We start from the raw sequence: 72,089 nt of genomic DNA, 5'->3' as shown, positions 1-72,089 counted from the left end.
TGACTACTGATAGTCATAGCAGAGGTTCAGAGAGAAGCCACAACAGAAGATATGAGAAGAATGATGCCAAAGCAAATGGAAAGAAGATGAGTCAAGAGGAAATTGACAAAGAGGTTGCTGAATTAAAAGAACAACTCAATGCATTAAGGATAATGCTTGAGAAAAGCCAGAGACTAGGTTGGGTTTTGAGGAAGAAGCCAGTAGAATGGCATGAGATGCAGAGAAGGCTGCAACAAAAGAAAGTGAAGTGGTTGAAGGGAAAACTCAAGGAAGTTGAGTTAGAATTGGAACAATCCATTTGTGAACCAAAATAAGGAGAATTTCTGGGAGATAGTGAAGATGAAGACTTGAAGACTGAAACTTCAAGTAAGGCTGAAGGGTCACATGGTTTTAAATCTGACAATTTGTGTATGTTTGCAGGTGAAGGACAATTGGCCGATATTATCATAAAGAAGGAAAAAGACCAGCAGAATCAAAATTCTGCTCTAGAAGAATATGAGGTAGATAGATCTCATATACAACTGGTGGAAGATGTCAAGCAACTAAGTGAAGGGCTTGAGGAGATTGAAGAAGATGTTAGATGATCCAAAAATACTTTTTTATCATAGGTTATGAAATTAGAATAAAATTAAAATAAAATAATTATTAATTTAAGATATTAAATTAATAATTATTATTCTAGAATGTTTAATTATTTAATGGAGACTTTTAGAATTAGCATATTGTTGTAACTAGATATGACTCTCCAAATGTGTCGTATTTTAGGCTCTATCATAGGAGATTAGTTAGCTAGTTGGTTTGAATAGCATTTATTGTAAATAGACACTTGTTATTTAATAAGTGATCCATAATTAGAGGTAGTTAGGACATGGAGCTTATAAATAGCTCATTGCAAGAGTGTTTGTGTTGTTCGGGTGTAAGCTCTTGCAAATCAATTATGTAATTGTTTTTTCTGATTAATAAAATTACGTGTCTGAGAACACTTCTGCCATTATTGTGGTTCTGCCATTATTGTGGTATCAGAGCTCCAGTAATGCGGCAGTGGATTTGAGGAGATTTCAACTCAACAAAGTCCTGGAAAACTCCATTCAGTTGGCCAGCAAATCATTGGTATGAAATTGTAATTTTAATCTGCGAAATGATTCTATTAATTCTTTAATGCTGGATCATACGCCCTTGCTGGAATTTAATGTAAAGTTGGATGGTATCGTTTTTAATTAAGTGTAATATTGCAAGCGATGAAGAAATTCTGAATTACTTCATACATTTTTATAAACACCTGGCTGCGTTTCGGTTTCTGTTTTTCTTTCTTTATCTCTTGAACTGCCATCAAAGTCGAATTTCAAACCTGAAACATCCCTCAAATTTGACGCTTGTTCTGCCGGCCTGTGGTGCCTGTGTATCGGCGGTAGGCTCTTCCGGGGAGTTCTAGACGCCAGCAAAGTTCAGAACCTTCGATAATCTACTATAACAAGAGGCCCGGGGACAACAATTGTACGAATCAAAGCACATGAGTTTGTCTGCCTGAAGAGTCAGTGTGCAGGCCGTAGCTACCTCATATGTTCAATCTGCAGTGCGAATTGTTAACTAATAAAAGCCTCTCTAGTCCCATCGATATTTGGTTGCGTTTTCGAGTGCTGTTGCGTTTTCAAGTGCTGACATTTTTTGTTGCAGAGAGGACGCTATTTTACAGTCTCAACTGATTGCAGAACACCGGGGCGTTTACATTTACACTCTGCCGGTTTGGTTTAAAGCTTTTTCCCCGATCACTTCGATTTAATTTGTTGCAGATCAACAATTGCCCAGATAAGAAGGGGATCCAATTTAGAACTCAAGTCCGGTTTCTTTGACGATTCTCCATTTCCTTTTTTCAAAATCTCAGCGAGTAACAAGTCCATTTCATGAAAAAGTCTTGGTACTTCACTTAAATTTACTTGCTTTTGATCCTCTGCCATGTTCCCGGGGTACTTCAGCAAACCAGCGTGTTTTTTTTTTAAAAGCCAACAAAGCAAACCAGCGTGGTTTTTTTAAAAGCCAGCGTAAGTGAGTTTAGAATGGTTAAAGGATGTGCTTTTTGAAAAAAAGCATGATATATGCTTTCAAAGTATATTTATTCATAGTTTTGAAATTCACTTGAAATTCATTTGTTTGAGAGTTTTAAAAAGAAAAGAGAGTAACCTTGTTGGAGGGATAAGGTGAATAATAAAGTTTTTTTTTAATGGGAAATAAGGTGAATCATAAAGTTTTTTTTAATAGTTTGTAATTTGGAGAGATAAGGTTTTGTAATATATAGTTTGTAATTTGTAATTGGGTGAGATGAGGTATGATGTAATTGGAGTAATAAAGAGTTTTATTTGTAACTTGGAGAGATAAGGTGTGTTTTCAAGACGCTATTTTTTAATTGGGATCATCATATTTGTAACTCAAAGTAATTTTACTTTGAGGGGGGGTAAATTTTTTTTACCAGATTGTGCAAAAGCACCTTTGTAAAAAGTCAAATTTTGAAAGTTGCCTTGTAAATATTTGAGAAATTGACTAGAGCCAAGTGCAAAGCTTAGTCAATATTCTCATGTTTTAACGACTATTCGAGGGTCAAGGCCAAGCCCTGATAGATCGTGTTTTTTGCGTGGTGTGTTGTGTTGACTATCTTGTCCTTTCTGTTCTGCTTCTTGGTGCGTCTCTTCATTGCTAAAAATGTCAAAGTTGATTAACTTATTTTCCGATTCCGACAAACTAGAAGGCACCAAATCTTATAAAACGTGGCATCGTCTTATTGAAAGCACACTTATTTACAATGAATTATGGCAAGGAATATGTGATGGCAATGTTAAGCCGAATAAACCCACAGATGCAGATCCACTGGCAAAATGGGAAATCAAGAATGCTAAAGCCTTAGCTCTTATTAAATCGTCTGTGAATGATGAAATGTATGTACATATAGAGAATGCCACAGATGCATGGACTGCCTTGAAAACTTTTAAAGACCTCTTTGATACTCAGCCTGAATCAAAGAAGGTTGATTTACAGTTAAAATTGTTGCAACAGAAATTAACTGAAGATGGTGATATTCTTGAATATCTCTCCAAACTTAAGAATATTAAGCAAGAAATTATTAATGCTGGTTTTCCCGCAATTGATGATAGTTTTATGGTCACAATTGTAATAGCTGGGCTTCCTTCTTCCTATACGCATTTTTTAGAAACTTTACAAGTAACTGGGAAATTAGAAAAACTAAAGTTTGATGAACTTTGTGAAATGTTAAGTCAGCATGATAAAACTTTTGGGAAGAAGAAGAAAGTTGGTGGAGATGTTTTTCTCACAGAAGCCAGCACAAGTAAGTCTTCAGCAGATAGTTCTCGAGGAAAAGGTCGATGGAATCAGAATCAAGCAAATCGAGGTCGAAGCCAAAGTAGAGGCAACAATTTTAACAGAGGAGGAAGAAATAATTTTCAAGGTAGAGGAAACAACCAAGGAAGAGGCAATTTTCAAGCACAAGGATATAATAGTCAAGGTAGAGGACAATCTCCAAATAGAGGTCAAAGCAGAGGCAGAGGACAATCTTCAGGACGAGGAAGAGACTTAAGTCAAATTGTATGTCGAAGATGTAACAAAGTTGGCCATTATGCTGAAGATTGTCGAACTTCACTTAATAAAATTCCCAAGTTTCAGCAGCATTCAGCACAATTTGCAAATGATCAAGATGAAGACAGCTCAGAATATGTGTTTACTTCCTCACCAGCATCACAAATTTCATCTCATCTTAGAAGTGACTATGAAGATGCCTGGATCTTGGATTCCGGGGCAACTCGGCACATGACTTGTCGACGTGATTTTTTCTGGAATTTTCAAGAATGCCAACATGATACAAAACATACTCCTTATGGAAAAGGAGTAGTGAAAGTTTTTCTCCCTGACATTGGAGAAAAATTGATTTCCAATGTATGGTATGTACCTAGTTTCAAGAAAAATTTGCTCTCTTTAGTCACGATTCGACAAGCAGGACATCAAGTGATTATGGAAGATGGATTAGTGAAGATTAATTCAGTGAAACAAAACTTGAAAACAGTTATGACAGGTTATGAAGATGGAAAACTGTTACGGATGAAAGGGACAGTTATTCCAAGGCATTCTGATTTTGCAGGGGCAGTGACTACAAGTATTTCACCTATCAGACTATGGCATGTAAGATATGGACATTTGAATTTTGAGAGTCTTTCTCAATTGCAGAAACAAGGAATGGTTAAAGGACTTCCCACATTCAAAAGGGAAAATGCAAAATGTGAAGCTTGCATTTTTGGCAAACAAAACCGAGAAAGTTTTCCAACAAGTTCATGGCGAGCAAACAGGCGGCTACAACTAATTCACAGTGATGTGTGTGGTCCACTACAAACTTCATTTGGTGGTTGCAAATATTTCTTACTATTCATTGATGATTTCAGCAGAATGACTTGGGTTTACTTCTTGAAGAACAAGTCAGAAGCATTTGATAAGTTTAAAATTTTTCGCCAACTTGTTGAAAATGAAGTCAAAGAAAAGATAGGTACTCTCAGGACAGATAATGGGGGAGAATTCACTTCAAATGAATTCAAAACTTATTGCAGTGAAAATGGCATAAGACGACATCTCATTAATGTTTACACTCCACAGCAAAATGGAGTAGTCGAAAGAATGAATCGCACTTTGTTAGGAATGGCAAGATCCATGTTAACCTTCAAGAGGTTAAGTCCAACATATTGGGCAGAAGCAATACATACAGCTGTCTACTTAAGAAACAGATCTCCAACTGCTTCTTTAGACGGAATCACACCTTATGAAGCTTGGTTTGGTTTCAAACCTCGAGTTAAACATCTTAGAGTTTTTGGGTCAGTGTGTTATGCCTTAGTTCCGAAAGAAAAACGAACTAAGCTTGACTCAAGAAGTTTAAAATGCACAATGATTGGCTATTCTGATGAGAAGAAAGGGTATCGTCTTTTAACCAATGGAAAATTCATTGTGAGCAGGGATGTCATTTTTGATGAAACAGAGAGTAAGAGTGCTGAAGAAATTGAAAATCTTCTTCACAAATTAGAAACTAAGGGAAGTAAAAGAAATGGCAACATGCAAAGTCAACCAAATTGGTATGAACTTGATTTTCCTTCCTCTGAAGATGAGTCATCCAGTCCATCTACATCAACAACATCCTCCGGGTCTTCTAGTAGTTCATCCGCATCTCCAAGCAGCAGTAGTTCTTCAGACAATGAGTCTCCACATTCTTAACCTGAACGACGTACATCAGTTTATATTAATCCTCTTTACAATGATGGGGACTTTACAGAAGCACAAACAAGTGAGCACCAACTTCCGAAATGGGCAGTTCAACTTTTGAAAGATGTAAAGCCTGATGAACAGAATAAAACTGGCACCAGAAGGGCACATAGAAGTGAAGGCAATTTTGCCTTGATAGCAAATGATTTTACTGAACCGTCCACTTACAAAGAGGCAGTAAAACATAAAGAATGGCAACAGGCTATGGTTGACGAATATAAAGCAGTAATTGATAACAACACTTGGAAACTTGTTGATTGTCCAACAAATGTTAAACCCATAGGATGCAAATGGGTTTACCGTATTAAGTATAATCAGAAGGGTGAACTTGACAAGTATAAAGCACGACTTGTCGCAAAGGGTTTTGTGCAGCAGGAAGGAATTGATTATGAATAAACCTTTGCTCCAACAGCTAAATGGAACACCATCCGATTAACACTTGCATTGGCCGCTCAAAAAGGATGGAAAGTTCATCAAATGGATGTGAAAAGTGCTTTTCTCAATGGGGATTTACAGGAGGACGTATATATGACCCAACCACTAGGTTTTGAAGTGGAAGGACAAGAACATAAAGTCTGCAAATTGATCAAGGCTTTATATGGGTTAAAACAAGCTCCCCGAGCCTGGTATGCAAAGATGGATGATTACCTTAAGAAAGTTGGTTTTCATCGCAGTGAATCTGATGATACTTTGTATGTGCGACAACAGGGAAAATATTTGGTAATTCTTGTCATGTATGTAGATGATTTGATCATCACTGGCAATCATGATGATCATATTGCGTAGGTAAAAAAGGAGTTACATGCAGGTTTTAAGATGACAGATTTGGGATTACTTCACTACTATCTTGGAGTTGAAGTCTTCCAACGTCCACATCATATTTTCATTTCTCAGAGTAAGTATGCAGCAGAGGTTCTTCAGCGATTTGGCATGCAAGATTGCAAGCCCGTTCTCACCCCCATGGAGCAAAACTTGAAACTTTCAAAATTTGAAGGGGGGGAAAAGGTGGACAGTACAACTTACAGGCAGTTGATTGGCAGCTTGATTTATTTGACAAATACTCGTCCTGATCTATCTTATGCAGTCAGTATTCTTTCACGTTTTATGCAGGAACCACGAGACAGCCACTGGAATGCAGCCAAAAGAGTTCTTCGATATATCCAAGGAACAAAAGATTTTGGTCTTCTTTACACAAAGACTAAAAATTTTGTACTTGGTGGATATTCTGATGCCGACTTTGCTGGGAGTATTGATGATCGAGCATCAACATCAGGTTATTTAATGAATATGGGGTCAGCAGCAGTATCTTGGAGTTGTAAAAAACAAGCTACAGTGGCTACTTCTTCAGCAGAAGCAGAGTACATTTCAGCATGGGAAGCAGCACGTGAAATTGTTTGGTTGCGCCGAATTTTGCAGGACTTAGGCATTTCTCAGGCAGAAGCTACATCATTGTTCATTGACAGCCAGTCAGCCATCAAACTTGCGAAGAACCCAGTTTTTCATTCAAAGACAAAGCATGTGGACACCAAGTATCATCATATCAGGTCTCTCATTGCCAAAGATGTTCTCAAACCAGTTTATTGTCCTTCCGAAGATCAGATCTCCGACATTTTCACCAAACCGCTTGGCAGAATAAAATTTACTAAGTTCAGGGATGAACTTGGCATCTGTTGTAATGTATCTTTGGATCACAGGGGGGAATGTTAGATGATCCAAAAATACTTTTTTATCATAGGTTATAAAATTAGAATAAAATAATTATTAATTTAAGATATTAAATTAATAATTATTATTCTAAAATGTTTAATTATTTAATGGAGACTTTTAAAATTAGCATATTGTTGTAACTAGATATGACTCTCCAAATGTGTCGTATCTTAGGCTCTATTATAGGAGATTAGTTAGCTAGTTGGTTTGAATATCATTTATTGTAAATGGACACTTGTTATTTAATAAGTGATCCATAATTAGAGGTAGTTAGGACATGGAGCTTATAAATAGCTCATTGCAAGAGTGTTTGTGTTGTTCGGGTGTAAGCTCTTGCAAATCAATTATGTAATTGTTTTTTCTGATTAATAAAATTACGTGTCTAAGGACACTTCTGCCATTAGAAGAGACCATCAAAGAATTTCTGAATCATATGAATGATTTAGAAAACAAGGAGATATGATTATTGAACCATCAAGTGAGACCATAGGGTCTTATATTTTTAAAACTAATAGTTTGTGTATGATGGTAGATATTGCAGGAGAAAAACATCCATTTGAAGATATCTTCAGAGGAGATAAAGAACAAGGGACTGAAGGCAAACTTGAGGAAGAGACTATTCTAGCTGAAAACATAGTGAAGGATCATCAATTCACTATGATGATAGTGGAGATAGCCATGGAAACTGTTGAGATAGACAGTAGGAAAGAAGGACATCTACTGAAAGATGTTAAGAAGGAGGAACCCTATGCAAAGGATTTAACCTTGGGAAAAGGAATTTGAAATCCCTGTATGAGACAATACTCCTTTGTTAGTGAGTGTTTTGAAGAGGATGGACAGTCTTTTGAAGATATCGAAAGTCTGGAGGAGTACTCTAGGAGAACAGAGTATGATGGAGAAGACCTCTTGAATGAGGGAAGTAGTGATTTGCTACAACAGAAAGACCTTGAGATTTCAAGGATCAAAGGAAGACAGTGTTTTAATAATGTAACACAACATGTAAAGGATGAATATGGAAGAAGAAAGCATTGTGATGAAGTGCTTGCTAAGTGTGAAGAATCGATTAAACTGCTGGAGAAACTGATGAGAGAACCTGACGGTAGAACATAAGCTGCAGTTACAACTTCTAAAGAAGAAGATGTGTCTCAAATAGGCATGGAGACAAGAAGATGCAATAATTTGTTTGCAGGTTCATTAAACAACACGAATGAGTATGAGTATGTCATCAAAAAGATTGAGCAGAGATTGTTTGAAGATGGTAAAGAGGCGGTAGGAATCAAACAATTTCAAAGTAAAGATAACCAACAACAAGTTAAAGGAGGAGGAGTTCACTACAATGGATAAGAGTAGGAAGGCATCATTAGAACAAATGGTGTGGAAGAGAGACTAATGGACAGTTTCATGAATTCTACTAAGAATTCGAATCAGCATACTGATATGCTGACAGAGGAAGAGGAAATAGAGCAACAAACTGAAATGTTGCCAAAGAAATAAGAGGCACCAAGGCCTCATGTTTTTAATTTTAACCAGTGTTTTGTGAATGCAGGTTTTGTTGCAATTGCCGGAGGAGATTTGGCACAGGTGAGTAGCCAAGTAAAGATGAAAGAAGAAGACTTCATGGAAGAATTCAATCCATGGAACAAAGATGTTAAATTGTTGGAGAAAATGCTGAACAATCATGAAAGAGGGTAAGGATGATAGGGAGGCAACAAAAATGGCAGCAAGTAAAGCAAGAGCAAGTAAACCAAAGAATGAAGCAAGTAAAAGAAAAGTCAGCATAGAAGACAGCAACAGTAACCTGAAACAAAGAGAAGAAGACAAAAGTAAGAAGCAGAAGATGGACCAACCCAAAGATATGCTGGACATAGAAATTGAAGAAATATGGCAGCAGATGATGAAGAAATTCAAATGGAGGAAAATGGTAACAACAACAAGCAAGATCGATCAGAAGTTGAACCTGATTGTTAGGAAGAAGAAAATGGAGCAAAAGATAGCAAAAATGCAGCAGCAACAAGGGAACAAAGCATCTGGAAAGTTACACAACGAAGTGTGGGATCCAGGAAAATCAGGATCAGAAGACACATGATCAGGAGATCATGAATACTTTCTACCTTGCGAGTCTGATGCGGGAGCATCCAGCCCAAGGAAAATCATTGTAAATAGTAGACATAGGGGGTCATGCATTTTAGGAAATAGTTTTCCCAAGTATCAACTTAGTGCAACATTTAGGCCTTAAGTGTGATTTAATTAGATGCTCTCAAAACAAATAAATGAGAACATGAGTAGTTCCATGATCCTAGGAGCAAGGGAGAGCTTTTAGGCATAAAAGGGAGAATAAATGTGGACCATTGAGCAAAACAGGGGGCTTTTCTGTTTTAAAACAGAGAAAAAGCTAGAGTGGATAAGTCTGCCACATATATGTATGCATGTAGCGAGCTTTAGGATTTTGTTAAAGGATGGGATCACGTCCTTCATAGTAATCCGATCCCAGTTTCTACAAAAACATATGTAAGCCTAACGACAAAGAAGAGGCCACTAATGAGGAGAATCAGGTCTGTGTGTGCATGAGACCGAAGTGTCTAAGATGTAATCTTTGCTTTTATATTAATATATGCAGATATTGGTTCCTGACCGTGTCAGAGTATTGAAGAGTATTTCATGAGTGTTTGAATTACTGTGTTGAACTCGTAGGTTTTGTGACAGAGTGCAGGCAGAGTTCTGAAGTACGTTGAGGCATAATACTGACAGAGGAACCACAAAGGATCATTGAATCCACTCGAAGACCAGAGTGGAGATTTGGGGTGAAATTGCGAAGCAAGAATTCGCTAAAGGAGTTAAGCCCAGGAGGAAGAGCGAGCAACGAAAGGGAGTAAGGTATAACCTTAAAGAAACTTGGAATACACAGAGAAACTAAAGAAAACGCAACCGTTGGATCAGTTAGATCAACGACTGAGAATCAATCGCATCAGCGAGAGTCCCTTTAAAGTTATTAGAATAAGAGCGAGTAGCGATTAATCGTGGACCTTTGGATCGTGAACAGATCAACGGTCACGATTTAATCGCATATTGGCGACCAGAGGTGCCAAGGGTAAGCGACATATGACTGTTGCGATATCGCCGATAGCGATATATCAGCGATCGACATCAGGGCATATCGGCGATCGGGCATCGAAGCTGGTGGAGATCGGAGAAATAGTGCAGGAACAGTGGTGACCCGACGATATTATAGTCATGGTTGTAATGAATTTGAAATCTGGCATATGCAATTGGAGCGAGAATTCCTTTGTATTCCCAATTGATTAATATTCCGATAGTTATATGGTGCAGGCCTTTTAACACAAAAGCATGTGTCATCGCTCTGATAAGAGGAGACCGAAGTCGGAGAAGGGATGGTGTATATGTGTAAAGATTGTGGAATTATGCGAAGGTCGATTGCGATGAGGTTAAACCTTGGGAAATGTGCAGAGGCTGTACGAAAGGTTTAAAGGTATGTTTTTGCGGGGTTTTCCCTTGTAATTGAATTATAAGGGAATTACCGTGATAGAAGGTTTTATACGTAAAACCATATATATCAAAAGTTAGAAGAGGGAAGGTTATATATATATGGATTGTGGGTTATAAAGGTTTGAGGACTGTTTAAAGACCGATAGGAGGTCTGGCGGGGTGATTGAAGTTCCGATAAAAAGGAACTTATAAGAGGGCCACTTGAGCATGTATGGTCTGAAGGTTTGACTCCATCGTAGAGTCAGACACCTGGGACAGTCGCGGATGCATTTTTGTAAAATGCATACTGTGGGTAGGTGCGGTGTTACCCTGGCATCAGTTTGCTAAGATTATTATATGTTGGGTAGTTACCCTACACCACATAACCATCATGGTCACCCATGGAAAACCATAGTCCTCATGGTCAACCCATTCTCAACCATGCTAAAAATGGTAGAACATGGTCACTATGGTCAGCCATAGACAACCATGGTCAATCATAGTCAACCATGGGCAGCGTTAGCCAACCATGGTTTACCATTGTGTGCCATAATCAACAAAAATAAACCTTAATCGACCATGGTCGTTATTAGTAACCCTAGTCACCCTAGTGAACCATAAATTGCAATGATCAACCCAATGCTCGATCATGTTCAACATGGGAAATAATGGTCAAAGATGTTAAACATGATCAACCATTGTCTCCATGGTCAACCACATCCATCAATTGTTAACATGGTCAACCATGGTAAAAATGGGTTGACCGTAGTCCCACATTCTCAACATGGACAACCACAGGATATCATAGTCAATCACAATCGATTGTAGTCAATTATAATTGAATATGGACAATAATGGTCACTCATAGTCGATTATATGTTGACCATAAGCCTCAACCATAACTTGACCACATTAGTCAACCTTACTCAACCATGTTCTACAAATCCTCCCCACACACGTCAATTGCCAACTATCACAACCACATTACTAAATGTGGGGTATATACATTGATCTACTCTATTAGTTTTTAAAAGTTTCTAAAATGACATCGATCGAAGTTTATGGCATTTACTAATGTGGTTGTGGCAGTGTATTTTTAATAGGTTTCGCTTTCAACCGACAGGTTGAAAAACCCAGGACACAAGCACAAATGTCATAATTTCATCTCGAATATTTCAATACATATCCATTCTTAAAACTTGTCATCTTCTTGTCTTTTTGTGGCATTCTTGTTTTTACATAATAATTTTCACATTTTGCCAATTTCCTAGGTAAATGATCCAAAATGGATTTTGGATAGACTCCCAAGTCTAAGTGAGGAAAATGAAAGTCCAAGGAAGTTCCTAGAAATAGCCCCATTGTAGAGATCTTTTCATTCTGAATCTACAACAACTTGAATGGGCAAAAACAGACTTAGGATGTAGAAGTTATCACAAAAAGAAGTTGCCCTTTTTCCTTTGGAAAAATAGGGAAAATCTTCAAAAAAATGGCAAAAATACCTTATAGCGGGAAATCACATTAGAAGGGTGAGCGGAGGACTTAAACGGAGGTGGAAGAGACCCCCCCCCCCGATCACTGATCTTCGATTTATCAAGTTGGAGATAGATCTGTGTTTGATGGCGGGACCTCAAGCCGAGCGATATTGCGATCGCCGATATTTGCGGATCGGCGTTGGCGATGCCGCGTGGGAAAGGACGAATCCGTGGGCCAACGTGACTTGCGATTGCGATATATCGCATCGCAAAGTCGCCTCGCAGCGATGTAAAAGGGGTGATAATGCTGGACCCGATGGATTTTATATGTGCGGCACTATAAATTTTGAGATCCGAAATATCTCGGGTTTATGTGTATTGGCGCATTTTGGCATGAAAACCGAAATACAAAGGAAAATGCCTCGAAGCGACGCGATGCGATCTGGACCGTCGGATCGTAGGATCAGATCGACGACCAGGATTAAATTGGCGATTGATGATCGATGGTCCTTGATAATAGGGCCAATGCGATTTGCGATAGCGATAGGCAAACCCGATGTGATTATAGGGCGGATGCTATAAATTTTGAAGTCTGATAGAAAGGATTTTTTCGGGTTTTTAACGTATTTCTCGGTGTAATTGGGATTTTGCCTAATCCGCAATGCGATGAGATATACCGCCAAATGGCAGACCCGATGGGGATTTGAGGGGCGATGGAAGAGAATTTCACGTCCGAGAATCACGCCCGATAGTGTATTTTGCGGACATTCCCTGTGTAAGGGAATTTTCTCAATTTTCGGGTTTTTCCCTGTAAAATGGCCCCGATCCCTTCGTAATAGCCCCTGATCATTGATGCACGCTACAGGTGGGCGTTTTTGACAAACAATGATGCGTTTGAAGCCATAGAGCCGCAGATCCATGTGGCTAGTCGAACAGACAACGCGTAGAGAAGCCACAGGGCCACAGAGGGATAATGAACCGCAGAGAAACGACTGGGGAAGCTAGAAAGCCGGAAAGGTACCTCAAAGGAGGCAGAGAGAGCGAAAGCTAATGCGCAGAGCAAATTTTGGAGTCACTTGGAGGTCTAGTAAAAAGCCAGAGAGCTGAAAGTTGCAGAAAGCCAAAGCCAGAGCCAAAGAAGCTAGAGCCGAAGAGCCAGAGCCAGAGCCAGAGCCCAGAGCCAGAGCTAGAGCCCAGAGCCAGAGGGCCGAGAGCTTTAGAGCCAAAGGATAAGATGGTGTTATGAGCCCAATGTTTCTGTGTAAAACATTGGAGTTGAGTGTGGAACTTGTAAAAGAACCGCTGCCATAATCCCAAAGAGCCTAGTTGAGTTGACTAGAGCTCATGGAGACGTAGCCCAAGAGTTTTGGGTGAACTCCTAATTAAATTGTTGTTCTGTGTGTTGGTTTTATTGTTGTATTGTTTACTGTTATATGTATGTTATATCAGCATAAACAATAGAATTTTAAAAGCAAATAAACAATTTTAAAATAAGCACCAACATACGCCTTATTTTCAAGCACTTATTAATTCCGCATTTGGTTAATCATAACATCTTGGGAATATTTAAGCTTTGGAAGTGGGAGAGGTTCTTGTAAGTTAGACAAGAAGCCTGAGTGCCCCATTTTCAGATCAGTAAAAAATGACTTTAGATTCAATGGATGCATAACTTTTTCTTTTTAATTTCCTTATAATCAACGAGACATATTTGATATCTCTTGGCACTCAAAGGATCTTTCTCATCAAAAGAAATATTACCAATGTGTTCAACTCAAAAGTGGTTGACGCTACTCCTCTTACTTTTCAAATCATGTAATACCTACTGTTAGGTATATAGTTGGTTTTGTAGGCCACTGAAGATTGCTGAATTCAATGTTTTCCTTGAATATGTAAGTACACATGCATGTCGCACCCTTGACACCTTGTAGATGAAACTATAGAAAGAGAAACCAAACACACTTCATTTGGAATTAAGATGGATAAATGTTGGTATTATATATTATCTACAAGCTTCAACCAATGAACAAGAAAACCAAATAGAGAAGCATAACAATCAAATTTCTTTTGTAATTATTTCATAACATCTTCGTATGCTCTCTAAACTTGTCATATTCTAGTTTGAATGTGATTAGTGTACATCTTGCCATTTTCCCAGATAAAACAAGCAAACATGCATTTGGCATAAGACGATTAGTATTGCCTTGGGTATCATGTGTTGGATATGAGAGGAGAAGGCTAAAACTAATATTAAAGAATCACTTTGTAGTAGGGTCGCATATCTAGGATGTTATTCATAGTGCCTTGGTTTTGACTATCGACTTCTCACGGGTCTAGAGCTTAATAAATAGAACTTGCAATATGCATTTCACACTTTCAATTCCTTCATCATTTGCTCACATGTTCCCCTGGTTCAATTTATATTTACTACAACATTAAGGAACTTGCTCATTACTTCTCTTGGACATATCGGGCAAAGATAGTGTTGATAGGCAGAGGCTTTTATGTTTATGTTGTTTTTGAACATTTCCCTGTACTTGTCGTGTCCATGTGGACATTCTTTTTGTGCTCCATCCAACCTTTCATTGCAAGAAAATAAATGTCATGATCGGGGAATACCTTTTGTAGTGTAAAGCAGCCAATAGTTTCTCTTGGTATAAGAGTAAATTTGGGAGTCTTGGGATGCAATTCCCATGTATTAAGGGTGTCATCAACTTTAGCATGGAGTGTTCCCACTTGCATCCCTTATTGTGTAAGAAGGATGTTACGAAATGTCCCAACAGATGCTCCCACATTTGAGGAGAATGGGGAAAGGATTGAAAAAAGAGAAGAAGAGGAAATTAAAAGGTCAATGCTTGTTTGAATGGGCAGGGAATGTTAACCCCTTAGATCTTGGGATGTTAGATTGCTATTAGTTTTGTAAGTGTGCCAATGCAGTATCCTATAAATATACATCAAGGAAACTCATTTGAATAATCATCTTATCTTGTGGATTTAGTGTATTGTGAAAAGAGGTTGCCTCTCTCAAAGAGGCTTCTAATCGACCCATTATTTCACTTGTTTAAGCATGGATTACTAATTTGGGCATTTTTTCAAGCTTATTTGGATATTTGGTCCATAACATTTCTTATAAAAAAAGCTTGTTTTGTTTCATAGATAAAGCTACTCTAAATTCCGCTACACAGGTTTGCAAAGCTTTTATATTGAGAAAACCATTAGTTCTATCCATCAATCACGATTAGATATCCAAAAGGTATTCTTGTTCGACTTACTTAAGAAGTGTATTGATTATTTTCCTTGCACACAAAAATCTGCAAGATAAATGTTCTTTGTACTTATACCTTTAAAGTATAATTATCATGTTTGTTTATAATTCTTATCATACCATATGGACCATGGGCCTACTTGTAGAAAGAGTATGTTAATGTCCCTCTACGTATCCCTTCAAAATAGACAACTCACCAATAATTCATAGTGTGTGTCAACGTAACATAGCTCCAAATTACATCTTCTAGTGCTTATGAAAGTATCCCTTAATCCCCGTGTCCATATCTAGATGATTTCCATATGAACCTCTTTTCCTATCATTTTCTCCTTGTCTTTTGTGGATTTATCATCTTGCTTTGGGTGTTTTTAGTCAATGGCTCAACATGGCTATGGTATTCAATGTATTTGGGTACATTGTGGTTACATGACTACTCACAACACTACCTTTTGTGATGTTACTCTATAATTTGAAATAGTTGCATAGTTGCACATTTTCCACATTCCCATGACTTGCATTATGTTGTTTGTGATGGTTGGAATATATTTTGGAATAGCTCGTGCGCCATTTCACTACGCAAACTTGGAAACTTGCAAGGATTAATCAATTATGAATTTGCATGAGTGCAAGTCGATTTCATATGTTGGAACATTCCGAAAATCTCATGGACATGAGAAAAGTCGATCAGTGGACTTCGGTCATGTCCATCGAATTTCTATAATAATTTAGACTTTGCAATCGACATAAGGATGAGTTATGAATTTGCTATAATATATGGTGATTAGGCATGGTATGTTTATCATACCTTCAAACAATTTGAAGTATGCGTACTAAAAGAAGTGAACCAATGTTTAATTTTCCAAACGCTATTTTGAATTTAACGGGATTTCTAATTTTCTCAAAATGCCCATTTCAATTAGTTGGATTAGAGGGGGTTGTTAGGTCCTATGGCACATTAATGAGAATTTTAGGGGAAATATTAGGGGGTTACAAATTTTGGCTGGGTGATTTTTTTTGGAAAGAATAAAGAAGGAAAAGAAGAAAACCATATTACATGGCTTCATCGCATGTAAAACCTGCTTTTTGAAGGACGGTACCATGGTATGACCCCAGGGGAGAAGAGAATATATGGGGTTATATGAATATGATATGATAGAGGCAACTCCTATTTCTTACCCGATAGAAAAGTTAATGCAGTCTAACATGCAAGGGGAATAGCAGTTTCCTTGCTGCTAAAGTGCCAAAGTCAATTTTGAGGGAAATATAAATGCAAGGAAACTTCTATTCCCCTAGCATGTCAGACTGCATTAACTTTTCTATGGGATAAGAAATAGGAGTTGCCTATAATAGAGGGGAGATATATGGGAATAAACATCTGGTCCAAGATACCAAAAATATAGGAAGAAATGCACGTGACCAAACGTAAACCTAAACGTAACAAATCCCAATGCCAATAAGATAATACTACTAGGGAAGAGTTACAGAGTGAAAGAGAAAGAGAAGGCGAGAAAGCGAGCGAGATTTTGAATGATATTTGGCGAACGACAAGCGCGAAGAAGCCCCAAGTTTTATCTCTCTCTACCTGCTGGCAGCCATGGGAGCGGGCACGCAATTCATCTCAGAGAAACCCGCACCACACCTGAAAAAGTGTAGCCGAAACCACACCTGCAAAAACGTTGGAGCTCCAAAGAAAAATGAAGAAGACAGGGATAGACGGGGGAGAGGTCAGACTCGGAAAAAGATTCAGAAAGCCTGCCGTTACTGGCTCGCAGGCAATTGCATGCACACGGGAGATGACTGCAAATATCTGCACTCCCATGTTGTTGGAGGCTCCGATGTCACTTTCTTGACAAAGCTCGTTGGCCACAGTAACAAGGTATGTAGCTTTTCGGCTTCCTTATTTGCTCTGCATATTCTTAGCTTGTTTTGGTTGGCTTCTGGTTTTCTCGCTCCCTCTGCATACTCTTGGTTTGCCCGTTCTTTGTTGGTTTCCTTATTTTATGTGCTCTGTTTCTTGGTTTCCTTGTCATTTTTCCATATCCATTTGATTTGCTTGGTTTCCTTGTCTTTTCTCCATATCCATTTGATTTGCTTGGTTTCCTTGTCTTTTTTTCCATATCCATTTGATTTGCTTGGTTTTCTTGTTTTATGTGGTTTGTTTCTGGGTTTTCTTATCTTCTTTGCATATCCATTTGATTTACTTCCTTCCCACAGGCTATTCGAGGGATTGCTTTTCCTTCTCATTTAGGCGCTGCGGACAAACTCTATTCCGCTGCACAAGACAACAAGCTTATGGTCTGGGACTGCCATACAGGCCAGGTACTCTGACCTTTTATTTACACTCAACTCTTATACTGTCTATAAATATCTTCATCGAAGCTTAACGTCTTCTTTCTTAAACAGGGTACACATATTCCTTTACATGGCGTGAGCGAAGCTGGATGCCTCCTCAGTGAAGGTCCTTGGATTTTTGTTGGCGTTCCTAACGCTGTCAAGGTAATTTAACGGGATTAACCTTAGTATTAGAATTGTTTTTGCCAGTGTGATTTTCTTCAGGTTGCTAACACGGTGGATTTATATTTCAGGCTTGGAATACTCTCACGTCCACGGAACAATCTTTAGATGGCCCCAGGGGACAAGTTCATGCCCTTGCTGTCGTTAATCAAATGCAAATGCTTTTTGCTGGAACAGAAGTGAGTCTCCTAAACTGCTTTGGCTTGTGTAGTCATATTTGTTGTGACAAACCCCCTGATCCAAGGAGAGATGGTCAGCGGGTTACTTGACTCCCCTGCCGTTGACCGGATTTCTCTTTTTTGAAATACATAATGCCAAAACTAATTTCCTTCATATGTACAGACTACACCAGTTGACCCGACAATTGACTCATGGGACTTGTCATGAGACTTCTTGACACCACCGCATATCCTGACATGGCCAAAGATATCTGAATCCTCTACAGAAATACACAGTGGCCAAAGGAATCAGAATTTTGACATTGTTTACTGAGAAATGCGTACTGATAATGACAGACAACCACGTGCGGATGTCACCATTTATTTATAAAACTAGCATATGCAGCATCTTCTGCTGTATACTGAAAGTGCACTATTCGTATATATTATCGTAACCAAAATGATTAGGGGGAGGACAGTCCTTCAGCTCAAACCCAATCCTTGACCTCTCCATCTGTATTCATTATTATGCCTAGTTTTTACAATTGAGGAGTGGATGAGGCCCATGTACTGGCCAACCTGTTCTCGTTGTTCTAGCCTGGCAAGAATAGAGACCTGAAAGCTTAATTTGTCATTAAGTACCCACCAATACGATGGTGCAATCTACAGGCCTACTCCAAGGAAGGCTAAAGTGACGTTCAGGCTAGTCCCCTGTAGATTAGGTTGCATGCTTAAGTCTTGCTGAACCATGATGTATATCTGCTCATATAAGAGCTTTGTAAAGTCTCCACGAAGAAGTTCTTGTTTATCATGAAACTTAACACCTATAGGAAAATTTCCCCTTTCACTAGTCTACCATGTCAAATCATCTTAGGCAAATAAAAAATTGCACAAGGATAAAAACAACTAAGATCTACCATAGAATCCAACCCTGTGAGTTGCATGCGACAAGGTCATCTTTCATTCGTAAACCTTACCTTATATTTTTAACTTTGACAGTGACGAGGATAAATTGGTGGAGTTGCTTGGTTTCTAGTATCTACTACAGAGGTCACAATGTAGTGCAAACATTAATGTTTGGACCAGCAGATGCAATGTTTGAACCGGAATTGGACCCAGAGTTTAATGTACAATTTCAGCAAGACAACCATTCTGTCATACTATTATGACACCTAGATTTTTAACTCAGAAATTTAAGACATTTTGTTAGCTAGAATTGGAAATATGTTAAATTTTTGCATGTTCTATGCTTAAAGCGATTTCAATTTTCTTAATAACTTAATATCAATATCCAGATGAGCAATCACATCAGCATGAGAGTAAAATGCAGATAGAACATAAACATAAACAGTATTAGACAAGCCGAGACAAGAGGACACAAGATGTGGCACCAGGCAGGGAAAACCCCAATGCGGGGAAAAACTTGATCAGTTCTTCTTATATTCTTCAATAGTTCAGCAGAAAGAGAGATAGTAGAAATATACAAATCTGAGATTTTACGACAGCAGCAGAAAGTACATGACAGTCTTGAACAGATCATTAAGAGTGTTGTAGCATATCCTGATACAACATTCCTCCGATTGCAAGCCGCTCCAGCAATTCTGGTTAGGGCACAATATGCAGCCCTAAACTCCCTTGACTGTGAGAAATTTCTGATCCGATATGGGCACCTGAAGTAGTCTATACTTCCTTCATAATCTCAAACAGCCCTAAGAGAGCAGCCCTAAGAAATCCTTGCTGTGGTGCTGTGGCTTGTGGACTAGCACATAGCAACACTGTAGTAAGTGTCCTCAAAACATCATCAACGCAGCAGCACTTTCAAGCATCTAGCTGTGTACATATGCTGATCTATGGAGCAGATCTCTTCAACGCATTCCTTCAATGACTGTGGCTTATCAACCTAGCAAGCAGTCCTTAAGGCATGCCTAGAACATCTTCCTTCATCACATTGTCATCTACAACTATGTCACAAGGTTCGTCGAACTTTAACCTTGAGGTTCGAATTTTGGCGAACCTTAAAAAAAATTCGAGGTTCGGCGAACCTCATAGCCATTGACCAAGTCCATAGATGAAAACTCATAACTTCATGTCACAACTCAAGCTTGTAATTTATCCTTGCAGTTTCCATGTCCGTGATAGCATTTTTGATGTTCACTGATGTTGATTTCTTATTATTTTATCCTATAATTCATTGTATATATATATATATATATATATATATATATATATATATAGATGAACCTAATGGCAAATCTCATCAAAACATTCGAACTCAAACTGAACCTAATCATTGCCAAACCCGAACTCGAACCCGAACCATGTGACATTGATCTACAACAAACACGTTGTCTTTCTAGGCTTCTAAATGTTGTGTGAAGAATCCTTTTTGCTGCGGCCTAGGGCTCATCTTAGACAGAGGCTAGGACTCCTACAAACTGCGGATGAGATCCTTTCTTTACTGCGGATGAGGGCTTCCCATTTGACAGCGGTAGGTCCACTTGACTATGAGTTAAGGGGCCCTTTTGACAGCGGATTAGGGCTCCCTGTTTGCTGCGTATTGGAGCTTCTTCTTGGCAGCGAATAGGATCTCCCTTGACTGCGGATTTAGGGTTCTCTTGGCAGCAGATTAGGGCCTCTCTTAAGTGTGGATTAAGGCTTCCTTTGACCTGTGATTAGGGCACCTTTAGGACTGCGGCTAGGGCTTCTCCTTAGGCCTACTTCATTGCGGCTAGATCTTCCTTTTGGACAGCGGCTAGGGCTTTTCCTTAGGACTCCTTCACTGCGACTAGATCTTCATTTTGGACAGCGGCTACGCTTCTCCGTAGGCCTCCTTCACTGCGGCTAGATCTCCCTTTTGGATAGCGGCTAGGCTTCTCCTTTGGCCTCATTCACTACGACTAGTTCTCCCTTTTGGACAACGGCTAGGCTTCCTCCGTCAACTGCGCATAAGTCTCCTCTTAACTGCGGCCAAACTGCTGCTAGGGCTTGTTAGGCCCCTATACTACTAGTGTAACCCCTTATTGTTATTAGTATAACCCACTTATTATATTGATGTACCCATGTAGTGCCCATATTGTTACTATTATGCCACATAGAAGCCCACCATTGTTACTGTTGTGCCCTACAATATTATTGTTATGTAGGCTTTGATTGTATTGGGACCACTTAGACTCCTATATATAGAAAGGAGGTATTTTCATTTGTATCATCCAAGAATTGTTCATTTATGTAATGTAAAGGAGGTTGCCCCCTCGAAGAGGCTGAATTCTAAGGCGTGGATCTCTCTTTTCTATCTTTTTGTGAGCTGGTTTCATAACATTTGGTATCAGAGCTTTGGATTCTAGGGTTTCGCTGCTCCAAACAGGTCATCATGGCATTTTCGCTATAACTTTTGTTCTGTGACGTTTCAAAAGTCGCAAAAAAAAACCCATTTGAGAAGAATTGGCGTTGAACCTTGGGTCCGAATTTCAGAGATTTTCGCGCGACATTTTCGGAGATATGATCTAAGGAAGTTGGCCTTTTTGCAGACTCCTGAATTACATTCAAAACAGGTGACCTGGGGAAAATCGTCATAACTTTCTTTCTGAGCATCAGATTGAAATTTCGTAAGAAGGTACAGAAAGAGGACGGACTGTAGTTTCTGTTTATATATTTTTTAGAGTCAAAGGTTGAAACAGTGACACGTGGCACTTCATACAAGTTCACTCTACTGAACTAGTCTATAATCAGGTCATTGCGGGAGATTGTGCACAACATTTTCTTGGAGAATCCAATTTGGATCAGACTTGTGGAATTGGAAAGAGGACACAGAGGGCTCTTATAGGTCACAAGTTCAGAACTTAAAGATCCGAAAGCACAGAGTTACAGTCGTTTCAAGGTAGAGCTCCTAAAATCAAGAAAAAGCAAGATGAGGAAGTTTGATGGCAAGGATCCGGTAAATTGGATACTTCAGATGGAGCAATATTTTGATATACATGGTGTACAATTGTTACAAAAGGTATGTATTGCATCTTCATATTTAGAACCAGATCAATTTTTATGGTACAAAGGGCTTTGTTCTCGTAAAAAACTTGTTACGTGGTCAATTTTCACGGAGGAAATGATAGCACATTATGAGGATATAAAGAGCAACACCTTCTTTAGAGCAACACCACAACAATTGGAAAGAGTAAAAGGGCTTTGTGACATAATGGAAAGCAAAATTATGGAAACCAGGAAGCATACCCCTCACAACTATAAAGATGGAAGTGTTGTTTCTCCCAGCCTTCCACAACCTACAAGGGTTACACCACAACAATTGGAAGAAAAAAGAGAAAAAGGGCTTTGTTACAATTGTGATAGCAAATGCACTAAAGGTCATAGGTGTGCTGAGAAGAAATTATTTTACATAGAATATGAAGAGGAGGAAGAAAAGGATCAAGAAACATCAAAAGAAGAGGATATACGTCAGGACACCACCCCAGAGAAAGAAGAAATGAATCAGACCATATCTTGTAAAGCATTGGCAAGAATTACCACTCCTCAAACTCTCAAGATAGAAGGACATATCAAGAAGAAAAAGGTGCAAGAAGTGAAAGATCACATCGAGAAAGAAGAAATGAATCCAACCATATCTTGTAATTCAATGGATGAAATTACCACTCCTCAAACTATCAAGATAAAAGGACACATCAAGAAGAAAAATGTTCAAGAAGTGAAAGATCACATCGAGCATCAAGAAATGAATCCGACCATATCTTGTAAAGGACTGGAAGAAATTACCACTCCTCAAAAGATAGAAGGACATATCAAGAAGAAAAAGGTTCAAGTAGAGAAAGATCATATCGAGCATCAACAACAAGTTCTCCAACTTTTAAAGGATAACGCCACTTCGGTGCAAAATCAAATGAAACAACAGGTAGATCAACATTGTAGTGAAAAATGTTTTGATGTGAGTGATTGGGTATTTTTACTGCTACATCTCAAGCAAGCTATTTATGAGAAGGAAATGTTGGCAATACTACATGCACTTAAAAAATGGCGACCTTACCGAATGGGAAGACGCTTCAAGGATGAGGATGTGGAAGCATTGTTTTGTGCTATTTATATTATCCAACCAAATTGGATAAACGAAACAACTTATGAATGGAAGAAGAACGAAGAAGTATGGCCACTTATTCAAAAGTTGCAAAAGATCCCAATTCAAGCAATATTGCCAGAAATTGAAGAGGAAGGAAAAATCACATTGGAACCTGGAGCAGTCACAGAAACAAGAACCCGACAGCTACGAAATCGATCAATTTCAGAGTATCTCATCAAGTGGAAGAACTTACCCGCTGAATATTCCACATGGGAGGACAAGAATTTTATATAGAAGCATCAAGAACTACTCAAGCGTTGAGGACAACGCTTTTTGAAGGAGAGGGGCATGTTAGGCCCCTATACTACTAGTGTAACCCCTTATTGTTATTAGTATAACCCACTTATTATATTGATGTACCCATGTAGTGCCCATATTGTTACTATTATGCCACATAGAAGCCCACCATTGTTACTGTTGTGCCCTACAATATTATTGTTATGTAGGCTTTGATTGTATTGGGACCACTTAGACTCCTATATATAGAAAGGAGGTATTTTCATTTGTATCATCCAAGAATTGTTCATTTATGTAATGTAAAGGAGGTTGCCCCCTCGAAGAGGCTGAATTCTAAGGCGTGGATCTCTCTTTTCTATCTTTTTGTGAGCTGGTTTCATAACAGGGCTTCTTTAGGTGACTGGGTCCAGATCTCTTAAATAACCCTTTCCACTACGTCCTCCTTGTGAGAGGACAAACCCAAACCAGTGGAGAGGAGAGATCAAGAGAGGTGTGTGTGTATCTCAAATGACCTGAAGACTCTTCTATTTATAATGCTACGTTGAGGTTGAGCTAGGGTAATTTGCTCGTTGGCCAACCTTGACAAACTGTCAAATAATACAAATAAATTCATATCTCCATAAATACATGTTGGAATCGGATGATCTTTGGATCAACCCTACACCTCTCGAAGAGAGGAATCCAAGAAAAATATCAGCTGCCATAAATAAGATGATCCACATGGAGTGCCCTAGTTGCCAATTTTAACAATATATCAATGTACAATTTTTAGCAAGGCAACCTTTTCTATCACGCTGTCTTTTCCCTTACTGGGCAACGCCTATACAGTATTTTGACACCTAGATTTTAAACTCAGAAATTTAAGACATTCTGTTAGCTAGAATTGGGTATATCAACGCGCATTTTTCAGCAAGGCAACCATTCTGTCATGCTGTCTTTTCCCTTATTGGTCAACACCTATACAATATTTTGACATCTAGATTTTGAACTCAGAAACTTAAGGCCTCAGCGTAAACTTTTAGTAGTGAGATTATTATTATCATGCTATTAATTCCATGGAAAGGGCGTCCTTTTTGTTTTTACTCCAAATCGATTGGAATTTCACAGCCAAATTAAAAATCTAGCCAAGCGAACAAAATAGCGTGCAACCATTTAATGTTACAGGAAGAGGATTATCGTGAGGGCATACAATCATGCATCTATTATGCGTTCATGTAGAAGGAACATGGAACTATGTAAGGAAAACTATGATCGGTTGCGAGAAACTTTGCCTTCAACAAGAAACTGAAAAAAGAAATAAAAATCACTCAGTATAGCTGTCGGCTCCATCATCTCTATTTCCTTCTAGCTTATGCCTCCTTCAGTATTATTTCTCTATTAATTTCAGTTCATGATTCCAATTATTGCCTGTGGCAGAATCTATTGGTTGATGTTTATTTAGGTTTGCCATGTCTTCTTGAAGAGAAAATATTAAAACACTTGGGCTTCGTAACCAATAGAAAACTAAAATCTACTGTGCACTTTAACATACCCTGGTATTGATTTTGAACACAGATAAAGATCGAACAAAAGGAAGAGCTCTGAAGTTTGGACACCAAACAAAAGTGAGGCAACAAGATGGACTGAAGAGCATTTGAACCTAATCAGAAGCACCTGTCATGTTATGAAAGGGCTACCACCCACTCCCCTACTATACCCAGTAGGAAAGCATTTACAGTACTGTCTAGATTGGTATAAGCATAAGGTCCCTAATTCTCCTCCCGTCCTTTGACAGTCTGCCCATAGAGCAGTTGCCACCTTCTAGCTTGGGAGCAAACTAGGGATTCCAGAAGTGCTTTTCTACCTCCACCTTGCCTATATATGTCGCTTATACCGGGATTTGAGAGGAAATCCTCCACCCATCAACCACTAAATTTTTGCAATTTTAGTACTTCCACCCTATATTAGGAATCCAAAGGACACCAATTTTAATTATCGAACAAGGGAAAACTAGATCTCCAGAAAATAACTATGCTTAATGGAAGAGAAGAGGATTCCAAGTCAGTTGTAGTGTTATGGAGTAAGAGAATAATCCGTGACATTCTCACATTTTACCTATTAGCAGTAACTAGCCAATGGAATGGCTGCTACCTCTTTGCCTTAAGAAAAATAATCACCAACGAAACAATAGCATACTAAAATATGTGATAACTCATTCATTGAAGAATCAATTAACACACAAGGAGAAGAGGAAATGCATCATCCATGTATATAAGGAGCAAAGAAAACGATCCCCACATAGGGTTTCAGGCATCAGTCAAAACGCCCTCTAATTTTTGTAGATTGGTAAATATCAAGGGTGAATTCGAATAGCTCGAACTCACCTCTGCTGCTGCAATTTCCAAGTCAAGGAAATCTATCCTCCAGCCTTTCTGTTTTGCGCGCTTTCCTTATCTCCTGCCATCAATATTTTGTTCATCCCTTGCTTCTCGCTTATATTTCAGAAGTCTCATATCCTGGTATTTTTGGACTTCATTCATCGGGTTCTGTTTTGAGTTATAACTCAGCTCGTGGGTGCAACCGTTCTCTGCTTGGTAGTATCACGAGTCCCATTTCCTTTCTCCTCCCTTAAGTCCTTGTCTCTCCCTATGTTATCAAATCCATCTCCCCCTAAAAAAAAATCCCCGGGACATCCCCCTTACCAAAATCTAACCGCTCCCTCCCTCGTTGAATCCCTCACTTCACGTAGGCAAATTTCATTCTGCTAGATCATGAGGGGAGGTTCATTGGTTTGTTTTGCCTTGCTGCCCCAAGATATTTTTTTTCAACCAATTATATACTACCGAGTTAATGTTTAGTTTCAGATTCTTTAATGTTGTTGGCCTTGTCACTCCCTAGAGTTTTGTTGGCCAATGATCTTGTGCCACTTGGTTCTTTTCTTTTTGCATGCCACCTGTCAGCCTCCTTTGGTCCATGACAACCACAAGTCCTCCAAGCAACGATCCCCATTCGACCTTGGAATATCTGTCCCATGACCTAGTTCTGTTTTTTTTTTTGGTCAAATACTTACATTATTTAAAATTCATGAAGGAAATAAGTAGGGGGGGCGTTGTCACATTTGTAGTGTGTTTTCTTTTATTAGCTAAACTCTAGGTCATGACCAGTGTGTTCGAAATCGGTGGAACTAGCCAGTCCGACCGGGTTGGGTGTCGAACTAGTTCGTTTCACGGCCTTGAACTGAAAGTGGCCGGTTCGGTACCGAACTGACTGATTCTATACAATTTGACCAAAGACATTCCAAATGTAATTAAAAACATAAAATAAAATAAAATAAACATGAATTTTTGAGTGGGGCGGCATAACTTTCAAGCCTATGGCTCTTGAATCCTTATCCAATTTATGGTAATGTCCTCCTTTATTTTTTATTTTTATCCTTTTACTTAAATTTTTAACATTAACATGAAATCACTGAGGATTTTTTGGAGTGGTTCCAACTTCATTGGATTTAATATGGAGAAAGCAAATTTTTAGAGCTCGCTCAAAATCTAGTAGACTTAACCGCTTCTCAGGATTTCAAGACTGGGGGAATTGCAATGTTTCCATTGGATTTTGTCATGTACGAGGGTATGGAACTAGTAATTAATCAAGATCACCAAACCCTCTATGTACCCTGATGTTAGTGGCATTGGTTGTCAAACTCCTTTATCATGACCCTATAAAAAATGTACCCATCACTCAAACAAAATCTTGACTCGACATGCTACGCTTTTTCTATCTTATTTTAATGCTTAGAGTGTGATATTGATGACGAAGGTCCCAACAGAGGCAATGGTTATGATGATATGTATGTATTTGTTGTAGCATGATTTTCTTTTTTTTAAAATGCTAGAGGCCATCTAGAGCCTATTTCTCATTGTATTTTCGTTTCAGAGATGAACTGCACTCGATGCTATTTTGGTTATGTGCACCCTTACATGCTATATCAATGAGAAGTTTTGCTTGTCTGTGTATAAAATGCTTTGGATTCATACGAATACACATGACTATATATCTTTTTCTTTAAAATTTGAATGTATGTATTTTCGGCCGACCAATTCTCTGGTCCGGTTTTTTAGTGGTTCTGGTCCGGTTTCAACTGGTTCTCAGTTTGCCAGTTTGGTTCTGATAACATTGGTCGTGACTTTATTGCATTATATAGCCCCACTGATTGCGTTGACTTACCATTTTACAGGATGGCACTATTTTTGCATGGAAATTTAATTCTCCAGCCAATGCCTTTGAACCTGCAGTTTCCCTCGCAGGGCACACCCTGCCTGTTGTCTCATTGGTCTCAGGAGCAGGAAGACTCTACTCTGCTTCCATGGACCACACAATAAGGGTATGTTTCTTTGCTTCTCGTCCACTACTTTTATTTGTATTTGTTTACACAGTAAGATAAAAGAAAAATTGGGCTAACCTGGTTAATAAAAGCACAAATAAACATTGTTTTTCTTGCAAGCTTTGATGTTTTTCATTCACTTACAATTTTAGAAAATGAATTATTTACCCAATTCCAGATGAGTTTGTATTTGACAGTCGTAAAGAAATTCACAGGTTTGGGATATGGAAAGTTTTCAATGTATGCGTTCCTTGAGGGATCACAAGTCAGTTGTAATGTCTCTTCTCTGTTGGGATGACTATCTGTTGTCGTGCTCATTAGACAACACGGTGAAGGTAAGGAAGACTTCATCATATGTCCATGTTTCATTCAGGAAATAGAATGGTGCGCAACCTTCATTGGAATTTCTAACTCATGAAATGCAATGCAGGTATGGGCCGCTACATCAAGTGGAGCCTTGGAAGTGACTTACACTCGTAGCGAAAAGAATGTATGTTATCTAATCCTCTCTACCTATAACAATTGTGTGCATTTTATAATTAGTTTTTTTATCCATGCAACAACCTATTTACTTAGTTGCAGTGCAATGCTATTTTTCTATTCATGATTTATCTACTAAGTTGCATTGCAACGTGCTTCTATTTGGCATGGTGGTCCTAGGATCTGAAATCAAAGAGGGGTAACCAGTCCATGGGGATGGTGTGACCTCTTTATTTTTTTAAAGCCAAAGTAACTTCTAGATTATTTATTAATTATTTTAATCATACATGTTTTGTTCTGCTGCAATTCTTTAGTTAGTTTTATGATTTATAAGTCTCAGTAGTTGAAGGACGCCAAGGCCCAAGGGCAAGACATTTGTGCATCAGAAATTATTTAGTGGGTTTTATGATTTATAAGTCTTGGCAGTTGAAGGACCCCAAGGCCCAAAGGCAAGACATTTGTGCATCATAAACTAGATACCACAGTAAAATCAAATTCCACGAGAAAGTTTATGATTCATTCCTTTAATGGTTTCTTTACTTCTTTCAAATCTAAACATCCAGGTTGGGAGCTTTTAATGTATTTTATTGGAAAATCAACTACACTTACTACGCAAAATCTCTGATATTTTGCAAACATGAACTTGTCTGTTTTATTATTATCATTATTATTTTAATGCAGCAAGGCCTTGCATGCAAGTGATATTTTGTTTTTTGTGTATGGTGTAAGAATCGAGTCAAACAATCCTATTAAGTCACTAGATGTTGCAAGGTTTATGTTTCTTTTCTCAGAATTAAGTGGAGTTAATTTATTTTGGTTTTGCTTCTCACAGGGTGTTCTTGCACTATGTGGAATGAATGACGAACAATCCAAGCCTGTCTTGCTTTGTTCCTGCAACGATAACAGTGTGCGCCTCTACGACTTGCCATCGTAAGTATAGATGCTCTTGAGTTCATTATACTAAAATATTGGAAAATGGAAAAGCATTTTTGATCATTCTGAGAATGAAAACAAGATGGGCTTCGGAATGCGTTTGGGCTATTTCGGGGTCATTTTGTCCTTGTTTTAAAAATATTTAATGGAGTAGGAAATTGTTGATGTGCTCATTTATGGAGTTACATGAATGTGCTCATATTGTCTGCTTTTTGGTAAAATAACATTTACGGGTTTTGTCTCAGGTTTAAAGAACGATGTAGACTGTTCTCGAGACATGAGGTGCGAGTATTCCAGCTTGGATCTGGTGGATTATTTTTCACTGGTGATGGAGAGGGGGAACTTAAAGTATGGAAATGGGATACCCAGACTCTGTGAGAGGCTGAGACAACCTATAAGAGTTTTGTTGTAATTAAGAGTCTCCAGTTGAAATGCTACTGTGGTCACTCCTTATAAAAGTGACCCTTGTTCATATCTCCCACATGTGAAGCTCCTTCTGTACTCTTTTCACTTAGCATACTCTAACTACATCCACGCCGCTATGATCGTATTGGTCCGTGGAATAAACTCACATTGACAGAGGTATCTTTAGATGGCCCTGGGCACAAATTCATTACCTGGTTTTGTCGCTAATCATATGCCTTTCACTGAAACACAGTAAGTCTCCTGCTTTCTTTCTGTAATCATCTGTGTCATGTGTTTTGCTTTATTAAGTAAAATCTAGTTATATGTATGGCATCTTCTGTTTACTGTAGTTATAGTTTTCTCCATTTTAATTTTTTCTATAACATTATTTGTTGACAGAGAAGTGGAGGACATTTTCCATCCCATCAGCTGTGCATCACATACAAACTAATTTTGTCTCCACCACCCACAATCATTTACTGGCTTTTGGTAAGATTTGGGACCATATTTATCAATTTACGGTCTTATCAAAGTTTTCTATACTTTCTGTTTCATTTCAGATCCATTTATACTTTTTATGAAATGTGGTAATGCACTTTCAGAAGTTGATGGCATATTTCTCTGAGAGTAGGCTTTCATAATTGTATTGTCATTTATCTGCGTATTTTGAGAAACACATTTCTTTTGCAGGTGGGCTATGATATTTTCCATCTCATCATATGTGCATCGTGCAAACTGATTTTCTTTCCTCCCACAATCATTTACTAGCCCTCAGTAAGGTTTGGAAATTGGGAGTCGGGACCATATTTATCAATTTATGGTGTTATCAAATCTTCTTCCAATACCTTCAATTTCATTTCAGATCCATTTATATTTTTTTATGAACAGTTGTAATGGATGTTTGGAATTAGATGATATATTCTCCTGAGACAAGACTTTCATTGTTGTATTGTCATTTATCTGCATGTTTTGAGGGACATATTTATTTTGCAGGTGGGCTATGACACTTTCCGCCTTCTTAAAATGTGCATCAGACACAAACTCGATTTTTTTTTCCATCCACAATCATTTACTGGCCCTTGGTAAGGTTTGGGACGATATTTATCAATTTATGGTCTTATCAAAGCTTTCTATACCTTCTGTTTCATTTCAGAATCGATCCGTCTATACTTTTATGTGGTAATGAATTTTTTGAGATTTGATGATATATTCTCATTAGAGTAGACTTTCATGATTGTATTGTCATTTATCTGCATATTTTGAAGGGCATTTATTTTGCAGGTGAGTTATTGCTGGGGCTGCTCCGTTGTTGACCAAGTTCCACAAGTTGTGGGCTTTGTCAGTTTAGGATATCCTTTTGGTGTGCGGCTGCATCAATAATCTTTGGTGGGCACCACAAATCTACTCTGCAGTCTCCAAAATCAAAGGCAGTATTGCAGCCATTCCCTTCTTGCAAAGCAAAGCCCAGTAGATGCAAAAATAATGGCACGTCCTGTGTACTTTGGACGATGTTCGAAAGGTTTAGATGTGACATACCTGGGTTGTAAGATACTTGTTGGTGAGGCTGATTAGGCTGTGCGACAGCTATCACATTGCTCAATCAAGAAATATTTGATACCTTTAAATTGGGTAGCCTCATTCCCAATGGCAATTTCTTCAACAATGGGCAAAACATTATCTTCACCGTTTCCAGCTTTGACGTAGCTTCTTCATTCCACACACCGCTTGATCCTGTGATGCTCTCTAACTCCTCTAACTCTGCTAGTTCCAATCGCTCTAACATTGGGAAATCATCATTTCCAATGTCCAGCTCTTTTATGCTATCACAGCTCCGTATGTCTAATACCTTTAAATTGGGTAGCCTCATTCCCAATGGCAATTTCTTCAACAAGTCGCAATACCTTATTATCAACTCTTGGAGTTTGGACATGGATCCTTCATTCCACACGTTTGATGGTCTTGAGAGACTCTCTAACTTTAATAAGTTGAAAAGACTCAACACCGTCAACATTGGGAAACTCCAAAGAGGAAGCTCCCTTAGTTCTGTACAACCCAGCAACCTTAATACCTTCAAATTTTGGAACTCGCAATTGGGTAAAGTTACCCCACCATACTTATATAACTGAAGTATTTCCAACTTTTCTATTTTTTCTATGTTAACACCATCTGACTCGAAGCGTAATGTCAAGCAGATGGTGGAGATGTTGTTACAATTGATACTTGGACGGAGATGAAAGACTTGACATTACGCTTCGAGTCGGATGGTGTTAACATAGAAAAAATAGAAAGGGTGGAAATACTTCAGTTATATATCTATGGTGGGGTAACTTTACCCAATTGCGAGTTCCAAAATTTGAAGGTATTAAGGTTGCTGGGTTGTAGAGAACTAAGGGATCTTCCTCTTCAGAGATTCCCAATGTTGACGGTGTTGAGTCTTTTCAACTTATTAAAGTTAGAGAGTCTCTCAGGACCATCAAACGTGTGGAATGAAGGATCCATGTCCAAACTCCAAGAGTTGATAATAAGGTATTGCGACTTGTTGAAGAAATTGCCATTGGGAATGAGGCTACCCAATTTAAAGGTATTAGACATACGGAGCTGTGATAGCATAAAAGAGCTGGACATTGGAAATGGTGATTTCCCAATGTTAGAGCGATTGGAACTAGCAGAGTTAGAGGAGTTAGAGAGCATCACAGGATCAAGTGGTGTGTGGAATGAAAAAGCTACGTCAAAGCTGGAAACGGTGAAGATAATGTTTTGCCCATTGTTGAAGAAATTGCCATTGGGAATGAGGCTACCCAATTTAAAGGTATTAAAAGTATTAGGCTGTGCGACAGCTATCACATTGCTCAATCAAGAAATATTTGATTCTCTCACTGTTGGACTCGATTTGATTATTTTTTCCCCTTTGGTGTAGTGTTGATCAAGATACGGGACTGGTTGAATATACTGTTACTGATTAGCATTGAGTGTGGATATCTCATCTTCTTCTCAGTTTCAAGAGTAAACTTATATTTCCTAGATGTTCCTAGTGGAAAATGTTGAATAATTTTGGTATGCAAATATCTTGTCTTCTTCTCAGTTTGAAGTGGAAACTTGAAAGAGCCACACGACCAAATATCGGACTGTTAAAGATCTCTAACTGAGGGAGTTTACTTGCTCTCTAAAATTCTATGAAATGATCTCCAAACACATCTGTTCTTTGGCTGTACGTAAGTCATCATGTAACGGTGGTAGAACGAGTTTAAAGCTCTCTATCTGAGGGAGTTTACTTGTTCTATAAAATTCTCTGAAATGATCTCCAAACACGACCGTTATTTTGCTTTACTTCAGTCATCACGTAACGGTGGTAGAACGAGTTTAGTAATCCAAGTGAACTTGGTAGCAACACCACCAATAGTAGGTTCTATGACAATTAACTTCAACAATAAACAATAGGTTCTGTAGCATCTTGGAAATCATAATTTCTTCAACATTGGGAGAAATATCCTTAAATTCAATATTCTCGTCATCAACACCACCTTCATGTGAAAGGTGAAGGTTCCACCTTACATCTTCCTCCATTCCACTTCTAAGTTGCTCTTCCATAGCCTCAATGAAGGTGTCTAAGTGCACTTTGGGCATAAGGTGTTCTTTCTTTTCCCAAGTAGCAGCCAATTTTTGGTGCAATCCCTTGGTCACCCTGTCCTAGACCAAACTCTTGTTAAATACAGAAAGCCCTAACCACAAGACATCCTAGATGCACAGCACACAAGCTATATCCATTGTAGAGAAATACCTTGGAATTCAGTGTCAAGGAGTGGCAATCATGTGAAAAGAATGAACTGTAAGGTTGTGACTTCGGATTTCATAAATTGTGTCCTGTGATACATTAAAGAAACCATCCATGCATTATCGAGTCATATATTTTAACCTTAGCATTAGGAACACCAAGCAGAGTGCTGTTACTTTCCCAGGCATCAATGAGAATCTTAAAGTAATTAAGAAAATGCTGGGAAAATATATTCTTATGCTGAGGCAGTATTGAGCATGATATATATATATATATATAGATATGTAGTGTGTGTATGATATATATATATATAGTGTGTGTGTGTGTTCGCACGCGCGCAATGAGATTAGGGAGAATTAAGGTATCTCAATGTGAATCTCAGACTTGAGTGCTGGGAGAATTAAGGTATCTCAAATGGTTGCAAGAAAACAAATGTTCATCTAATCTCTGGAAACCGTTCAGAAATTTGCCTTCATGCTAATGAACCTTTTATTTGCCACCCGTCACAAGATGGTCCAGCACGTCGTTAATGATGTGAACTTATCGATTTGACATACATATGTCATTATATTTTGAAACTGGCCCAAAGAATTTGATATGAATGTGCAAGAGTATATATATATATATATATATATATAGATTGTGTGTGCTCGAGCGCGCACAATGTGAATCTCAGACTTGAGTGCTCGGAGAATTAAGGTATCTCAAATGACAAGATGGTCCAGCACGTCGTTAATGATGTGAACTTATCGATTTGACATACATATGTCATTATATTTTGAAACTGGCCCAAAGAATTTGATATGAATGTGCAAGAGTATATATATATATATATATATATATATATATATATATATATGTGTGTGTTCGAGCGCGCACAATGTGAATCTCAGACTTGAGTGCTCGGAGAATTAAGGTATCTCAAATGGTTGCAAGAAAACAAATGTTCATCTAATCTCTGAAAACTGTTCAGAAATTTGCCTTCATGCTAATGAACCTTTATACATTGAACTGCAAATTAGCGATAGAATTATTGCCATCCGTCACAAGATGGTCCAGCTCGTCGTTAATGATGTGAACACGTCATTATATTTTGAAACTGGCCAAAAGAATTTGATATGAATGTGCAAGAGTGATTGTGCTTGAGTTTGAAACTAGCCCAAACAATTTGTCATGAAAGTGCAGGAGTGATTATGCTTGAGATCCAAGTGAACCCTTAAGTGACTGTTGATTTTGTTTCCCTTTAAGTGAATACAAGAAAATATTTATGTGATATGACTGCATGGTTATTCAGAAAAATTTTAGTTTATATATTTGCTTTAGTTGATTAGATCTTGAAATTTGGAATCCTTGAAATCAGGTTTGCAAATTCAAGCTTCAGATTAAACCCCTGAAATGTGTATAGCATCATGAGAAACAATGCTTCGATTTGATCCCTGAAATGTCTATAGCATCATGAGAAACAATGCTTCGATTTGACCCCTGAAACATCTAAAGCATCATGAGAAACAATGCTTTGATTTGACGGAGTGCTGTATTATTAAGTAAGATCTGTGAACAAATTTGTAATGGGCTTTTCAGATAGAACAAAATTTATTTGCAGGTCAGATTGATATCAGAGTGTTCATTAAGATATCAACCTCCAATAAACCCCAAGTTTACTGAGAAATAATGAGATTTGGCTCTATAAAACTTGGTAAGGAAGCCTAGATTTGAAAATATAGGTTATTAAATATTAGGATGCACGTATGACAAAAGGTAAATGAGACATCTAAACTTGGAAATAATGAGATTTGGCTCTATAAAACTTGGTAAGGAAGCCTAGATTTGAAAATATAGGTTATTAAATATTAGGATGCACGTATGACAAAAGGTAAATGAGACATCTAGGAAAGAAAGGAAAACCTAAAACCAGTTCTTTTTTTGTTATTTTCTCCTCATTTTCAGATTTAACATCTACCTTCTGAAGATAGAGCTAAACTTCTTCAATAACTTTCTGGCACGTTTCTTTGTTTCTTTTTTTCTTTTCTTCCTTCTATTTTGAGGTTGACCTATGTTGCTATCCATTTCAGTGGAAAGGGATATGGAAATCTTAAATGAGAGGATATAAAGCAATGATTATCAAAGACAAGCCCATGTAATGTGACATTGAATAAATAAGTAGTTTGTTTGTGTGGGTATGCAGTGAAGAGAAATTGTTAGTCCTCGAGCTTTTAAAAGGCTAAGAAAGGCAACTTCCCTCTGCCATTTCAAGGGGCATTCCAAGAATATCTCTGTATAAGCCCAAATGGTAATAATATTCACCAATCATTTTCCTATGTACACAAGTGATGATCTCATTACTCATCCTATCTAGGTTCCAGGCCAACTTACTATTTATTTTTAATTAACACAGTGAAATGGCACCTAAAATTAGAAACAGGATGTGAAGGTTTTATTGCACCGAGAGAAACAACCTAAGTGATGGTGGCCTGGGTGGTGGGAAAGCTCCGTTGCAGAGCACCAGGTGAATTGAACCGTGAATTGGGTGAGTTGAGTGGCAGGGCAATGGCTTACACCCAACTAATCCCAAGTTTGATATGCACCTCAAAGGTAGTATAGGCCGAGAATGTATATGTCGGCCTGTGTAAAATGTTCCATTAATCAAGAAAACTCTCTTCATTTTAGAAGTCTAAATAGAAGACGCTACAGAATAATTCAAGAAATTTACTTTGTGTCTTGGTGCTTCGTGGGCTGTTGAGGAGATCCACTATGAAGCCGACTTATTGTGTTTAAGCCAAAGTCTATGTGGTTCTTGAAACAGGTCAAGAGAGAGATTACAAATATCATTCTTTACACTCATAAAACGTTTTCCAATGCTAATGAGAAACTTCGTTTCTCGCTTTTTAATGTTTTCAAGGATTGCTTCGTGAATCAAACTACATGGTTCAATTTCCCACTACGAATAAATAGACTTGGTTTTTCCAGAAAGAGTCACTTGAGAAGCCCTCTATTGTGTAGTACATATACTCACAAAAGAGAATTCCATGTCATGAATGCCCAGGAGCTAAGTGATTGGGGTGTTTGAAACTAGTGCACGGAAGAAAGTCTAGTGGGGATCCAAACCTTTTTCGCGCACACCAAGTAAAGGTAAATAAGCGACATCCAAAGGAGCTCTCCACCTTTGAGACACACTTGATGAACAAAGCATTCCTCTTGATCTGAAATTGAGGCACTAATATAGCCCACGTGAATCACCAACACATATCTTGTAGAAAAAACCAAATATGTTCTATGCAGTTTCAACATTCTATCTAACAATGTTCAAATTTGTTTTATTCAATTTCAATGCTGAATATGCTAATGTTGAAGTTTGTTTTATCCAGTTTCAATGGTCAATCTGCTAATGTTGAGCTCCCGTGGCCCCTTGCAAATTTGTAATGCCAAGGTAAGAAATCTACATGTTGGAACTAGATGGAGACGATATATTCTCCTGAATACTTGAGACCTAAGTGTTGGTCCTTTCAAAGCATTTACGTTGGCTATTCTCACATAACATAAATTTTCATGGAATTATCTTTGTTTTCATTTTATTCTTTTTTTTGTGTGGTCTTTTATGAGGATCAAGGCTTTACTTTTTCCTTAATAAATTTCCGGCAATCCAATGCATCTACTTATAACATCCCGTGGTTAACCTTACCAAAGATCATCATCTTTAATGATCATGGAAGAGGTATTTGCTTTTAAAAACTTGTTGGTAGTTAGTTTGATTAAATTTAAAATGATTGCTTTATTACATTGGCATCCTTCCGACCTTTAACATGAATTGATTTCTTGGACTCCGTTTCTTTATCAAGTGTGTTTAGAGATCTTTTTGAGAGCTATGGCCTTTAATTATTGGACACATGTAAATTTAGTTTAAAATTTTACAATACATAGCTGCTTTCCATTTGGCATAATGTTGCTCACTTTATCCTCGTAGTCACTGGCCAATTGGCATAGTGTTGTTCCATTTAAGCTGATCGCATTCGGAGGACATGGACATTTGACCTACATGTTATCTAAAGCCCAAGATTCCTACCATTTTTACGTATTATCTCATCCCTTCTTGTAGATCTTTTAACGAGCTTTCGATATTTTTAACATATATTGTATTGAGAGTACGAATTCTACACAAAAGGTAAGCATGCCAATAGGAGATATCATTAGTAATTTTCCCATCACCAAAGTCTAAAGCTTCTTCGACATAATTCAAAAAGCTACAAAAATACAAAGAACACAAAGAGGAGATATCACTAGCAATTTGTTCATCACCAGGGAAATTTTTTAGTGTTCATGTGGATGTCGTCGCTAGGGTCTAGGGCACCCACGCGCCTCCCATAATCTAGGGACTTGTGGGTGGTTAGGGAAGCATTTCTCCATGTCCCCATTTTTTAGGAAACATGGGGAAACACATAAGGAAACATTTTTCCTATGTGTGGAGTGCATTTCCCAAAAACAGGTTCTTATAGGCTTTTCCTGCCCCCCACCATGATTTTTTGCCTATAGCCCTAAAAAAGAAGAAGGCACAAAGCCTTCTAAAGACTAAAATCTATCTTCAACTCATGTTTCACATGCAAAGTTCAAGCTAAATGTAGTACATGGATGTAGAGTAGTAGCTAATGGCCTCGTCGATGCTCATTTTGTTTCATTGTCTGTTGTGAATTTTCAGTTTTAGCTTTTGAGCCTCAACTCTAGAGGTTGATGGCACTAGATAGAGTCTTGACAATAGAGTTTAGGCTTTTGTGATCCATATCAAGTTAGAGAAAGATTTCGGCGCATATCACATAGAATTTCAATTGTCGACGCGTTTCGAACCAACTAGTGTGGTTCATCGTCAGGACAAGTTGAAGAAACAGATCTAGCTCCTCATGTTAAATAGTCTGAGCTGAGCCTCCAACATCTATCATCTCTAACGGCTTGTTTGACTCAAGTACAGGGGTCAAAAATAATTATAATATTTTAATTCTTAAAAATATAAATTAAGGACCTAATAATTTAAAAACTATAAGTTAATTGATAATGACCCTGAAAAGCCTCAAAAATATAAATAATATTATTTAAAAGTATTAGAAATAAAGAAAATCAAAACTTAATAATTAAAAACTATAGGTTAATTAATAAATAGTCAAATAAAAGCCTCAAAAAATATAAATAATTTTAATTTAAAAGTATTAGAAATAAAGACAATCAAAATAAATAGAGTCTTGACATTTGAGCAATTCCAATTTATTGTTCCATACTTAAATATCTACTAATTTGCTTCGTACTATTTATATTTTAAATGAAGAAGGTTGAATTTACATCAATGAATTTCATTTATGAATTACTATATTTCTGAATCCAAATTTGAATTATGTTTATATCATTTGCGAACTTGAATTTAGTATTAACTAAATTTAATTTGAATTGTGTTTAATTGAGTATGAACTCAATTCAAAATTGCAAATGATATAAACACAATTCAGATTTGGATTCAGAAATATAGTAATTCTTTTTGTTCCATTTTCAATTTGGTTTCCTGTGTCTAGGTCTTAGCGTTTTTGGTTTGATGGGGTTGTCACTTTTTGTTGCTCTTTGTCTTCTGTTTCCAGTTGGCTACATTTGCTTTGTTCCTTCATGAGCGGATTTTAGACATGGAGTTGGTTAGGTTTTCACACAATTCCCCTAATGTTTAGGATCTATTATTTGTCTCTTTTATCTTTTATGCTATAGTAGATGTTCTCGGATTTTTTTTTTTTAATGTTAATACCAGTATTAAAACAAAAGCATTTGACCAAAATTACCTTTCAAAAACAATTAAGCTTATTAATAATAGAATGCAAAAATTATCATTGCAAAAATGGTTATTTATAGAACATTATAAATTGACATTTAAAATAAACTCCAAAAAGACCATAAATATTATCCTTACAAAATATTTAATCATAATAAATATTAAATAAGTAAAAGAACTTGTTTACTTGTTTAACTTTCTTTGTAAATTGGGTTATTTCAATGTGAGCCATTTCCATTCAATTTTTTATAATTCGAGAATTTTTTATTGATATAAGGTTGGATCGTATTATAATTATTTTTATAAAAGTAGGGATGTTGCATTGGTACTTTGGTCGGTCATTATATAAATATATATGTCAACTTCATAAGCCTCTTCATTTCATTGCCTTAGGTTGATCATGTTTTAGACTATTTGTGGCATGCCATTATGCTATATGGATGTCCTCAATATGCCTCAGATTCGACAACTGTTGGGAAATGTCAATTTATATATAGGAGAGCGAATTCAAGAGCAATTATACATTTTTCAAGTGGCTGGTTTCGACATACAAGACAATGGGATGTACATAACCATATATAGTTTCCCTTAAATTTGTGAAAGGGTGAGTATTTATTTGAAATTCATTATCACAAAGAGAAACATAGATGAGTTGCATTGGAAAAACTTGAGAAATATACATTATTATGACGGACAACTAAAGCGAGGTGTGTGTGTGTATGTATATAAAGATGGCAAAGATATTTTTAGTACAATTTAATACTCTATTTTAGCATGGAATATATTTATTAATAAAATAGACCTTAATATAATTTATATATTGTTTAGTTTATGGTTATATTATTTATAGGTTATGTATTGATAATAGTTGGCTTTAACTAATTATGATTAATATGTTTAAATTATGTTTCATGTTTAAATATGTTCATAATGGTTGACTTTAATTAATTAATTATGATTAATATGTTGAAATTATGGCTTATGGTTAAATTGTTTTAGTTTATATATGTTGATAATGGGTGACTTTAATTAATTATGATTAATATCTTTAAATTATGATTCACAAAGCTTTCTAATGGTGGACCATACATATATAACTACAACCAATTTAATATAGCGTTAATTTTAACAAATTAATATTTTTTTCAAAGAAAAAAAACTTATATATTCATAAATATAATAATATATACATTTCAGTGCATTAAATTTGTTATCCTCGGAGGACTTGGTAAGAAGATTCATCCTTCACTTGCATCCCTATTTTCAAAAAACCTCATTTTCCTTTACATCCTATTTTTTTCTATCTCATGTCTTCTTTAGATCCTCTAAAATCTTTGTCGAAGATGGGGGATATGTCTAGAAAACTAGACAACAAAATGCAGGAAAGGAAGGTAACTTGAGTGGAGGAGTTACAACTAGAACCCCCTGGCATTGATTTCTTCCCTAATGTTGTATTCATATATCCAGTGCTTCTTTGGAGAGGGCATATGCTTCCATGCTTAGTTCTCACAAAATATTGTTGAAAGTAATCCACTCAAAAGTGGATGTTAAATGTTGAATATCTTGTTGAATGTGTTCAAATCCTGTATTTTGAACAGTGGCCCAGTTGATGACCAACCTAGAGTCATCGAGAACTTGAAGCCTAGAGATGTTTTTCATGTTTTGTATTTCAAGAAGAAGATAAAGCCCAATAGATGCAGCGTTATTGTTGGAGCCTCTGCCTGGCAAGTATGTGTTGTATACAAAATGTGTTTGATTAAAATAAATGACAACACCAACGCCATAGTGAGGAGGATCTCCTTGACTCGTGCCATCAAAATATCCCCAAGGGATATCATAGTCAAGATATTGAATTTGTGTAGCGCGCTGAGACGTAGTTTTCTTATCAGACTTGAATTCCTTTGCAGATTAAATGATTCTCACGACACATATATCACAAGAAATCTCCTTCTTTTGGAATAGTCTAGAAATTACAAGCACACCAAATACTATCTAATAGAAAGCAATGCAAATTAGTCAAAGAGCTCACTCATTTATCTAGGAGCCCTTTTCTAATGTTGCCTTCAAGAGAAGGGGAATTCCAATGAGCTTTAGGAGGAAACTATGTGCAGATCAAAGTATATACCTGAGAAACAAAGGAACATTTGACGAAAAGGTGAAGTGCAGACTCTATCTGAGATTTGCATAGCGTACATCAGCTTGGACACCGCCATCGACGAGAGGAGAGTGCTTCCCAAGTGACTAGTTTGTTGTTGATTACTAACTTGGTTGATATTTTGGATTTTAAAGGAGCATTGAGTTTCAATATGGCTTTCCATCACCATTGTTTAGGACCCTCAAAAACATCTTCAATTCATTACTTGTATCCTAGCTTAGTTGTGAAATCTCTAGACATAGGATTTCTGGAACAACAAAGTGATTCCAGGATATTTAGCTTGAGAGAGATGAAATTATGGTAGAGCAAGTGTATATATTGATCCCATTCCACTGCAAGATCACCTTGGAATCTTAAATATTGGGCTGATTTCCATCTTGTTATGCCACAAACTTGAGGAGATTGTATTGCAACATCAAATAAGCGGAAAATGTTTGTTGCCATTAGCCTTTATAATAAGGGGGGGGCTAAAAAATAGTCTTCATTGGCTCCATACCACAGGTCAATGAATACAATTAAGGATGCCCTTAAGAACATAGGATATAGATAGTCAGTAGACAAGAATGTTTTCTAAAACATACTCTAAGAGAACCGCGCCGCCACCATGAGAAAGGAGACGATGAGTCCAAACTAAAATTCCAGCTTCACCTTTCTTAATGAGCCATTACCAGTTAACCTTTCTGTATTTATTGTGTTTTAAGTAGAACCAAAGATCTTTGAGGCCCTCCTCTAGTGATTTAATGGGGAATTGGAATGTATGAATAGACAAGAGCCATAACGAGCCCGAGATTTCGTGGCAGATCAGAGCGGATTTCTTAGTTTTAATTAACATACCAATGGATTTATAGGTATCAAGAATAATTTCCAATGCATAAATGTTCCTTTGAGTGCCTTGTAGGCATATGAGGACATCATCAACAAAAAGGGGATGTGAAACTTGAAAAAATTCAAAGAAGAGTATACCTTTAATGTCACCTCAAGAATTATGCGCCTCCATTAGTTTGTTGTGAACTTCAGTGACAAGCAGAAAGAGTAGTGGAGAGAAAGGGAATCCTAGACAGAACCCTCTAGTTGTTGAGAAGAATCTAGGAGCATTGTTCTTCGGGAATGCAAAGGAGACAAACTGGATGCAACCCGTGATCCAATTAACAACGGTGAGTGGCATGTCCATTTGAATGGGGAGTCTAATGAATGTCTAGTCCACCCTGTCAAAGGATTTTGATAGGTCTAGCTCAAGAAAGATAACTCTAGATTTGGAAAATTTTGTAAAATGTATCACCTCTCGTGCAATAGCGACAACATCTAGAATATTCCAATTTTGTAAAAAAAAGGAAAATTGTTCTTGCAATATAAACAAGCTTATGATATGCTTAAGCCTTCTTGAAATTATCTTTGATATAGGTTTGCATGGTACATTACATCAAGCTATTGGGTGATAATCTTTTAATGAAGAACCTTCGCGTGTCTTAGGGATAATACATATGAATGTTTCATTTATTGAGCCCAATAACTTGCCTTGTTCGTTAGATTCCTTAACGACCTTGAGTAGATCATCCTTTAATAAATCAAGGAATCCCAAATAGAATTCTGCCAGAAACCCATCTTACTTAAGACACTTTTTTTTTTTCATAGAATGCAAAGTAGCAAGAATCTCTGATTTTATTACTTCCTAAGTAAGAGAGGCATCCATTTCCTCATTAACAAATGGGGGGGGGGGGTAAATCACCTATAGAATGTTTGGAATTGTGCATACTGGAGATGTTTGAAAGAGTGAATGGAAGTATTGAGCACCGACCTCTACTTTGTCCTTGAAGGAGTGCACTGTGGAATCATCCTCCAATTCTATCTCCCATTTGGTATTCCTTTTATTATTATAGTTTATGAACTGATGAAAGAACTTGGTATTGTTGTCACCAGATTCAAGCCAAAATGCACGACTTTTAAGATGCCAATGCCATTCTTCCAACATAATTAGGGTATGTCTTCTTTCTTAAATAGAGTGAAGCTCCTATGGAGACGTCGAAGAGATTGGGCCAAAATCAAGAGTATAGTGAATATTTGAGAGCTCTACTTCGACCTCTAGTTGTTTGACCAGTTTGGCTTGATGAGCCTTGGCCCAAGCACAAGAAATCATTTTAAGAGAACGAAGGATTTTTATGAATTGTGCCATATATGATGAATCCTCATGAGGAGTCAAGTGTCTCCACATACAATGAATAAGTGTGTGATAGTCCTCCTCTTGTATCCATGTGCGATTGCAACAAAGAGTCTAGGAATTGTTATTACCCCTAAGAATGATATGAACTAATATGGGCTTGTGGTCAAATGTTTCCCCATATTCAACAAAATATTTTAGGGCATATCCGAAGTTCCATAGCTCCTCAGAGATGAGGAATTGATCGACAAGCTTTGCTACTTCACCACCATCGAATCATCCATTCCTCTATGTTGGAATCAACTCGATAGACTTGATTTCAATTAAGATGTGACAAGAAAGAAAATCCCAAAAGAAAGCACTATGGGGATCCTGCCATGGATTTGGACACCAAACTTCTCGAGTCACCACCCAAAATTGTGTCAAGATCTGAGAAGGCACTACCCATGACCATATCCTCCCTCAAGGTGCAATCAATGTAGGGCCCTTATACATTATAAACTGAAATATAATAATTGAGATCTTTAAATTTCAATTTCATAAGAATTGCAAAAGGTAAAAGAGAGGAAGAAATTACAGAGTAATGAAGACTTCTTCTTGATATGAGACCTCCAGAATGACGATCATCATCCAAATGACTTAAAGACTAGTCCTTTAAGAACACCTCTAGGGATATCCTTTCTTTGTCTCCCAAGTACATTATTTCCTGAATGAGAATGATGCCGGCTTGGGAGAAGCGACCAATCTTGTGAGTGCTAACAATGTATGGGAACTCCCTTACCCTCAAGCATTTAAATATAGTATATCCATTTAGACCGAGAGGGAAGGGATTTTCCTGCTCTAAGGGCCCTGGATATGGGAACATGTTTTCCCTTGTTTATTTCAATTAACGCAATTGCTTGGGTTTTATGGAGGTTGGACTTGCGACCAACCAAATTTGTGACTAGAGGGTTTGAGGCAAGGCCTCTACTAGAAGGAAGTTTCTCCAGAGACTTGGATCGAGTGTGAAGGGAATAGGGTTTTTTTATCCTCAATGGAGTTGAGGGAGGGATGGAGGGGGTAGAAGAAGGGGAGGAGTGAGAGGGTGAGGATATGATGGAGTCAGGGACCAAGGGATGTTTCCCAAGGGGTGAGGGGGAAGGAGTGAGGTTAGGAAAGGGAAGGGATGATTTTAGAGGGGGGCAAGGACAGAAGAGGGGACCGAGTGAGAGGAATTGCCATCAAGGGGAAAAGTGGAACTGAAGGGCAGGGAAGATAGTGACATACATAAATAATTAGTTGACGCGTAACCTTCTATAGTAGTTGAACCACCGTCAAAAGGAGGGGTAGTGACAACGGGATCACCTAGATTGGAGGGAGAAGGGTCTAGCAGGGATGAGACCTTATTTTCTCATTGTTTCCTCCTCTGAGAAGCAGCATACTACAACAGAGGAAGCTAACAATCCTCACGAAGGTGGCCAACCTCATGGAAACTTTCGATAGTCTATCTTCTTAAGACAAACTGACTATTATTGAAAATAGTTAAATATTTTTAATTATGACTGACTAGGGCTTATGATGGTCAACATATTGTTTGAATTTGCCTATCAAACGACTTTAAAACCATGCACAGTCAACTGTAGTAAACTATATGCAACCAAGGTCGTCCTTAGTCAACCATTGTCATCCATGGTCATAGTCAAGCATGTTCAACCATGGTCAATTATGGTGATTGCGATTGACTATGTTTCACCATAGAAAACTATTGTTACCTATAGTTAACTATGGTTTCCCATGATTGATTGTATTTGACCATGATTATCCATAGTTAATCATGGTCAACCATAGTTGACGATCACCATGGTTGGCCATAGTTAAACATAGGTTAGCCATAGTCAACCACTATTAACCATAGTGAACCATGGTCACCCTTAGTGAATGATAGTCAATCATGGTCAACCCTCAAACATGATTAACCACAATTAGCTTTAGTCAACCATAATGATGCGAGAGCATTCAGCCCAAGGAAAATCATTGTAAATAGTAGACATAAGGGGCCATGCATTTTAGGAAATAATTTTCCTAAGTATCAAGTTAGTGCAACATTTAGGCCTTAAGTGTGATTTAATTAGATGCTCTCAAAACAAATAAATGAGAACATGAGTAGTTCCATGATCCTAGGAGCAAGGGAGAGCTTTTAGGCATAAAAGGGAGAATAAATGTGGACCATTGAGCAAAACAGGGGGCTTTTCTGTTTTAAAACAGAGAAAAAGCTAGAGTGGATAAGTCTGCCACATATATGTATGCGTGTAGCGAGCCTTAGTCTTTTGTTAAAGGATCGGATTAGGTCCTTCATAGTAATCCAATCCCAATTTCTACAAAAACATATGTAAGCCTACGGGCAGAGAAGAGGCCACTAATGAGGAGAATCAGGCCTGTGCGTGTGCATGAGACGGAAGTCTCTCGGATGTAATCTTTACTTTTATATTAGTATATGCAGATGTTGGTTCCTGACTGTGTCAGAGTATTGAAGAGTATTTCATGAATGTTTGAATCACTGTGTTGAACTTGTAGGTTCTATGACAGAGTGCAGGTAGAGTTTTGAAGTACACTGAGGCGTAATACTGATAGAGGAACCACAAAGGATCATTGAATCCAATCGAAGACCAGAGTGGAGATTTGGGGTGAAATTGCGAAGCAAGAATTCGTTAAAGGAGTTAAGCCCAAGAGGAAGAGCGAGCAGGGAAAGGGCTTAAGGTAGAACCTCAAAGAAACTCGGAATACACAGAGAAACTAAAGAAAACGCAGAAAACCAAGTAAAAGAGGACGAGCGGAGAAGTGAAGATCGACACTCAGTAACCGTTGGACAAGTTAGATCAATGGTTGAGAATTAATCGCATCGGCGAGAGTCCCTTTAAAGTTATCGGAATAAGAGTGAGTAGTGATTAATCGTGGACCGTTGGATCGTGGACAGATCAATGGTCGCAATTTAATCGCATATTGGCAATCGGAGGTGCCAAGGGTAAGCGGCGTATGGATGTTGCGATATTGTCGATAGTGATATATCGACGATTGGCGTCGGGGCATATCGGCGATCGGGCTTCGGAGTTGGCGGAGATTGGAGAAATAGTGCGGGAACAGCGGTGAACGGACCCGATGATATTATAGTCGTGGTTGTAATGAATTTGAAATCTGGTGTATGCGATTGGAGCGGGAATTCCTTTGTATTCCCAATTGATTAATATTCTGATAGTTATATGGTGGGGCATTTGTTGTGGGGAAAAATGCCTATGCAGGACGATCCTATCCACCTAAGGTGTGACAGTGCCTTAGCAACAAACAGAAACAACTATTCTAGTATTCTTCCTTTATGAATTAAGAATGAAGAGAGACAGATGGACTAACCGGTGTCTTCCGTTTGTCCCTCGATCCGGTTTCTCTTCTCTTTGGGAGTTCCCAGCTACTTGCCTTCTCACTCGCCCAGCTTCAATAGGTTCCTGCAAGATCACAAGAAGGGAACACTACACAAAGACATAGATTCATATTCATAACTAGTTCAGGATTAGAAATAAACTAAACATACTAATGCAATCATACATCAAAGACACAGCAGTATATAGGAGAAACCAAGATAGCTTTGTTGATGAAATAACAAGGTTCAGGAGAAGATACAACCAAGAGGGTTCCAATCCAGCATCTACCTCCCAGCAAATGAAATCCTTTCTTCACCTCCCTTCAAAGCATTAAGCACCCAATGATTCCAATCTCAAACCAACAGCAATTCTTTGCAATAACAAAATTCCAGCCTCTAGATCTCATGGAGGAGAGATCCATATATAGATGTTTGGAGAGAGGATGAGTCAGCTTGAGATCTGACTAGTGTCCTCTCTCTCTGTCAGTTCTTGCTTCCACTTGGAGACTAAGAGCCTCTTACTCATCACTTAGTTGAACTCATCAAGGCAAGTGTCATGGAGGAAGATTCTGGAAGCTTCCATAGTCTTTACACCTCGCACAAAGGACCCTGCCATTTGTCATTTCCCACTCAGCGCACCCTGGTAGTGCTTCTACTTGCGTTGCAATGCAACTAGCCAGTGTAGCCTCTGCATTTCAACGCAGGCAGCTAGTGGAGCCTCTGAATTGATTCTGAATTGACTTGTTTTTGAGCAGTTTCTGGTGGAGAACTTCTGTGAATTGTTGTGGTTTGTTAGCCTTGTTCCTCTAGGGGTAGGAACAACATGTTTAGGGACTTTGGATCCCTTGGATTATGGACATTTCATGCTTATAGCTGTAAGGCACAAAAATGTCTATAACAGTTGCCCCCTAAAGTATGAGGCCGTTTATCGGGTGAAATGATTTATTAGGAGGATCCGAAGTTCTTTCAATGCTGGGAGGAGACCTGTAATACAATACAATACAATACATTATTTTCGTACTTTTTTCACGATCTAGCTGAGGCAGGCATTCCCATGCTCAGCTTTATAAATTCATTTTCATGTACATATAACAGACAATCGTCTGATGATAGACTGATGATTCTGATAGAGCCATCATCCTTTTGGTAGGATGATTATCTGTGTTGTAAAGCTGTACATTTCTATGTCTTTATTTTCTGAATATATATCGCAGCCCGGATGGATGAAACTAAATCCGGGGTCTTCAATCTCGTCCGATCTTCACTCTAAGTACAAGTCGATCCATGTGAGAATTGCTCTTAAGTCGAACATGGAAAGACATCGCTTGATTACCAGTCAATGATGTAAACTGTTAACAAGCGCGAGAGGAATCACCGATAACGAAGATGACCCTCAAGGTACTGCAGTACAATTCACGTGGTGTGAATAGAGGACTTGGCGTTGAACACCACGCAAAATCTTTCGGTCGAAGGTCATTGATGTATACCTGTCGCCGGAAGTGAAAAACTTGCCATTGAGGCATGCAAGCTTCAAAGTACTGAAGGGGGTGTTCCTAGATCAACTTCTTGGATAATGAGCTGATGTCGACAAGAAGTGATCCGTCAAAGGAGGGCCTTAATGAATCCCACATCGATGACACGGAACGGAGCTAATGATTTTGATGGAGGTGAAAACGATCTGATGACATATGATTCAGGGTGGCGGTCATGAAAGAGTATAATGTATGGTAGTGGATGGGACACAGGTGACTTCTCTTGAACATATGGCGACACTTATGCGATGGATCGGTAGCATTACCCCAAATATGGATGGTATGGCGAGACCATGGTGATGTGACCGGTGAATGAAACAACCCAACCCGATTGTGGTACGGAGTAAAAGTGTCATGTTCAAGAGCGACTTGCTACCATCAAAGTTTTCTTGAGTTTCTCCCAATTTTTCCCCAGTCATTGCTGACCAGTACCTCTTTATTTTTGTCAAGCTTGAGGAGGATAACATATGCTTGTTCTATAACTTGCCCTTCGGGCAAGCCCATCGCTATGTTTTAACGAGCCTAGCGATAGTGAAACTCGTTCTCGTCTAAAGACAAGTTTGTCGCTATTTCATGCATTTAACGAGTCTAACGACAAGGATAACTCGGTCCTTTTCATTTTTAGAGAGTTTGAAAAGGTACATAAAGTTAACTCCAAAAGTCCTTTTTCGTCATCTAATCCCTTAAGTCCGAAAAAGTATAAAACCATACAGAAGGGATGGATTTTCGATATCTTTAACGAGCCGAATAAAACAAGTGCTCGATCTTTTTGTGCAATAATCCCTCAGGTCCAAAAAGATTAAAATCTAGAGGAGGGATAGCTCTTCTGGTCACTTTATCGAGCTGGAAGGCCAAAACTCAGCAATCTTTTCATATTTCACGAGTCAGATGAAAAGAGCTTAAAGAAGACTCGTCTTTTGAGGAACGAGTGATAAAAAAGGTTAGCAGCTGATTCCAGGGAAGGATTGGAATTTCCAAATCACGGCAGTGTCACAAGGATGGCTAGTGAAATCACTCTTCGCAGTTGTTCCTCAAAATGTGTAAACAATCATATGGAGGTGAATGATCGGCCAATGGAAAAGTGGAGGTGATGGGCAAACATGACCAAGGCTTTAATGACTGATGATATTACGTTCACGGTGGTTATTTACCGGAGTAGTTCATTTTTTAACGAGCTTAAACGCGTGATCCAGGTGGATATTGGTGGCCACCCGCTAATTCCACTTGGATCCCCTCTAGTGCTTCTTACAATTTTTATCAGTTTCCTTAATTATAGCACAGTTTACTATTTTTAGCAGTTTTTCGGGTCTTAAACTTCCGGAGCCGTTTTGAGGCCCTAAACGACGTTTTTTGGGAAATCCACGCCAGCGATTTTTATGTTTAAAATCGTCTTTTCCGTCGTAGTCCTCGGAGAGATCTTTCCAACGGGCTATCATGCACGTCAAACGGAGATAGTATGACCAATTCGCGACCCCGGGAAGTTGATGTACCAACTTACCCAAAAACGGGGCCCACAATTTGGCGTTTCATCTTCTAGGGTTAGGTTTTGGAATGTGAAGGGTTTTCCATTGTTTCTCAACAATAAATAGGCCCTCGGGCCTCATTGTAACACAGTTCAAAACAGTTCAGAGGCATGTAGCTGACACATCTCTTCTCAGAGATAAGCTACCATCGCCCTAGCTGGGTTATTTCTATTTGTAAGCATATTTCAGTATTCTCCATTAATGAAATGAAGTATTATTTCCGCGGCATCTCTGTTTTTATGGTTATCGCATATTATTATTTCTGTTGCATCTCTGTTTTTATGGTTATCGCATCTCTGTATTTATGGTTATCTCTGTAATCTATTGCGTTCCTGCTTAAATCCGGATCAACGCGGGTGGAAACATTTGCTCGATCTTATGTTTATTTTTTAACGAGCATGAACTATGCGCTAAAACTGCTCGGATCTTGCGTTTATTTTTTAACGAGCATGAACTGTGTGCTAAAACTGCTCGATTAATCCAGTCATATGATAAGAATGTCTCATTAAGATTCTATTTTTTATGGAGCTTCATCTTACAAAGCTTTGCTCCGGATCCTTTCTTTATGCAAGTTCGGAAACGACTAATCCTACGAGTTTAAAGGGTTAGACCTACAGGTTTAAAGGGAAGACCTAAAAATTTAAAAAATAAATAGCCGCCCCTTGCTTGCACTCAAAAAGGTTTGCATGCCCCCAGGCATAAAACAGAGTTTCAAGGTTACCCCTACTTCATCATCCGCCAAAACATTTGTTCTATCGAGAGAGGCCTACCTCTTTCAGGTTACCCAAAGATTGTTCTATTTGCACCCCAAACAAAACACTTCTTCGGCGATGTCTACTGAAATAGACAAAGGTGAGCGCCAAACACATAACTTTGACAACAGAATCTTATTCTAGAATAACCCCTCTTCCAACCACGGACGGGGTACAGACTAGTCATATTCTCCCGCGGAAACCTACTCTATACCCAAAGTTTTCCTGCCGAAGCAGACCAGGACGCATGCTCCCTGGGTTCCAGTCATATCCTCCCGGATTACTCGCGCTCATCAGGAGGACGGACCGTGGGTTGAGACATTTCTTGAGTGAAGAGACCATTTAGAGATGGTATATGACTATTTGCGATGCGTGATCCGGGGAATGAAAGTTGGTCCACGAGCTTGACCATTCTTCCTTCATGCGGAAAACACATTACTCTAAAGAGTGAGGAGACGATGGCTCCCATGCAATATATATAGTCTTGTCCAAGGAGTAGGTTATAATCCAAGGGTCCTTGAACGACCATCATGTTCATTTGAACGGTCTTCCCTTTTAATGCTATTGGCACATTGGGAAGAATCCCTAAAGGTCGACTGGTTCCTTTATCAAAGCTTGTTAGATTTCTCATTTCAGGCAAAAGCGCTGGCGAACCAAACGCTTTCCAAGCAATAGAGGAAAGGATACTCACAGATGCCCCCTCATCAATGATGGTGCCAGCCATTACCATTCTGTATATTTGAACGATAATTTTGAATGGTACGCTTGCTGGCAACCGGGGTCCGCCTAGTTGGTTCCAATCGAAGGATACAACTAGGTTGCTTGGTGGTGGGACCGAATATACGACCGGGTATGACTCTGACGAAGTTCCTTCCTGCGATAAAGGAATGGGCAAATTGCCCCCTTGTTCGTCGGAGTCTGTGTTGATGAAGAGAATTTGGACGGTGTCGTCTTTATTCTCTTCTGTGATGGTATCATTCGAAGATAGAACCTCTGAAGGCAAGACTGGGTCAACTGCCGCCTCGACCTTTTGACTTTCGTCAGGTATGGATTCGGACGGTTCATCCTCAATGATAGGTGCTTCGGCTGACCACCTGAGCGGGCCAGCCGGGTTCTCAACTGGTGAAGGACTTGGCAGGAGCTTTTGATATACAGGAGGAAGTCGCGCTGGTAAAACCGGGCGATCTTCCAAAACTCTTTTAGCCTCGTCTAAGAAGGGACAACTGTGGATGGCATGGTCGCCTTCACACAGTTTGCAGGGAAATCTAGCTTTCCCTCTCTGTCTTGTGGCTTCACTTTCACTAGTTGACGGTGTGCTGTCAACATGGCTATCAGAGGTTGACGCCACCGAATTGTGCAATCGGGGAGACCAGTCCCTTAGTATCTGAGGGATGCAAGGACAATCTCTGTGAAAGTGGTCTCCCTTGCATATGACACATGGCGATTTAGGCCTGGTCAGTGCAGTGTGTGGATTTTCATTAGACGCCATTCGCTTGCCCCCAGTCGCTTTTGGCTCCTTCTTCTTCTTCTCTTTCTTCTTCTTTTCCTTCTTCTCCTTAGGAGCTTGGCTTTTGGTTTTGCCAGCTCCATCAAGCGGAGAGGAAGGAGGAGAGGAAGAGTTAGAGGAAGTGGAAGGCTGGTGGGCAGCTCTGGACTAGTCTAACTGCTGATTCGATTGTTCAGGAATAGTGGTGTTTTGAACAACATTAGTTGAGAAGAGCCAGACAGGCAAGCCGATTGTCAGTCTTGGAAGCGACAATGTGGCCATATGGGGCGCTCCAACATCTCCCCAAGAGGAGAAGGGACTAGGACTTCCACCAAGGGGAATTGCTTGGTTGGAGGGCTCCATTTTCTCAACTGAAAGATCAACGCGGGAATAAGGGTGATTTATTATTCCGTTAAAATAAATTTTAATGACGCTTTAGACGCAACTTGTTTTTTCAATTTTAAAGAGTCGAGAAAAAACAAAAGATGACTCTAGTCGCCTTCGATGTTTTAACAAGCCCGAAGTGACAAATGCTCGGATGGACTTTTTCTATTATAGAGTCTGAAAAAGGCCAAAAGGAACTGCTCTGGAGATCTAGGTAGAGGGTGTGCTAAACCAATCACAAAACTGCAGAATACGTTTTACGGTACGGCAGTCAATCTTCCCGAATGCTGTGTTTGGTGCATTGCGATCAGTAGGGCGGTCGACACGGCTTCCTAAGGATAAAGGTTTTAAGCCTATAGGGGTCTCCCAATATATACGCGACGGTACGTGAGAGCACAATCCGTACTGGCACTTTTGGTCCCTCAGGAGGAATCACCCAACCATTAGCGAGGCCAACAGATACCAGGTTTTACGACGCCGGAACACGTCTCTAGCCTAGACCTCTATGTTGTGCGTTATGTTACAAAGTGTTATTAAGTTCATTCAGTTTATTTTATGTTGATCTTTCTTAGAAGTTTGCCTTTTGAGGTTCACCACGAGATGTAAATACAACTCCTAAATGCAATCTAAAAGATGATAAGCAAATTTTCTCTTTTCAACAATGAAAATCCTAGCTACAAAGGGAAAAGAAAGACACCATCTTTTCTCAAAGAGCAATCAGTGCACTCTAAATGCACTTTTCCTAAATCAAGCATGCAAACTATCAAGATGCAATATGCACAATGCAGGTGTTTGTTTTCCGCTCTCTTAATATTGATGCCGTAAAAGAAAGCTTTTTGTACAACTTTGAATTTGCTTTTAAATGACAAATACAAACAAGTTTACTTTTTCGAAATCAGAAAGGGTAGAAGAGAATACAACACTTTACGACTTTCGAAATGAACACTTGTTTCGACACTTAAAAGAGACAAACTCAAACCAAAAGCAAAAGTAAACATATAATCAACTGTAAACAGCCAATGAACTCTCTCCTAAGATCACAATTAACAGATCTGAATCAAGGGCTACAGGATGACTATTTCACTCTTGCAAAGGAAAATTGTAAATGACGCCACAAACACATAAAAACACTCACAGTCTTTTTGTACAAAAGGAGGCGGAATTAAAGCAGAGAAAAGGGGTTATCAGACAGGTACCTATGCTGGTTACAGGCTGTAGAAATCAGAGATCAGAACAAGGCAAAACAGAGCAGAGAACCCCAGCTGCACAAGGCTAAGCTGGATCAGCACACCTGTACAACAGAGAAACTGAATTGCAACGCAGGTAGCCTTCACGGGAACTGTGTTGAAATGAAGAGTCTCTTCACAGAGCCTGCGCTGGAGCAGAAACGAGAGTTCTTCTCTGGGTTCTGGGTCACGGTTTGCTGATTAATCTACGGTTTTAGGCCAAATAAAAGTAACAAGCAAGGTACAATCAAAGGGATGATTTGAAGGAGGGCTAAGATCTATCACAAAGGATCATCAAATCATTTGTGAGTCCATTGTTCAGATCATAGACAAAATCCAGTGATTGGATCAAAGCAGCAGCTGTCTACTTTGCATCTGAAAATAGCATATGCAGTTCGATTGCTGCTCTTGAGTCTATGAAACAAACAATGATAGAGACACAAATAAAATGACTAAATAGATCTCCCCAGTGGAGTCGCCAATTTGTTGTGGGGAAAAATGCCTATGCAGGACGATCCTATCCACCTAAGGTGTGACAGTGCCTTAGCAAAAAACAAAAACAGCTATTCTAGTATTCTTCCTTTATGAATTAAGAATGAAGAGAGACGGATGGACTAACCGGTGTCTTCCGTTTGTCCCTCGATCCGGTTTCTCTTCTCTTTGGGAGTTCCCAGCTACTTGCCTTCTCACTCGCCCAGCTTCAACAGGTTCCTGCAAGATCACAAGAAGGGAACACTACACAAAGACATAGATTCATATTCATAACTAGTTCAGGATTAGAAATAAACTAAACATACTAATGCAATCATACATCAAAGACACATCAGTATATAGGAGAAACCAAGATAGCTTTATTGATGAAATAACAAGGTTCGGGAGAAGATACAACCAAGAGGGTTCCAATCCAGCATCTACCTCCCAGCGAATGAAATCCTTTCTTCACCTCCCTTCAAAGCATTAAGCACCCAATGATTCCAATCTCAAACCAACAACAATTCTTTGCAATAACAAAATTCCAGCCTCTAGATCTCATGGAGGAGAGATCCATATATAGATGTTTGGAGAGAGGATGAGTCAGCTTGAGATCTGACTAGTGTCCTCTCTCTCTGTCAGTTCTTGCTTCCACTTGGAGACTAAGAGCCTCTTACTCATCACTTAGTCGAACTCATCAAGGCAAGTGTCATGGAGGAAGATTCTGGAAGCTTCCATAGTCTTTACACCTCGCACAAAGGACCTTGCCATTTGTCATTTCCCGCTCAGCGCACCCTGGTAGTGCTTCTACCTGCGTTGCAATGCAACTAGCCAGTGTAGCCTCTGCATTTCAACGCAGGCAGCTAGTGGAGCCTCTGAATTGATTCTGAATTGACTTGTTTTTGAGCAGTTTCTGGTGGAGAACTTCTGTGAATTGTTGTGGTTTGTTAGCCTTGTTCCTCTAGGGGTAGGAACAACATGTTTAGGGACTTTGGATCCCTTGGATTATGGACATTTCATGCTTATAGCTGTAAGGCGCAAAAATGTCTATAACAGCATTTTAACACAAAATCATGTGCCATCGCTTCGATAAGAGGAGATCGGAGTCATAGAAGGGATGGTGTATATGTGTAAAGATTGTGGAATTATGCAAAGGCCTTGCGATGAGGTTAAACCTCGGGGAATGTGCAGAGTCTGTATGAAAGGTTGAAAGGTATGTTTTTGTGGGGTTTTCCCTTGTAATTGAATTATAAGGGAATTAGCGTGATAGAAGGTCTTATACATAAAACCATATATAACCAAAGTTAGAAGAGGGAAGGTTATATATATATATATATATATATATATATCTGTGTGTGTGTGTGTGTGGATTGTGGGTTATAAAGGTTTGAGGATTGTTTAAAGACCGATAGAGCTCTGGCAAGGTGATTGAAGTTCCGATAAAAAGGAACTTATAAGAGGGCCACTTGACCATTTATTGTCTGAAGGTTTGACTCCATCGTAGAGTCAAACACCTGGGACAGTCACAGATGCATTTTTGTAAAATTCATACTGTGGGTAGGTGCGGTGTTACCCCGGCATCAATTTGCTAATATGTCGGGTAGTTACCCTACACCATTAGTGGTATCGGAGCAGAATTGAGGTCAAAGCAGAATTACTGTCAAAGAAGAAATAAAGCGGGGAAGATTTCTGCCAAAAGGAATTTGCACAGAGGAAAAGGTAATGTGCTAAATGATAAAGACTACACTGGGAGATTGTAGCAGTTCCAACAAAGGCTTGGAGTAAGCAGGAACAGAGGATTCGTTGAAAGAAAGAGAAAGCAAGATTGATTAGCACAAGTTTTGAAGGAAAGAGGACTTGGAAACAAAACAAGGGACAATCCATTCAAAGGACAGTTGGAATGGTGAAATAAGATCATGCTGAGATCTTAGAAGCGAGGTAATGTGTTCTATTTTAAATTAAGAATGTGTGTTTTTATACTAATGCATAGGTGACAACAAGAGAAGCTGTGAGAGAAGAACCAGATGTGTTCTTGAAGACAGAGTTAGGAAAATACTCTGAAGAAGAAGTGGCAGTGAACCTGGAAAAAAAAATCCAACAAGAGATTGGACAGAGAGGATAGTTGAAGTGTTCTCAAGAGAAAGTGAGAGATTGCAGAAGCCTAGAAGGAGCAAAGGTGTTGCTCAAGAAGAGGTTCCAGATAGAGGACCCATTCTTACCAAAATACTGAGTGAGGAGAGCTCAGTGAGGTAAGATTGCAGCCAAGAGGACTAGCTATTGCAGGGGCTTGTTGCAAAAATTGCTCATGAAGAAAGAAGAGAAGAAAATAACTACTGATAGTCATAGTAGAGGTTTAGAGAGAAGCCACAACAGAAGATATGAGAAGAAGGATGCCAAGGCAAATGGGAAGAAGATGAGTCAAGAGGAAATTGACAAAGAGGTTGCTGAATTAAAAGAACAACTCAATGCATTAAGGAGAATTCTTGAGGAAAGCCAGAGACTAGGGTCTTGAGGAAGAAGCCAGTAGAATGGCATGAGATGCAGAGAAGGCTACAACAAAAGAAAGTGAAGTGGTTGAAGGGAAAACTCAAGGAAGTTGAGTTAGAATTGGAAGAATCCATTTGTTAACCAAAACAAGGATAATTTTTGGGAGATAGTGAAGATGAAGACTCGAAGACTAAAACTTCAAGTAAGGCCGAAGGGTCACATGGTTTTACATCTGAAAAATTTGTTTATGTTTGCAGGTGAAGGAAAATTGGCTGATATTGTCATAAAGAAGGAAAAAGACCAGCAGAATCAAAATTCTGTTCTGGAAGAAGATGAGGTAGATCGATCTCATATACAGCTTGTGGAAGATGTCAAGCAACTAAGTGAAGGGCTTGAGGAGATTGAAGAAGAGACCATCGAAGAATTTCTGAATCATATGAATGATTTAGAATAACAAGGAGATATGATGGCTGAACCATCAAGTGGGACCATAGGGTCTTATATTTTTAAAACTGATAGTTTGTGTATGATGGCAGATATTGCAGGAGAAAAACATCCATTTGAAGATATCTTCAGAGGAGATAAACAACAAGGGATTGAAGGCAAACTTGAGGAAGAGACTATGTTAGCTGAAAACATAGTAAAGGATCATCAATTCACTATGATGATAAGCACAATGGAGATAGCCATGGAAACTGTTGAGACAGACAATAGGAAAGAAGGACATATACTGAAAGATGTTAAGAAGGAGGAACCCTATGCAAAGGATTTAACCTTGGGAAAAGGAATTTGGAATCCCTGTATGAGACAATACTCCTTTGTTAGTGAGTGTTTTGAAGAGGATGGAAAGTTTTTGAAGATATCGAAAGTCTGAAGGAGTACTCCAACAGAACAGAGTATGATGGTGAAGGCCTCTTGAATGAGGGAAGTAGTGATTTGCTACAACAGAAAGACCTTTGAGATTTCAAGGATCAAAGGAAGACAATGTTTTAATACTGTAACACAACATGTAAAGGATGAATCTGGAAGAAGAAAGCATTGTGATGAAGTGATTGCTAAGTGTGAAGAATAGATTAAACTGCTGGAGAAACTGATGAGAGAACGTGATGGTAGAACAGAAGCTGCAGTTACAAGTTCTGAAGAAGAAGATATGTCTCAAGTAGGCATGGAGACAAGAAGATGCAATAATTTGCTTGCAGGTTCATTAAACAACATGAATGAGTATGAGTATGTGATCAAAGAGATTGAGCAAAGATTGTTTGAAGATGGTAAAAATGTGGTAGGAATCAAACAATTTCAAAGAAAAGATAACCAACAACAGGTTAAAGGAGGAGGAGTTCACTAAAATGGATAAGAATAGGAAGGCATCATTAGAACAGATGGCGTGGAAGAGAGAGTAATGGACAGTCTCATGAATTCTGTTGAGAATTCGAATCAACATACTGATATGCTGACAGAGGAAGAGGAAATAGAGCAACAAACTGAAATGTTGCCAAAGAAAGAAGAGGCACCAAGGCCTCATGTTTTTAATTTTAACAAGTGTTTTGTGAATCCAGGTTTTATTGCAATTGCTGGAGGAGATTTGGCACAGGCTAGTAGCCAAGTAAAGATGAAAGAAGAAGACTTCATGGAAGAAGTCAATCCATGGAACAAAGATGTTAAATTGTTGGAGAAAATGCTGAACAATCATGAAAGAGGGTAAGGATGATAGGGAGGCAACAAAAATGGCAGCAAGTAAAGCAAGAGCAAATAAACCAAAGAATGGAGCAAGTAAAAGAAAATTCAGCATTGAAGACAACAACAGTAACCTGAAACAAAGAGAAGAAGTAGAAGATGGACCAGCCCAAAGATATGCTAGACATAGAAATTGAAGAAATATGGCAGCAGATGATGAAGCAATTCAAATGGAGGAAAATGGTAACAACAACTAGCAAGATTAATCAGAAGTTGAACCTGATTGACAAGAAGAATAAATGGAGCAAAAGATAGCAAAAATGCAGCAGCAACAAGGGAACAAAGCATCTGGAAAGTTACATAACGAAGTGTGGGATCCAGGAAGATCAGGATCAGAAGACACATGATCAGGAGATCATGAATACTTTGTACCTTGCGAGTCTGATGCAGAAGCATCCAGCCCAAGGAAAATCAATGTAAATACTTTGTACCTTGCGAGTCTGATGCGGAAGCATCCAGCCCAAGGAAAATCAATGTAAATAGTAGACATAGGGGGTCATGCATTTTAGGAAATAGTTTTCCTAAATATCAAGTTAGTGCAACATTTAGGCATTAAGTGTGATTTAATTAGATGCTCTTAAAACAAATAAATGCAAACATGAGTAGTTCCATGATCCTAGAAGCAAGGGAGAGATTTTAGGCATAAAAGGGAGAATAAATGTGGACCATTGAGCAAAACAGGGGGCTTTTCTGTTTTAAAACAGAGAAAAAGCTAGAGTGGATAATTCTGCCACATATATGTATGCATGTAGCGAGCTTTAGGCTTTTGTTAAAGGATGGGATCGCATCCTTCATAGTAATCCAATCCCAGTTTATACAAAAACATATGTAAGCCTAACGGCAGAGAAGAGGCCACTAATGAGGAGAATCAGGCCTGTGTGTGCATGAGACCGAAGTGTCTAGGATGTAATATTTGATTTTATATTAATATATGAAGATGTTGGTTCCTGACTGTGTTAGAGTATTTCATGAATGTTTGAATTACTGTGTTGAACTCGTAGGTTTTGTGACAAAGTGCAGGCAGATTTCTGAAGTATGTTGAGGCGTAATACTGATAGAGGAACCACAAAGGATCATTGAATCCAATCGAAGACCAGAGTGGAGATTTGGGGTGAAATTGCGAAGCAAGAATTCGCTAAATGAGTTAAGCCCAGGAGGAAGAGCGAGCAACGAAAGGGTGTAAGGCAGAACCTTAAAGAAACTTGGAATACACATAGAAACTGAAGAAAACGCGGAAAACCAAGTAAAAGAGGACGAGCGGAGAAGTGAAGTTCGACACTCAGCAACCGTTGACTTACCTTTGAACCTGTAGTTTCCCTCGCAGGGCACACCTTGCCTGTTGTCTCATTGGTCTCAGGGGCAGGAAGACTCTATTCTGCTTCCATGTACCACACAATAAGGGTATGTTTCATTGCTTCTCGTCCACTACTTTTATTTGTATTTGTTTACACAGTAAGATAAAAAAAAATTTGGGCTAACCTGGTTAATAGAAGCACAAATAAACATTGTTTTTCTTGCAAGCTTTGATGTTTTTCATTCACTTACGATTTTAGAAAATGAATTATGTACCCAATTCCAGATGAGTTTATATTTGACAGTTGTAAAGAAATTCACAGTTTTGGGATATGGAAAGTTTTCAATGTATACAGACCTTGAGGAATCACAAGTCAGTTGTAATGTCTCTTCTCTTTTGGGATGACTATCTCTTGTCATGCTTATTAGACAACACGGTGAAGGTAAGGAAGACTCCATCATATGTCTATGTTTCATTCAGGAAATAAAATGGTGCACAAACTTCATTGGAATTTCTAACTCATCTAATGCAATGCAAGTATGGGCCGCTACATCAAGTGGAGCCTTGGAAGTGACTTACACTCATAGTGAAAAGAATGCATGTTATCTAATCCCCTCTACCTATAACAATTGCGTACATTCTATAATTAGTTTTTTTTATCTATGCAACAACCTATTTACTTAGTTGCAATGCAATGCTATTTTTCTATTCATGATTTATCTACCAAGTTGCATTGCAACGTGCTTCTATTTGGCATGGTGGTCCTAGGATCTGAAATCAAAGAGGGGTAACCAGTCCATGGGGATGGTGTGACCTCTTTATTCTTTTAAAGCCAAAGTAACTTCTAGATTATTTATTAATTATTTTAATCATACATGTTTTGTTGTGATGCAATTCTTTAGTTAGTTATATGATTTATAAGTCTCAGTAGTTGAAGGACGCTAAGGCCCAAGGGCAAGACATTTGTGCATCAGAAATTATTTAGTGGGTTTTATGATTTATAAGTCTTGGTAGTCGAAGGACCCCAAGGCCCAAAGGCAAGACATTTGTGCATCAGAAACAAGATACCACAGTAAAATCATTCCATGAGAAAGTCTATGATTCGTTCCTTTAATGGTTTCTTAACTTCTTTCTAATCTAAACATCCGGGTTGGGAGCTTTTAATGTATTTTATTGGAAAATCTACTACACTTACTACGCAAAATCTCTGGTATTTTGCAAACTTGAATTGTCTGTTTTACTATTATCAGTATTATTTTAATGCAGCAAGGCGTTGCATGCAAGTGATATTTTGTTTTTTGTATGCGGTGTAAAAGTCAAGTCAAACAATCCTATTAAGTCACTAGATATTGCAAGGTTTATATTTCTTTTCTTAGAATTAAGTGGAGTTAATTTATTTTGGTTTTGCTTCTCACAGGGCATTCTTGCACTATGTGGAATGAATGACGAACAATCCAAGCCAGTCTTGCTTTGTTCCTGCAACGATAACAGTGTGCGCCTCTACGACTTGCCATCGTAAGTATAGCTGCTCTGGAGTTCATTATACTAAAATATTGGAAAATGGAAAAGCATTTTTGATCATTCTGAGAATGAAAACAAGTTGGGCTTCATAATGCCTTTGGGCTATTTCAAGGTCATTTTGTCCTTGTTTTAGAAATATTTAATGGACTAGGAAATTGTTCATGTGCTCATTTATGGAGTTACATGAATGTGCTCATATTGTCTGCTTTTTGGCAAAATAACATTTACGGGTTTTGTCTCAGGTTTAAAGAACGATGTAGACTGTTCTCGAGACATGAGGTGCGAGTATTCCAGCTTGGATCTGGTGGATTATTTTTCACTGGTGATGGAGAGGGGGAACTTAAAGTATGGAAATGGGATACCCGGACTCTATGAGAGGCTGAGACAACCTATAAAAGTTTTGTTGTAATTAAGAGTCTCCAGTTGAAATGTTACTGTGGTCACTCCTTATAAAAGTGACCCTTGTTCATATCTCCCACATGTGAAGCTCCTCCTGTACTCTTTTCACTTAGCATACTCTAACTACATCCACGCCGCTATGATCATAATGGTTTGTGGAATAAACTCAAATTGACAGAGGTATCTTTAGACGGCCCTGGGCACAAATTCATTCCCTGGTTTTGTCGCTAATCATATGCCTTTCACTGAAACACAAGTAAGTCTCGTGCTTTCTTGCTGTAATCATCTGTGTCGTGTTTTTCTTTATTAACTAAAATCTAGTTATATGTATGACATCTTCTGTTTACTGTAGTTATAGTTTTATCCTTTTTAATTTCTTCTATAACATTATTTGTTGACAGAGAAGTGGAGGACATTTTCCATCCCATCAGATGTGCATCACATACAAAGTAATTTTGTTTCCACCCACAATCATTTACTGGCTTTTGGTAAGATTTGGGACCATATTTATCAATTTACGGTCTTAACAAAGTTTTCTATACTTTCAATTTCATTTCAGATCCATTTATACTTTTTATGAAATGTGGTAATGCACTTTCAAAAGTTGATGGCATATTTCTCCGAGAGTAGACTTTCGTAATTGTGTTGTCATTTATCTGCATATTTTGAGAAACACATTTCTTTTGCAGGTGGGCTATGATATTTTCCATCTCATCATATGTGCATCGTGCAAACTGATTTTCTTTCCTCCCAAATCATTTACTAGCGCTCAGTTAGGTTTGGGACCATACTTATCAGTTTATGGTGTTATCAAATCTTCAAATACCTTCAATTTCATTTCAGATCCATTTATATTTTTTCATGAACTGTTGTAATGGATTTTTGGAATTAGATGATATATTCTCCTGAGACTAGACTTTCATTGTTGTATTGTCATTTATCTGCATGTTTTGAGGGACATATTTATTTTGCAGGTGGGCTATGACACTTTCCGCCTTATAAAATGTGCATCAGATGCAAACTTGATTTTTTTTCCATCCACAATCATTTACTGGCCCTTGGTAAGCTTTGGGACGATATTTATCAATTTATGGTCTTATCAAAGCTTTCTATACTTTCTGTTTCATTTCAGAATCGATCCATTTATACTTTTATGTGGTAGTGCATTTTTTGAGATTTGATGATATAGTCTCATTAGAGTAGACTTTCATGATTGTATTGTCATTTATCTGCCTATTTTGAAGGGCATTTATTTTGCAGGTGAGTTTTTGCTGGGGCTGCTCCGTTGTTGACCAAGTTCCACAAGTTGTGGGCTTTGTTAGTTTAGGATATCCTTTTGGTGCGGCTGCATCAATAATCTTTGGTAGGCACCACAAATCTACTTTGCAGTCTCCAAAATCAAAGGCAGTATTGCAGCCATTCCCTTCTTGAAAAACAAAGCCTAGTAGATGCAAAAATAATGGCACGTCCTGTGTACTTTGGATGATGTTCGAAAGGTTTAGATGTGACATACGTGGGTTGCAAGATACTTGTTGGTGATCCTGTGTACTTTGGATGATGTTCGAAAGGTTTAGATGTGACATACGTGGGTTGCAAGATACTTGTTGGTGAGGCTGATTAGGCTGTGCGACAGCTATCACATTGCTCAATCAAGAAATATTTGATTCTCTCACTGTTGGACTTGATTTGATTATTTTTCCCCCTTTGGTATAGTCTTGATTAAGATACGGGGCTGGTTGAATATACTGTTACTGATTAGCGTTGAGTGTGAATATCTCATCTTCTTCTCAGTTTCAAGAGTAAACTTATATTTCCTAGATGTTCCTAGTGGACAATGTTTGAATAGTTTTGGTATGCAAATATCTTGTCTTCTTCTCAGTTTGAAGTGGAAACTTGTATTTTCAAAATGCACCCAGTGCAAAATGTTTCAATAATTTTGGTGATCTGATAAGTATACGTTGTGCAAACTTACATCTATTCTCATTAATTAGATGGTGCCTAGGCTACGTCGATTTTTACTCACTATTACACAAGCAAACATTCATCCTTGGCATGCGTACGAACTTTGTTCAGCAAGGGGTGGAGCCTATATGGCTTTGGTTTTAGGCTTAAATTGGGGATGCCGTTTAGATGAAAAATATGAGTTGTAGAAATAAGCTAAGAGTTTATGGAATCAAGTGGCAGTGAGAACTGAATTGTAATTGCAATTTGAGCTGTGTGTTTGTACTGAATCAGGTCTTATTTCAAACAAGAAGTTGTTGCTGATGCCTGGCTATTCAGTCTAATAGATTTAACTATCAGAATTACCTTGCATATCCTCTCACGACAAATTAAAGGAGAGTGTACAAAGAATCTCTGAAATGTGTAGAAAAGTTATAAGCAAAAGAGAAATGTAGAAGAGGCACCACATATCAATGTGATTGGATAATGTTTCTAACCTTCTCATCCATCAATGATGATGAAGTTGAGGATGAGGATTATATGTACTCCATAATGCAGCCTGGTTGCTTTGATGAGGAGTTACCTTTAATACACCCCCTTACTATTCTAACCCAAGGGAGGTGGTTACTAGGTTACCCGACTCTCATTTTACAGTTACAAGAATGGGGTAACATCTCCATACCTTTATTTTGTTACAGTTACAAGAATGGGGTAACATCTCCATACCTTTATTTCCTTACAGTTACAAGAATGGTGTAACATCTCCATACATTTATTTTGTTACAGTTACAAGAATGGGCTAACATCTCCATACCATTCTTTTGTTTTCAGACTACCAGTAAAATGCTTGAAATATATTGATGAGGCACACTCTAGTTTGCAACTTATCATTTCTATTAGCAATGTGATTATATGTCCTACTGACCTAGTATAAATCATAGAGTGAACATTCAATGGCATGGACCTCCAGTCCTACTTAAATTTAGTCAATCTTTAATAAAGCTAGACTCCGTTGGAACGTTTTTGATAATCGGGCTAACATCACTTCACATTAGATAAAAATGTTAAAGTAGACTAGAATGGGCTGTACATACAAATTCAAAGAGTAGGATCTGTGACAGAAGCTTTTCATTGCTGTTTCTTGAGATACCAAAAGCCCTTGCATATTTTATGCACTCGTCTCAACATACCTGTGTTCACACTTTATCTGATTGAGTTGTAGCATCGAGACTGCTTGGGTGACTTTCATTTTTTTTTCAAGGGATCCTCCATGCAAAACTGCCTTGAGAAGAATCCCGATCCCTTTTGTACACACCGGTGAGAAGGCACAATACCATTTCAACAAGAGATGAACATGAGAACAAAACAAATCCTTGCTGGACCGTACAGTCCAGGACTTGCATTACTCTTTGGAAACATTCTTCCATGGCCTCAGTGCTCAGATAGGCATCCTTGAAAGAGCCACACGACCAAATATCGGACTGTTAAAGCTCTCTAACTGAGGGAGTTTACTTTCTCTCTAAAATTCTATGAAATGATCTCCGAACACATCTGTTCTTTTGCTGTACGTAAGTCATCATGTAATGGTGGTAGAACGAGTTTAAAGCTCTCTATCTGAGGGAGTTTACTTGTTCTATAAAATTCTCTGAAATGATCTCCAAACACGACTGTTATTTTGGTTTACTTAAGTCATCATGTAATGGTGGTAGAACTAGTTTAGCAATCCCAGTGAACTTTGTAGCAACACCACCAATAGTAGGTTCTATGACAATTAACTTCAACAATAAACAATAGGTTCTGTAGCATCTTGGAAATCATAATTTCTTCAACATTGGGAGAAATATCCTTAAATTCAATATTCTCGTCATCAAGAGCGCCTTCATGTGAAAGGTGGAGGTTCCACCTTACATCTTCCTGCATTCCACTTCTAAGTTGCTCTTCCATAGCCTTAATGAAGGTGTCTAAATTCACTTTGGGCATAAGGTGTTCTTTCTTTTCCCAAGTAGCAGCCAATTTTTGGTGCAATCCCTTGGTCACCCTGTCCTAGCCCAAACTCTTGTTAAATAAAGAAATCCCCAACCACAAGACATCCTAGATGCACAACACACAAGCTATATCCATTGTAGAGAAATACCTTGGAATTCAGTGTCAAGGAGTTGTTGAATGAATATGAAAATAATGAAGAAAAGAAACTAAACTCATTCAGTTATACATTGACTAAGAAAACACCATAACTAACTGGAAACCAAACACACAAATAGACACACATGATTTACGTGGTAAAACCTCGATAGTGTGTCAAGGAAACATCCACAGGGCAAGGGATTGGAATTTATTAATTCAACAATGATTCTCCTCACTTACATTTCATCGGCATTCACTAGTTTTATATCATCGACCTCCGTTACATAACTGACAATTCAGGATAAAACTGACTAATTACATTTTACCCAAAATTACTAATTCGTTGTCAAACTAACAAACTCCACCTTGACAACAATTTTCCTAATCCCTTTCCCATGACCATTCATCATCTTTTCTGCAAGCGAAGAGAATCTAAACACCACTGCAGCTTCTTGTAACAGGCTTTGTGAACATGTCTGCACAATTCTCTCGTGTATGGACCTTTTGAAGAGTTACTTTTCCGCCATCGATCACATGTCTCAGAAAATGATACCTTACATCAATGTGCTTGGTTCTGCTATGATAGGCAGGGTTTGTAGCCAAGTGAATAGCACTTTGACTGTCACATAGTACATTCACTTTCTCCTACGTTCTTCCAATTTCATCGAGCAGACCCTTTAACCAGTTTTCTTCTTTACTGGCATTTGAAGCAGCTATATATTCAGCTTCGGTAGTGGACAACGCAACTATTTTTTGAAGCTTTGACATCCAACTAATTGTTCCACCTGCAAGAGTAAAGACATAACCCATAGTAGATCTTCTTTTGTCCAAATCACCTGCATAGTCAACATCTACATATCCGCAGACTAATCCTTCACTACCATTAAAGACGATGCAATGGTTACTCGTGCTTCTTAGATATCGAAGCACCCATTTCACTGCTTGCCAATGTTCTTTACTTGGATTTGCCATGAACCTGCGGACAACTCCAACTGCATGTGAAATGTTACGTCTTGTAGATACCATCGCATACATTAAGTTGCCTACAGCATTTGCATATGGTACATGAGACATACTGCTTTTCTTCATCAGCTCTAGGACTCAAAACCGAAGAAAACTTAAAATGGGAAGCTAGTGGAACATTAACAAGTTTCACATTGTTCATAGAGAACTTTTCAAGTACTTTCTCCACATACTTCTGCTGTGATAACCAAAGCTTACCATTTTTCCTATCTCTGTGTATCTCCATGCCCAAGATATGTTTTGTTGCTCCAAGATCCTTCATATCAAATGTCCTAGGGAGTTGAGCCTTTAACCTGTTGATCTCTTCAATGCTTTTGCTTGCAATAAGCATATCGTCAACATACAAAGCTAAGATAATGAATATGCCAATGAAACTTTTGAAGTATACACAATGATCATACTCACTTCTTATAAAGTTCTGGCTCACCATGAAGGAATCAAACTTCTTGTACCATTGTCTGGGAGACTGCCTCAGACCATACAATGATTTTCCTGAGCTTGCAAACTAATCTTCTACTTCAACCTCGTACAAAACCTTCTGGTTGTTCCATATATATCTATTCATTCAAATCAATATGTAGAAAAGCTGTTTTAACATCTAACTGTTCTAGCTCAAGATTAAGCAACACAGTTAGTTCCAATACAATACGAATAGAAACAAGTTTTACATCTGGAGAAAAAATCTCATGAAAGTCTATACCTTCAACCTGAGAATACCCTTTTGCTACCAGTCTCGCCTTATACCTTTCGATACTTCCATCAACTTTCCGTTTCAACTTGAAGACCCATTTGCATCCAACAACACTTCTCCCTTCAGGAAGCTCTATAAGATCCCAGGTATTGTTCTTGGCTAAGTAGTCCATTTATTCTTCCATAGCCGCTTTCCATTTTTCGCTATCTGTATCATCTACTGCTTCCTGATAACAAGAAGGTTCCCCATCTTCAGTAATCAAAGAAAAAGATGAAGCAGAAGCTTCATACCTTTTGGGAATTTTCCTTTCCCTTGTAGACCTTCTTAGAGCGACTGCTTGCTGAACTAGTTCAGAAACTTGCACTGGTTCAGAAGCTTCAATGGCTTCCTTTGTGTCTTCAACACCTTTTTCTCCAGAAGTCTCTCCTTCCTTTCGACTGTCACCGAAAAGTCTAGCCTCCAACTGAACTCGTTGATTTGGTGATACCTGTTCTTGTTCAATTCTTTCAATAGTTGATTTTAAAAGAAAGGATTCATCAAATGTTACATCTCTACTAATGACTATCTTCCGCAATGTAGGATCCCACAACCTATATCCTTTCACTGCATAGTCATACCCAAGAAAGACATAACATTTCAACTTTGGATCTAATTTTGAACGCTGATTTTTTGGAATGAGAGAATAAGCATCACAACCAAATATCCTCAAACGTGAATAGTCACAAGACTGACCTGTCCAAACTTCCTCAGGAATTTTACAATCAATTGCTACTGAAGGTGATATGTTAACTAAATAACAAGCAGTAGATACTGCTTCTGCCCACAACTCCTTTTGCAAGTTAGCATTGCTGATCATGCTTCTGGCTCTTTCCATAAGAGTCCGATTCATACACTCAACAACACCATTTTGCTGAGGAGTATAAACAATAGTTTTGTGTCTAACAATTCCCTCATCCTTACAGTATTGTTCAAATTCAACTGAAGTGGAACTCACAACATTGTCAGTTCTTAAACATTTAATAGATTTGCCTGTTCTTTTCTCTAACATTACTTTAAATTGTTTAAAGACATTTAATACATCAGCTTTCCTTTTTAGCATATAGACCCAAAATTTACAGGAGTAATTATCAATAAACGTTAAAAAATACAGTGCACCTCCATATGACATAACAGGGGATGGCCCCCATAGATCAGAATGAATATAGTCTAAAACATCTTTACTATTATGATTTCCAACTTTAAATCTTTGTTTACACTGTTTTGCATACACACAATGTTTACAGAAATCTAACTTCAAGGATTTCAGACCGGGAAGAGATTTACGTTTCATCAGTATCTGAAGACCTTTCTCGCTCATATGTCCCAATCGTTGATGCCATAGACGAGTCCCTGCTTCTTCCTTTTCTGATGCAACCGCTGCTTCACTGACCTAACTACTTCCTTTTAACCTGTAAAGATTTCTAACTTTTTCTGCCTTCATAACCATAAGGGCTCCTTTAAAGACTTTCAAGACGCCATCCTGACCTGTAAAATTATATCCATTTGAATCCAACACTCCCAAAGAGATTAAATTTTTCTTCAAATCAGGTACATGTCTAACACTAGTTAATGTTCTAATTGTGTTATCATACATCTTAATCTTGATATCTCCCATCCCAACAGTCTGACATGACACATTGTTACCCATAAATACAGAACTACCATTTACATTTTTATACGAAGTAAACCAATTTCTATGTCGGCACATGTGATGCGAAGCACCAGAGTCTAATAGCCAGCTATCTAAACCCTGAGAGACATTACATTCAGGTGAAGTTTCATCTATCATACATAATTCTTCAGCAGATAAAACTTCGTCTATCATACCTGAATCGACCTGATTCGCTTCCTTCTTCGGGTTTTCTGATTCCTTTCGTTTCCAACAGTCCTTCTTCAAGTGTCCAATTTTATTGCAGTTCCAACATTTTGCCTTACACTTCTTTCCCTTCGATTTCGATTTGGAAGACCCCCTTGGTTTTTCTCCTCTTTCCTTTGAGCGTCCTCTAGCTACCATGGCTTCTGATGCAGCTGTTTCAGTGCTGGATTTCCTTCGTACTTCTTCAGATAGGAGAGCTCCCACGACTGATTCAAACTTCAAAGAATCAGCAGTGCTCAAGCTGATTGAAGTTACGAAGTGATCCCATGATTCAGGCAGAGAACACAGCAAGGTTATGGCTTTATCTTCTTCCTGTATTTTAAATTCCATATCTGTTAATTGACATATTAGTGTATTAAAAACATTCAAATGTGCTGCAACATTTGAACCTTATTTCATTCGAAGACTGTATAACTGTCTTTTTAGATAACTTATGTTGGTTAATGACTTTTTCATATAGAGTTTTTCGAGTTTTTCCCACAATCCTGAAGCTGTAGTCTCTTCAACAATATTGAAGAGAACTTTATCCACTAGGTGTAACCGGATGGTACTGAGAGCTTGGGCATCCAAGTCCCCCAAGTCTGAAGTAGTCATGGTAGCAGGTTTCTTAGTTGCCCCATCCAATGCCTTGTGCAACCCTTGTTGCACAAGCAAATCCCTAACCTTCATGTTCCAAAAAGCAAAATTGCTCTTTCCGGTGAATTTCTCCACCTCGAATTTCACATTCGACATCTTGGCCATTTTGTTCTTCTCCTAGGGTTTCAGTCTTTGTTCTTCTCCTAGGGTTTCAGTCTTTTCAGCAAAGGTTTATATTTCCTTATTTTCCAATGAAGTTTTTCCTTCAACTAAAGTGTATATTTCATTATTTCTCCAAAAAAGAATTCAATTTAAATAGAAAAACCCTTTTTAAAAAAAACTTCTTTTCTCCTTTCCTTCAATAAAAAATTTGTCTTCTTTTTCTTGAATTTCACACATTCACCCCTTTATTTAAAAAAAATTTCTGAAACAAGATTTGTCTCAAAACTTAAAAACAAAAATACCCGAATTTCTTTTACTGATCGAAATCCTCTTTTCTGGTTTTCTTCAAGCAACCAGCACTGACAACACGCAGAGAATAGTTTTGCTGGTTCTACAAGACAGCTTCCTCAGCCACGCAGAGGAAAGCTTCATGCTCCAACCACCCAGCGAATTTGTTCCACGCTTTTCCACACTTCCACGCTCAGCCTTTGACATATGCAGAGACACCAGGCGGATGAGGGTTCTGAACGGGAAAAACAGTCAGCGAATGTCTGGAAAATACGCAGGCTGGGGTTTTCTTTTCACGCAAAGGTCACACCTTCCCAGCGTATACCTCATGCAGACTATAGTTTCTTCTCACACAGAAAAACACGCAGCTACAACCGCAGGTAGACTCATGCCGGTTCTGGACTCTCACCCAGGAAAATTCACGCCGGTTCTGGATTGCCTCTTCTTCATGCAGATTCTGGACAGTACGCAGGTTCCAATCTACTCCTCAGCCTTTTGACAGGATTTTCCACAATGATCTGGTCTTCACACGCTCACTGGCTCTTCAACCTCATGCTCTCTGGCTTTTCAACCTCACGCACTCTGGCTCTTCAACCTCACGCTCTGATACCAATTGTTGAATGAATATGAAAATAATGAAGAAAAGAAACTAAACTCATTCAGTTATACATTGACCAAGAAAACACCATAACTAACTGGAAACCAAACACACAAATAGACACACAGTATTTACGTGGTAAAACCTCGACAGTGTGTCAAGGAAACATCCACGGGGCAAGGGATTGGAATTTATTAATTCAACAATGATTCTCCTCACTTACATTTCATGGGCATTCACTAGTTTTATATCATCGACCTCCGTTACATAACTGACAATTCGGTATAAAACTGACTAATTACATTTTACCCAAAATTACTAATTCGTTGTCAAACTAACAGGAGTGGCAATCATGTGAAAAGAATGAACTGTAAGGTTGTGACTTCGGATTTCATAAATTGTGTCCTGTGATACATTAAAGAAACCGTCCATGCATTATCGAGTCATATATTTTAACCTTTGCATTAGGAACACCAAGCAGAGTGCTGTTACTTTCCCAGGCATCAATGAGAATCTTAGAGTAATTAACAAAATGCTGGGAAAATATATTATTATGCTGAGGCAGTATTGAGCATGATATATATATATATATAGTGTGTGTGTGTGCGCATGCGCGCAATGTGAATCTCAAACTTGAGTGCTCGGAGGATTAAGGTATCTCAAATGGTTGCAAGAAAATAAATGTTCATCTAATCTCTGAAAACTGTTCAGAAATTTGCTTTCATGCTAATGAAACTTTTATACATTGAAGTGTAAATTAGCGATAGAATTATTGCCATCCGTCACAAGATGGTCCAGCACGTCGCTAATGATGTGAACTTATCGATTTGACATACATATGTCATTATATTTTGAAACTGGCCCAGAGAATTTGATATGAATGTGCAAGAGTGATTGTGCTTGAGTTTGAAACTAACCCAGACAATTTGTCACGAAAGTGCAGAAGTGATTATGCTTGAGATCCAAGTGAACCCTTGAGTGACTATTGATTCTGTTTCCCTTTAAGTGAATACATGAGACTATTTATGTGAGATGACTGCATGGTTATTCAAAAAAATTTAGTTTATATATTTGCTTTAGTCGATTAGATCTTGAAATATGGAATCCTTGAAATTAGGTTTGCAAATTCAAGCTTCAGATTAAACCCCTGAAATGTCTTATAGCATCATGAGAAACAATGCTTCGATTTGACCCCTGAAACAGCTACAACATCATGAGAAACAATGCTTCGATTTGACCCCTGAAACATCTACAACATCATGAG

The 72,089-nt window shown here is 38.3% G+C and overlaps 2 protein-coding genes and 1 long non-coding RNA gene across 9 annotated transcripts; all 3 read left to right on the top strand.

Annotated features, from left to right (window-relative positions):
• Nucleotides 1-16,592: 16,592 nt before the first annotated feature.
• On the top strand, nucleotides 16,593-29,677 carry LOC149267606 (zinc finger CCCH domain-containing protein 17-like). Its single transcript, XM_089399255.1, has 9 exons — nucleotides 16,593-17,104; nucleotides 17,443-17,547; nucleotides 17,632-17,724; nucleotides 17,814-17,921; nucleotides 27,467-27,613; nucleotides 27,829-27,948; nucleotides 28,044-28,103; nucleotides 28,926-29,023; nucleotides 29,272-29,677. The coding sequence occupies exons 1-9, from the start codon at nucleotides 16,823-16,825 to the stop codon at nucleotides 29,402-29,404; spliced, it is 1,146 nt and encodes a 381-aa protein (XP_089255381.1). The 5' UTR covers nucleotides 16,593-16,822; the 3' UTR covers nucleotides 29,405-29,677.
• A 149-nt stretch (nucleotides 29,678-29,826) lies between these two features.
• LOC149267605 (uncharacterized) lies at nucleotides 29,827-31,048 on the top strand. 2 transcript variants are annotated; one of them, XR_016261209.1, is made up of 4 exons: nucleotides 29,827-29,920; nucleotides 30,122-30,205; nucleotides 30,425-30,513; nucleotides 30,713-31,048. It is a non-coding gene; the product is annotated as an uncharacterized LOC149267605 (long non-coding RNA). The 2 variants fall into 2 exon arrangements; XR_016261208.1 differs by having other exon boundaries at nucleotides 30,122-30,210.
• Nucleotides 31,049-34,067: 3,019 nt separating this feature from the next.
• On the top strand, nucleotides 34,068-63,483 carry LOC149267604 (zinc finger CCCH domain-containing protein 48-like). 6 transcript variants are annotated; one of them, XM_089433649.1, is made up of 8 exons: nucleotides 34,068-36,630; nucleotides 61,005-61,102; nucleotides 61,351-61,763; nucleotides 61,909-61,995; nucleotides 62,197-62,284; nucleotides 62,482-62,568; nucleotides 62,768-63,003; nucleotides 63,076-63,477. In XM_089433649.1, exons 1-3 carry the CDS (start codon nucleotides 36,574-36,576, stop codon nucleotides 61,481-61,483), a joined length of 288 nt encoding a protein of 95 aa, XP_089289775.1. In that variant the 5' UTR covers nucleotides 34,068-36,573; the 3' UTR covers nucleotides 61,484-61,763; nucleotides 61,909-61,995; nucleotides 62,197-62,284; nucleotides 62,482-62,568; nucleotides 62,768-63,003; nucleotides 63,076-63,477. The 6 variants fall into 6 exon arrangements, with proteins under 6 accessions (XP_089289775.1, XP_089289790.1, XP_089289801.1 ...); XM_089433664.1 differs by lacking the exon at nucleotides 34,068-36,630 and adding an exon at nucleotides 55,472-59,694 and having other exon boundaries at nucleotides 62,197-62,279; nucleotides 62,752-63,003; nucleotides 63,076-63,483; XM_089433675.1 differs by lacking the exon at nucleotides 34,068-36,630 and adding an exon at nucleotides 55,474-59,694 and having other exon boundaries at nucleotides 62,752-63,003; nucleotides 63,076-63,483.
• Nucleotides 63,484-72,089: the final 8,606 nt, after the last annotated feature.

The sequence above is a fragment of the Pinus tabuliformis genome, chromosome 6, assembly GCF_031772625.1.
Source record: "Pinus tabuliformis cultivar Carrire ecotype Pingquan chromosome 6, CPIR1, whole genome shotgun sequence".
In the NCBI taxonomy this organism is placed as follows: Eukaryota; Viridiplantae; Streptophyta; class Pinopsida; order Pinales; family Pinaceae; genus Pinus; species Pinus tabuliformis.
This window is presented reverse-complemented; position numbering and strand designations above follow the sequence as displayed.

What these genes read in the sequence shown, in the direction of transcription:
- LOC149267604 (XM_089433649.1), top strand. Translation starts at nt 36,574, where the DNA reads ATGGTCAATCTGCTAATGTTGAGCTCCCGTGGCCCCTTGCAAATTTGT. An exon ending in TGCAAATTTGTAATGCCAAG is followed by an intron (nt 36,631 to 61,004) that starts GTAAGAAATCTA and finishes TGCTTCTCACAG; the next exon opens with GGCATTCTTGCACTATGTGG. An exon ending in CGCCTCTACGACTTGCCATC is followed by an intron (nt 61,103 to 61,350) that starts GTAAGTATAGCT and finishes GTTTTGTCTCAG; the next exon opens with GTTTAAAGAACGATGTAGAC.
- LOC149267606 (XM_089399255.1), top strand. Translation starts at nt 16,823, where the DNA reads ATGGGAGCGGGCACGCAATTCATCTCAGAGAAACCCGCACCACACCTG. An exon ending in GCGTTCCTAACGCTGTCAAG is followed by an intron (nt 17,725 to 17,813) that starts GTAATTTAACGG and finishes TTTATATTTCAG; the next exon opens with GCTTGGAATACTCTCACGTC. An exon ending in CATTAGACAACACGGTGAAG is followed by an intron (nt 27,949 to 28,043) that starts GTAAGGAAGACT and finishes AATGCAATGCAG; the next exon opens with GTATGGGCCGCTACATCAAG.